This window comes from Leptosomus discolor, chromosome 24, assembly GCF_034619465.1.
Source record: "Leptosomus discolor isolate bLepDis1 chromosome 24, bLepDis1.hap2, whole genome shotgun sequence".
Taxonomy (NCBI): domain Eukaryota; kingdom Metazoa; phylum Chordata; class Aves; order Leptosomiformes; family Leptosomidae; genus Leptosomus; species Leptosomus discolor.
The window spans coordinates 8,498,421-8,564,001 of NC_141414.1; the positions used below are offsets into that span (position 1 = coordinate 8,498,421).

Genomic DNA, 65,581 nt, shown 5'->3' on the forward strand with positions numbered 1-65,581 from the left:
GGACCAGCTTCACTGTTTCTCGTACTTGTGTTTCTGCAGTTCGCCCCGTTTGGAGAGGCTAAGATTGCTAACCACGGCCTGTGTTCAAAGAGCCGGTGCTGAAGGGAACATCTTGTGGAGTCTGGGGTTTAAAATTCTATTTTCAGTATTTATATTTTGTTTCAACTTTGATTGGTACGCTGTAGAGGCTCATCCCGCAAATATTTACACAAGCCAAGCTTTCTATAGGTAGTTCATTCGAGCTCAATGGGAGCTCACCTTAGTGAGGGCACATGTTCTGCAGTAGCACTTATTTAGGACTGAACATTGAAAGGCTTAGTTGCATCTGCTAGCCATATTTTTTAATATGTATATATATATATATATGTATGTATACACACACATAGACACACACACATGTATGATCATTATTTTAGGTTCTGAGAAAGAAAGAAAGAATATTCAGTTACTTACTGATCTCCACCTGAGAGAAGGCTCAGTGAGATAGAAACCAGCAGCATGGTGAGTATTCGTTTACAGCATCGATGGTGCCATAGACAACTGCTTCTAACAGAATCAGTTATAGTATTAAAAACTGCAGAGTTTTAAAACCAAGTTTTAGGGATGTGGATGCAAGGTCCCTTTTTTAGTTTCTGAGAAGCATCCCACGAGCAACGTCTCCATCTGTCCAATGTCCCTTTGAGGCAACAGCGCTGCCCTTTTGACAGACGACAGACGTACGAGCCCCGCTGGCCCTGGGAGGTGGGAGGCTGAGAAGCAGATTCCTGACACTTTCCCTTGTTGTTCTCCGTGAGCGAGTGCAGAATTGTCCACGGGCACGAGCTCGCTCGGGTCACAGGGCTCGGGTTGGCCAACAGCGCCGCGCTCCAGCGCGTCCCTCTGCCGTGGGCTGTGCTGGGCGCTGCGCGGTGGTTCGGCAGGGGTTAACCCCAGTTACCCAGTGGGTTTGGAACGAAGGTGAACAGCGGCTGTGGCTCAGCTGAGGTATGATACGTGCTTAAGCTGAGCCCATAGGCACGCATAAATTACATCTATAATAAATTCATCATTCCAGGACCGTGCCCACAAACAGGTCTTTGACAGGGACAAATCTATTTATTTAATTTAAAGAATGGACAGGTTGTGGGTCAGCGATTCCTCTAACGATTCTTTTTAAAAAAACAATTATTGCTTTATTGAGATGGGACTAGAAACAGTCCCCAGAACGCTTTTGTGCTATTTTACACACATCCTCTTTCACTTAACTTATCTCCAACACGTTTTTACAGAATGAGAGCGTCAGTGACAGAAGGTGCAGCAATGCCAGCTCATTTCGCGTGGCTCTCTCCAATCTCGTGACCTGGGCGCACACTCATGGGACCATATGCAGTCAGATCCCAGCCTTGGAGAATGTGCAGAACGTGGGTCATCCGAGCAAGGAAAATTCTGTCCTGTGGATATGTGGAGCTGGACATGCCTATCTCTGGCAGTGTGGAAAATTAGACATCAGAAGCAGAGAAGAGAACAAAGCTGTCAAAAAGAGAAGGTGGTCAGTAGCTTCTGAGGCGTCGTCGAGGGAAGCTAATTTAGGTGAAAAGAGGTTCAGGACAACTCCATCTTTTGAGAGGGCTGAAGCGGACGCTGTTAGCACAGGGTCATGTAGCAGATCTCCAGGGGTCACGCAGCAGAAAGATGATACAGTCTACATAATACACAGTGAGCCTTCACCCCGAGAAAAGGAGAAGAAAAGCGAGTCCATGAAATCGTGCTTTGCAGCAGAGCAGCATTTGTCCATGTCTGGTGGTGAAGTCAAAGCTGACAGATGTAAGGTGAAGCTAGAAAGCAAGGAAGATCTACAGATCATTTCTGACGAAGAGCAGTGTACGTCAGATGAAGACAACAAAGGGGTTGGAATCAACCAGAACGTGCTGTCAGACTCACCAGTTAACGGCATGACTGCTAAGGAAGATTTGCAAACACATCGCAGTCAGAAGGTGGCATTTAACAATCCGACAGCCACCCAAACATCTGGCTTTGCCCCCACGGGAAAGCCACCCCTACCTCTTCCCCAGTTTCTAACATCTCTCGTCAGCAATCCAGAGAGCCTGGAGGGCAGCGTCGTGAGGTTGGGTCCTCTTCATCCTGCAGGGCCCGTCACTGAAGCTTCCAGACCCAGGAACCCCCCTGGGCCAGCCGTGCCAAAAGAACATTTAAAATCTGTTCCCGTCTCCAGCATTGAAGCAAAGGCCCCGCTCGGCTCGCCCGCCTCTGTGACGTTCTTTGAGTTTGAAGCCGGTGTAGATGTCCAGCCGCCATTCCAGCTGAGCCCTCCCGACTGTGGCACACCAGGAATGGGCTTAAGTGGGAACGTCACTGAAAACCCTGCCGAGGAGGGCGAGCCATCAGGATCTGGGCACGCGCCTCATCCGTCAGCCTCGTGGAGCCCAGGGAGCAGGAATGCAGACCATCCACCTGCAGCCTCCGGCAAAAGTAAGAGAGTCTGGGGTTTTGTTCCTGGAGGGGGTTGTGAGTGTGTGGGTGCGCTCTATTAATCGCTTTCCCAAAATATTAAAGGAGGGTGAGTTCGTGTGTCTGCCAAAATCTGAGTAAACGCCTCTGATTTGGGGCGCTCTTGTTTGTAGTGACAGGGACCAGAAGGGTTCCTGCCTTGAGCACTTCAGTAGGCAACTCTGTTCACAGGTACCCAGGTGTGTACTTGGCGGTGGCCCAGCCTGAATATTTTGGTCTTTCATTTTACTCAGTATCACCACAGATACGTTGGCTGCACTTGAGAGGGAGTCCCTGGGAGAGACTGGAGCCAGGGATGGGAACTCAGGTCTCCAGAGAAGAGAACAAGAGGAAGTAACCATTAAAGCAGTGAAACAGAGAAATTGCGGCTGAAACTCTGGCTGCACCAAAGTCAAGGGCAGAAATCCCAGAGGCTGCAATGGGAGCGGAGTTTCAGTCCTGCCTGCTGAGTTACATGAGTTAAACAACTTGCTTTAGTACTTTTAAGATTTCTAAGATTTTCGTACGCGCGGTCCTTGGAGTCCTGCTGGAGCGGGGAGAGTTGTAGTGGCTCAAGCGCTAACTGGCCGGGCGCACGGCTTGCTGGGGAGCTGCCAGGGCTGAGGTTGAGCCGCGCCCAGAGCTTGTTTGGGATGATCCGGTATCACAAAGACGTCCCGTTTGAGCCTGGCTTGTGGCTGTTTGATCCTGCCGGAAAACAGGCACCGTCGGCTCGAGAACGGTTAACGGTTGGACTCGAGGAGCTGAAAGGTCTTTTCCAACCTGAAGGGTGACTCGGGGGAGGGACGGTTGACACACCGTGTGCGGACATGATCAACGTTATGCAAGTCTTTTGAAGTAGCGGGGAAGCCATGGATGAAATAGCTTTAATTCATTTCATAAGTGATCATCTTTTAGGGTGGATGGGTATAGTACACTGGAGCCTTCATGCCAGGTACGTAGGTATGAGTTAATCTAATGATTAAGCACTTCAAATAACATGCAAATGTCCAGGGTTTTAAAGATGTTCTGGTAAAGCCACGAAATTTGCATCTGTAATGATTTGATGCCTGCAGGTGCCTTTTCACATTAATTCCAAGTAAACTGCTGTCTAGTGGCTCTTGTGTTTTTGTCTGCTGGTATCCAGGTGTAAACACCGAGGCAAATTTTTAAAATTTAATTCGAAGAGTACGAGCACGTGTTTTCTGTCCAGCGGCTCGATGCTCTGGCTCCCTCCCCCTGAGGAGCAGCCCCCGGCAGCGCGTGCCCCACTTCCACCTGCTCAGTGCGAGCGCCCCGGTCCGTATTCCCGGAAACCTGCCCGTTCCCACCGCCGCAGTCCGGCCCCACGGCCTTGCCGGTGGCACGCCGGGCGCCCGGCCTGGCAGAGCTGCCGCGGCGCTGCCCGTGGCCACGCAGGGCGCGTCTCCATGGCTCCTCCCTGGCTGCAGGGCAGGGCTGTGCCGGCGCTGCCCCCGGCCCACGCGCTGGGCCTTTGTACCTCGTTCTCTGCTGAAATGACGACCTGTCCCCACTTGAAGGCCGTAGCCTTGAAGAGCAGCAGCCTGCTGCGGGTTTCTGCCTGGGCCGGGGACAGGGCAGTGGCCTTTGGAAGAGAAAGGATGGCTGGAAGAGAATTTGGGGTTTGTCTGCACCACGCTGGGTGAAGCACCTCACTATTCCTGAGCAGACACGGGGCTACAGACATTCGTATTCCTTACGGAGCTGCAACCACGCAACCTGGCACGAACGGTTGGGTTCTGTGAGCGTTATTTGACTGTTTGTGTAAGTGACAACATACATCATGAGAAGGGACTGGGAATTCAGCCGGGCATGTCTGTGTAGCAGCCGTTTCTGCCAAGACAAATGGCTTATGGCTCGAGCGAGGCCTCTGCATGTGCTGATTTACAAGCCATTCATCTCTTCTCCTAGAGCAGTCGGTAACAGAACAAGCGAAAAACCCCAAGCAGCGGCGCAGGGATCAGCAGGCTCCACCTCAGTCCAGCCCCAGCGTTTTGAGATAACGACTGAGCCTGTACACAGTAACGTGGTGCGAGAGGGGCAGTCTCTGGGTGTTGGCGCTAGAACCCTGATCAATCTGCCCCTCTTCAGCCCTGGAAAAGCCACAGGCGAGCAGATGGAGCTTCTCAGCAATCCAAAGAATTAATTTCTCATGCTACATCAAACTAGGTAGATGTGGTATTGCCATAGCAACTTGAGAGAGAACCCAACTGGAATCCTGGCAATCCTTGAGAAAAAAGAAAAATACACTTTTACTCATCTTTTTGTACTTCCTTACTACCCGCCCCCAGCTCCTGGCTAGTGTTTGTGTTCCGCAGTGAGACCTCTCTTGCTCTGAAGAGGTTTTTGCACAGACAAACCCTTTGAGTTGTCTCTGCGCAGTGCCTGTGCAGCGCTTTGAACACACGACGGGGATGCTGCGCAGTGCCGAGGCAGGTCGCGGGACCAACTCCCGTCTCTTTTAACGGGGCGGAGTTTGGCCCCTGCAGTCACCGTAAACCACACGCCAGAGGAGCTGCAGAGTGGCGAAAGTCCCTCCAGCCCGTTTGGGGTTGCTTGGGCTTCCCAGCCAGCACCACGGGCTCAGGACCAGTTGCCTGGCCGGTCCCAGGAGCGTGGTCCCACGAGCACACTCGGAGCCAGCTCCAGAGGCAGCCAGGGTGACGTTCAGCGCCACGCCACCGGCGACAGGGCCGGTCTGAGGCCCCTAGAACTTGCGCCAGCGCTTTCCACGTGCGCACCCACAACGACACGCAGGGATTAACTCTCATTAGGAGCTCACTCTCTCCCATTTAAATGTAACTCAAGAAGAAAGAATATCTTAAACTCTCAGGGTAGTGTGCGGATTCACCCGCGAGGGGGAAGGAGCGAGAAGGGAGACAGTGCTTCCCCTGGCGAGGCTGGCGCCGTGGGGGGTGCTGGCCGGCCTGCCGAGGGCACACAGCCGGAGCTTTAAGGGAAGGGGTCTGAGAAAGTCCCACGGTCTCCGGATCACTTTTAGAAGGAAGGTGAGCGTTCCTCTGCATCGCCTTCCGTTTCACCGATCTTGTAAGTTCTTGCTGTGTCTTGTCTTTCAGGTGCGTCGAAGAAGTGGGAGAAGAAGCGAAACCGTAACAGCAGCGATATCAAAGTTTTCAAAGACTGGCTGGTGTTACACTGCCCCTTGGAAACGCGTGAGATCCACGAGCTGCCACCCAAGGAGCTGGACGATTACCTGGCCTCGTTCTACAGTTCTGCAAAGAGACAGAACGGCACGGATTTTTCTGCCAACTCCTTGCACTTCTTTCAGAAGAGCATCGAGAGACACCTCAGGGACCACGACTACGAGTACAGCGTGGTTAAAGGGCTGGAGTTCAGAGCGTCTCAGGAAGCCTTGAAAGTGAAGCAGCAGCAGCTATCTCAGAAAGAGAGAGAGGCGGAGTGGAGTCTTTTGGAGAACCTGATGGACAAAGATGTGGAAACTCTTCGTAGGAAGGGACTTGTAAGTCAGATGCACCCTCAGGGCCTTTTGCACCTCATGTTCACCAATATCGTTAGGGGCTTTGGGGCACGCACACACCATCAGAGCCATAACCTGTGCTGGGGGCAGCTTGTGCTGGGAAGCGATGAGGGGGAGCTGGAGTACTTGGAGTGGAAGGATGACCCCAGTGCAGAGGTAAACCCAGGGGCAGCGGGTCCCTATCTCTTTGCCAAGCCTGACACTCCAGAGAGCTGTCCGGTCGCAGGGTACAAGGAGTACGCTAGGAGGCGGCCGGCGGACATGCTTCACGACCACGATCCACTTTACCTGGCTCCCAAGCCTCTGTGCTCCATATGGGACCAAGTGTGGTACTGTAGGAAGGCACTGGCAAAAGCCAAAATGGAAAAGATCTTGAAAGTTATTGTCCAGCACGTCAAAGGACCTGTAAAGGGGTCCAAGAAATGAAGGTACCGGTTTGGTTTCTGCTGTGCCACTTTCTGCTGTGACAGGATAGCTGATGTTAACACGGGGAGGGCTCAGTAGCTGAGTGCCTGGCTGGGGGTTTGAGCCGGCTCGTAGTTAGGGGAGCCGGCGTTTAGTTTAGTCTGTAGCGTGAGCCTGTGATAGGAAGGCGAGCAACACGGGGTAGCTCTGGGGTGGAAGGAGAACGATGAAATGCCCCGTCTGCCAACTGCTAATCCGTCTCACGGGAACGCTTTCGACAAGGTTTATGTCATTTTTGTTAGTGAAAGATTTGTAGATTTAAGAAGCTGTGACTTGTGTTTTAAGAAGTTATTTAAAATGGCTGACGGCGTTGAAAGGTTCGATGGTGTTTTCCCCAGAGCGCTCAATACAGCTGCGTAAATACGCCCTGGTAGACGCGGGAAACCCTCTTCAGCTGTTCAGGTGCTGTTTGGTGGATACGTTGTCTTAGAGTCCAGCCGGGTTGTTGGGTTGCCGTGTCGGCACGACCTAATAAAAGCACATTTCACTCAGTCCTCTTGGTCTGTTCTGCAAAGACAAGCCAGTGCCCCCAAACCAGCACGTCACGGGTTCCCGGAACGCCGGCACGTTCGTGTCTCGCGCTCGGGCTTCTGCTCTGAGCCCATCGTTACTCGGCGTTCCAGAGCTGCCCCGAGGAGGGTTTGGGCTCTTTGGGATCCCGCCGAGCCCAGGCCCGTGGCTTCCTAACAAGGTCTTTGTGGCCAAACCCTTCGTCAGAACTGGTCCCGTTCCAACATTTAACATCCCCAGATGACTTAGAGCTGTTTAAAGAGCCATAAAAAAGACCAGCTCACATCCTGCAGCGCTCGGAGGGCGGCTTCCAGCTTTCCTTGCCCTGTCGAGCACAGACACGTCACGGCTGCTGCAGCCAGAGCTAGAGGAGCCGTCGGTGCCCAGCCGAGCCCGGCCACGTGTGCAGCCCCGTGCCCGAGAGCCGGACCGTGGGGCTGGGCTTCACTCACCCTCTCGGAGGGGAACGACTAGATCAGGTTTTTCTTTCCTCCGGGCTGATCTGTGCAGTCCGCGCCCCACAGCTCGTTATGAGAGGCTGCTGCCTTAAAAATCGGGTGGCACAAGTAGTCGGCAGCATTGGGTGAGTCCTCTTGGGAGCAGCCGGGCACCTCCTGGTTCTGGGGTGCCCACGAGAGAGAGCAGAGCGCACACGGGGGGTGGCAAACGGCCGCCCCCGACACGCCGCGCGGGGCCGTAGGAAGCAAACGGCCCAGAAAGCGCAGGTGACCCAGCCAGACCGGGGCCGCGGCCCGGAGCGGGTGCAGAGGCTTTGCCAGGCAGGCACAGCGGGAGAGCGGGATGGGGCAGCAACGGGCCTGCCTGACGGGAGCCCGAGGAGGGAGAGCCGCTAACGAGCTCTGCTAACGAACCCGCTGCCAGCGAGCTCAGCACATCCCAAGGCCGCGCAACTCTGCTTGGGGAAGGTCACGGGGTACCCAGGGATCCCATTTATTGGGGTCTTACGGCGGTTCTAATTCCCGGTAAATCGCACTCCGTGGCGGTGAGCGGCATCCCGGGCCACACGCCGACTCAGGCCCCATTGAGGGGGTCGCTGCTGCTCGAGAAACGGCAAGTCAGGCCCAGAACTGTTCCGTGTCGTTAAAGCGAGGATGTGGCGTTACAGGAACCCTGAGGAACTGTCCCAGGTCATGTCTCAGCAGCTTGAACTGCCAATAATGAGGAAATTGCCCATAACAGGCTGCTGCTAGGAGCAGTGTCTGCAGCAAGAAAGGCTTTTCCAAGATCGCAGACGGGGAACTTTGAGTGTGCTTTTACTGTGAAAAATGACAGAGGAAAACGGCGTCCCTGTCCCTGTCCCGCGTTAACGATGCCCGATTAGAACTGACTCTGTTTATCAGCCAGAAGACGCCTCGTTAACCTCCAGCAGAAACCGGTCTGTGAGCGACCTGAGAACGGACGTTCACGACTGGAGTCAGGGTGAAAATACCTGTAAAAGTCTATTTTTTAATAAAATGCATTTGTGCCTCTGTGTGTAGTGGAAAAGGATTTTCAGGAACATCATTTCCGTGAGAATCGAGACCGACGCCCTTGGCCGCCCGGCTGGACGCCCCCAGCCCTGGGGCCAGCGCACCGGGGCAGCCGGAGACTCCCGCACCCTGGAGCAGCCCCCACACCCGGGGAGCCCCCGCACCCTGGGGCAGCCGGGGACTGCGGCGTCCCTGCGCCGCACCGCGGGGGGCAGGGGGCAGCGCTGGGGACCGCCGGAGGGTCACACTCGTGCTCGTCCTCTTCGCGTCCCGAGACAAAGGTGATTAATTGGGGCGGGGACCCGGGCCCGACACCGAGCGGTTCGGCCGAGGCCGCGGGCGGGGGGACGGGCGGAGCCCCCGGGCCCGGTGCGGGACGACCGCGGCTCTTGCCCGCTCCTGCCGCCGTGCGGAACCGGGGCTCGGCGCCGCAGCCGGGGGGGGGCCGGGGCCGCTTCTTCGTGCGCCCCCCACCCCCGCCGGTCCCGAGCCGCCCCCGGCCCCGGGCGGAGCAAAACCGGCCCCGGCGCTGCCCGCGGCGCGCGCTGCCTGCGCGCAGGGAGCCCCCTGGCGGGCAGCGGGGGTGCGGGCAGCGGGGGGGTGCGGGCAGCGGGGGGGTGCGGGCAGCGGGGGGGTGCGGGCAGCGGGGGACACCTCCGGGCTCCCCGCGGTTCCCCGGCCCGGCAGCCGCAGGGAACCCCCAGGGCGCAGAAGGTGCCGGTGCGGCCTCCCGAAGCGCGGGGGCTCCTTGGATCGGCGGCTGCGGAGGCGAAGGAGCAGAGACACAGAAGGGGCCTGGGAGAAGGGGGAGAGCGATGAGTCTTTAATAAATTAGCAAAGTAAACAGCGCTTCTGTAGGAAATGTCTGTCCTGTCACTGCGTCCCGGCAGATCCCGCAGAAACGTTGGTTCCCCGGTTCGATGCCGATGTCGATCCGAAGGTGCGGATCGGCTGGGCACCCTCCTGGGTGACGCCTGATGGGGTGGTGCTTAAAAACCTAAACACGCTTAGAAATAAAATAGCTTTTTGGTAAGCCAGAGACACGGCTTCCAATGAGAAAGCAGTTAAATTACCGTATGACTTCATCTGTCTCCTTGCAGAAGTGATTAAAAGAAAGTGATCCAATTTTTCCCCTCTTAAGAAAAAAAAAGTATTACCTCACCTCAGAGGGCAGCGGGAACAAATGAGCAGATCTAACGCATTGGAGGGATCATCTGTTACACTAAAAACGGGCACGATTTGCAGCGTACACGTCTCTGATTCTGACGATAACCAGGAGCGGCACGGAGCAGGTGCTCCGATCCTGCGTCAGTCGGTCCCAAACAGGGCAAGCACACGGCCAAGTCCGGTGGCCCTGGCCCTCCCTGGCCCCAAGGGTCCCTCAGTCGTCGTCCCTGACGTACTGCCCTGCCTCCCAGCGCTGGGCCATCGCGCTCTTGTGACGAACCACCCTGGTGCTTTCCACAACCTAAAGAAACCAGAAGGCACAGCGCCGTTTTATGAAGAAGACATTTTCATAAACAATCTTTTTTGCACAATTTGCCCTCCCAGCCAGAAGCGCCCCCCCCCCCCCCCCGCCCTTGGGTTAAATACGCCCAACAGTGGCTGCGACACGTCCTGCCAACGCGGCACCCACCCGCACGGTGCTGTGGCCCTGCGGGAGCCAGGACCCCCGTCCACCCACCCCATCTGCCTCCAGGACCGGGGAGCGAGGGGAGCCCAGGGGGGGAGGGGGGGGCGAGCACAAGCAGAGCCCTCGAGTACGTAAAGGGCTTTACCTCCGTGTTGATCTTGTCAACGGGTTCGATGCCGGCGTACTGCAAGAGGGGAAGAGGGGGTTCAGCACCCAGCGGCAGCCGGAATCGGCCCACGGCGGTTCCGGCTGCCCAGCGCTGGAGAGGCGAGGCGAGATGGCCCGTGCGGTCGTGCCCTCCCCAGGGCAGGGGGACGGTTCAGGCCAGGACCCCCCCAGGAGGGAGCTGCTGCTCCTCTCCAGTCCCCCCCAGTGCTGGCACCCCCGAGCAGCGGGGGGCTTGGCACAGCCCCTTGCCGGTGCCACCGCTGCTGGGTCTTTCACCGAGCCGAGCACAGCTGGACCTCCTGCTCCGGGTGGGAGCCAGGCACGGCCACCTCCAGCCCCGGAGCCACCAGCCTTCCCCCGGGCTCCAGCCCCCCGTGCTGCCCACGCAGGCAGGGTGGACGCGTTCACCTTTCCATCCTCCTTCACCCTCCTCCTCCGCTCCTCGAAGGGGCTGGAACGAGCCGAGTCAGGGGTGAGGGTCTCCGTGCTGCCCTGGGAGGGACCGACCACTCTCAGCGGGGTGAAGGACGACATCAGCCCCAGGACCCCCGCCTGGTGAGAGGCAGGAGTGGCGACGGGAGACCCGGACACGGAGTAGCTGCCGCTGACACCTGAGGCAGCTTCAAGAGAAAGAGCCATTGGGGGCGAGGGAGGCCAGATCCCTCCTGGGGCCTGGCGTACCCGCAGGAGAGGAAGGCTCCTCCCCAGACTGGCCTCCTCAGCAGGTCCAGCAGGTTTGGTCACAGCCAGGACCCCGCGTCTGGGTACCAGCCAGGGATTGTCCAGGAGCAAGGGCAGGGAAATGCATGAGCTGGGCACTTCTGGGCCCTTCCAGCACTGTTTTCTGCAGTAATGTGACACAAAGTCATCAAAACCTGAGCAGCTCTGGAATCAAAAGCCGTGCTGCTCCCTCATCGTCACCAGCAGTTCCCCCACATCTGCTCCCCCCAGCAGACTAGGCTGCTCCAGCCAGCTCCAGGGACTTCACATCAAGCACTTCTGCTTGCTGACCACAGAATGCCCATCCAAGGAGAATTATTTCTCCCAGCACAACGTGCTACCAACACACTGGAGTCCTTATGGGCATCTTGACAAATCGTTGCAGGGAGGAATGTGGACCCCTCACCCACAGCCAGACTCTCCCTGGCCAGGATTTGGTGCTTTCCACCTGTAACTGTCCCCCTTGGTCCCTGCTGTGGCCACTCTTGCTCTTACAGAGAGCCCAGGTCACCTCTGGCTGCGAGAGGCATCTCACATGGGCTGCGGGCACCGGCCGTAAGGGCCCCCCAAGCCTGGGAGAGGCACCTGCCTGCCCGCACAGGAAGGTCCCTCAGGACTCCACGGTGCCGCTCCTGCCCCCACTGATGGCTCCTGCCGAGACTCAGAGCCACAAGGGACGGGAGGGCAGGAGCGATGGCCCCGGGACTGACCCCTGCCCCGTCCCAGCCCACCGTTCCTCTCCTCCCCTTACCGGAGCTGTGCCGCGAGCGGGAGCCCTCCTGGGGAACGCCGTCGCTGCTGACCAGGGAGTAGCCGTCTGTCAGCTGCCGCCGCCGCCGCTGCTCCTGCAGCTCCTCTTCCCTCTGCAAGTCGCTCCGGATCTCCTCCTCGATCAGCGCCGACGTCTGGGGCTTCCAGGTCCTCAGCTTGTACTGCTCCTCCCGGCCGTCCTCCCTCCTCAGCGGGCTCTGCGTCCCCATGTCGTCCACGAAGGAGACCTTGGGCTTCCAGAAGGAGAAGGAGAAGTACTCTCTGGGCAGGACGGCCGAGCCGGCGGGACTCAGGGTGGAGCCGGGAAGCCTTCCTCCCCAGGAATCCTCACGCCCCCATTTGCTGGCGCTGGCGGAAGCGCGCTGGGACACTGGGGGCTGGTCCTGGCTCTTCTCGCTGGCGGCGAAGCGGGGCTGGGACGCCTGGAAGCGTGTGATGCTCGTGGCATAGCTGGGAAGGCTTCTCCCACCCCTGGTGTCTTCCGTGAGGCAGGGGCCGTTGCTCATGGGCTGCTCCGCCGCAAACTCATTAACCCAGCTCCTCCGCTCATCCGCCTTCCTCGTGGGGGTGGGCTTCTGCGGGGGGGCTTCCTCCTGCTCGAACACCCTCCTGCGCTCGTCCAGCTCTTGCTGCGTCCCCCTGTCATACATCCCCAGCAGCCTCCCTTGCCTCTTCAGATCTTCCTCGCGCTTGGTTTCCTGCTCGATTTCCCTCTGGACGTAAAGGGAAGCGCGGCCTTTGTCCTTCCCTTTCCTGCCCGGGCCGGGAGAGGCATGCATGGAGAGGAGCGGCTTGGTCTGGATCTCCACCAGCTCGCTGCCGGAGGTCAGCCGCTGGATCCCCCTCTCCTTCCAGAGGTTCTCCTCCCTCTCCATCGCCATGCGGATCTCCCGCTCGATGGGCGTCTCGTTGCTGGTCTTCGTCTCCCTGTCCAGGCCATTGCTGCTGGCCCTCAGATCCACAAGGCCGTTGAAGATCTCGTTGGATGCGCTTCCATCGCTGGCGTAGCCTGCGTTGGCTTCGTTATACATCTCACCCAAGCCGGAGTCCAGGTCCTCTCGGGAAGGTGCTTTAGTCAAGCTGGACGTTTTCCCGGTGGGATATGACCTTTCAGTGTCAGCCCTTCTGGAAGCATAAGCGTCCTCCTTCACCGGTGTCTTGTAGGACACACTATAGACTTGATAAACGGTCTTGTCCGTCCTGCTCTGGCTGGGGGCACCGGCATTACCGTAACCTTTCACAGCCTTCGTGGCCATCTCAGGACTATGCCACTCTTGTTTAGAGACTTTTGTCATTGACTCTGGCTTTGGAGACATGGTCTGTTGCCCTGGGCTGAAAAAAGAGCCCGGGTTGGTCTTCTCCAGCATCAGGAACTGCTGCCGAGCAGCAGAGAAGTTGATCTGCTCCGTGTCGATGTTGTCAGGGTCAACAGGCATTGCTGCCCTCCCTGGGGAAGGCTTGTCAAAGCAAATGGCAAAGCTGGTGGTGAAGCTGCCCGTGTGCCTGCCTTCACCCTGGCTGCCTGTACCAGTGTTTATGGAGCTCAGCTCATCCATGGAGCTCCACCTCTCGGCCATGGTGGAGCTCTTCCTCATCACCTGGCTCCGGATGACCTCCCTCCTCTCGTCCTCAAGCTCCCTGGCTTTCTCGGGTGAGATGTTTGGTGGAGGGACCCTGCACTCTTCCTGCTCGTCCTCATCGTAAAGCTTCGAGGGTTTCCGCTCGCCTCTGTAAGCCCTGAGGTCGTACAGGCTTCCCGACCTCACCACCTCCAGCTTAGACTCCCTGTCCGGGGACGGGGTCCAGACATCTTTTCCACCATCTAGGAAATATGAGGGTGCATTTGACCTCATTTTCCAGCTGTAGCAGTTTTCCACCCTTTGGCTGCTGGGTTGAGCGGAGCCAAACACATCATCGTTGCTGTCGACCCTCTGCTCTGCAAGCGAGCCAGGTTGGTGAGCATCGTTATAGTCGTGCCTGGTCTGCGGGAGCTGGAAGACCAGGTGCCTGGTGACTCTGTCCATCTCCTGGGAAGTGTCAGCGTTCAACCCTTTGCCAACCTCACCCTGGACTTGGGACACTGCTCAGCTTCGAGGTCACCTCGGGCTCCTGCTCACCTGAGGATGAGGGGCAGGACCTGGCTGGCCCTGCAAGCAGGAGGGGAGAGCAACCATTAAGAGCAGCAGAAGGAGCAGAGGTTGGGGGTGTGCAGCCCCCTCTCCCCACCGGTACTGCTGTCCTTGCCCGGGTGGTGACCGGGAGATACTTGTGCCCAGGGGATGGACGTCCCAGCGCTCGTTCACTCTTTTTACCCAGAACCGCCAGGTCTTGGGCAGAAGCAGCCCAAGCACGAAGCACTGTCCCCAGCGGGAACAGCCCCAAACCCAATGTCTCCCTCCCGCCTCCGTCCCCCAGCCTGGCCACGTCCTGAGCCGAGACATGAGCAAGCAAAGCCCGACCGGCCGCAGGCAGCCAGCGTTGCCCACACCACCAAGAGGGCAGCGAGGCCGCGGCGCTTTGGGCGATGCCAGGTCCAGCTTGGCTGCGCCAACCTCTGCCACCACCCCGGGCAGCTCCAGCCCGCGCCAGCATGGCCACCCCCGTGCCGTACCGCGCACACCGGGCAGGGAGGCACCACGAGCCGTGGGCGGCACCGGGAGCATCAGCTCGAGGCAGGGGGAGGCAGCGGGTCCCGCTCTGCCTGGAATTCCTCCTTGTGCGTTTGCAGGAAGGAGGATCCGAATAGTCGAGCTGTTGAAACAGCGGGGGCCATAAAAGTGGTTTCATGGCTCATAAAGAGGCAGGGACTTTAACCCCCGTATCACGAACAGCAGCAGTAAACTGCCCCGACCTTGGTGTCGATCCTCCTGCGCCAGCCGGGCCGGGGCTGGCTGGGACAGCGGGTGCCAGGGGAGGGAGGGGTGGCGCGGGTGGGTCCCTGCGAGACAGCCACTCTCGCCACGTTGCAGATGCCATCCCCGGCCCCTGGGCCAGCGAGACACACGTAACCCCCGGGCGAGCCAGGTGTGCCCAGGGGCGAGCGGCACATCCTCTCCCTCTGTTTGCCGAGGCGTCACCGCAGCCCTGCCATCGCCGCTCCGGGCTGGGCGCCTGTAAGCCCGAGCAGGTCAGGGGTGCGTCAACACCGGGCACCGCTCCCCTGGCGCTCGCAGCCTCCCGGGAGCACGTGGCGAAGCCAGGAGTGAGGCTACGGCGATGCCGGGGCAGCCCAGAGCCTGGGTGCTGCGGTACCGGTGAGCACGGCTCGGGGTGAGGGTCCCCTGGATGGAGGCAGCTGGTCAGGGTCCCCACGACCAGAGCAGCCCGGCCGGTCCCCAGGGTGGATGCGCCGTGCCCCAAACCTGCCTCCTTCCCTGCGGTGACCCTGGCAATGGAGCTGCCCCCACTCACCTCCCAGCCTGTCCTCCTGCACCCGACAGGGCTGGCCCCCCACCCTGAGCAGCCATTTAAGCCTTTCCTGGGGCGGGAGCACCTGGGTCCCATCAGGGCCAGCTGGGGCAGCCCAGGGTGAAGCCCACCCCCGTGGTGCTGCTGCCCAGCCCCCTGCCCAGCCCGGAGGGGTCAGCCTGGCCGCCTGCAGCAGGAACCGGGCCAGGGGCTGCTGGAAGTGCTGGTCCCAATGCGCCTTGCCCAGCTGGATGCCCCTGACCTCTTCGGGATCCTGCCTGTAATTCACTGCTGCTCTTTTACAGCCCCCGGTGACCCGGACAGTGAAAACTGTCGGCCCACGCCTCTTACGTTTGGAGGTGTCAGAGGTCCCTGCTGGGAGGGGACTCCTCACTGGGAGCGCTGGTGGCCGGCACAGGAGGGGGAACAGGCAGGGCTGTTATCAGCACCACCCCGAGCGGCACAGCCCCTCCCAAAGCAGCACCCAGAACCATCCGACTGTTTTGGCTCACCCCGTCTGCCCAGCACTGCAGGAGTGTGGGGGTCCCGGGCTCGTCCCCCCCCGTGCCAGACTGCCCCAACGCACCCAAGTGCCATGGAGAGATGCTGGGCAGAGCAGGCGGCATTGCCAGCCTGGCCTGGGACCCCCCACCGTAAAGAGACCTCTAGGGTGTTTTCCAGGGTCCCCTGGCCCCAGGGGTCCTACAACGGGCTGCAGACCTGCAACGTGCCCACCCTCTCCGTGCAAACGCCCACGTGCGCTCCCAGACCCGCTCATGTGCAAGACATGCACGAGCGTGCCGGTGTGCGGCCCCTCCGCCTGCCCGCCGCAGATAGAGCCAGCCTGTGCCCGCACCCCCTCGCCGCAGCTGGATCTTCCATGGGGACCGACCCCTCTGAGGCCAGGGGTAACTGCTGCCCCGAGCACCCCGGTGCTGCCCTCGCCCCCGCCCCGAGCGCGCGGCACTTACTGTCCGGGGGAGCCGTCGGGGTGGGGGTCCCCACGCCCCGGGAGGCCGCGCAGGGCACTCGGCTGAGCCGTGTCTGCCGGGGAGCAGCGGGGGCCGGCGGCGGTGGGGCGTGGGGGCCGCGGGCCAGCAGGGCTGCGGGGCCCTGATAAGCTCAGCCCGCGCCTGTGGGGAATTCCAAGAACCGCGCTGGGCTCAGCGCCGGCCGCGGTTCAATGACCCATTCCTGACCCCCCCGCGCCACTGTCACCCCCGCTGCAGCTGGCTCCCACGCCGGCAGGGCTGCCCTTGGCCCCCAGCCTGCGGCACGCACCAACGTGCCAATGCACCGACAGGCCAGTGGGCTGAGATCGATGTGCCGGTGCACCAGCGCACCAATGCACCAACGTGCCGGTGCACCGGCGCGCCAACGTGCCCAGCGCATCGACGCAGCAGTGCACCGACCCCTTCCTGCAGGCACGCTCTGCCCCCCCACGGACACGACCAGGGCGCTGAGAAGGCCTGAAACTCCAAAGGGAGCCGGGGTGTCTGGATCTTCCCTGACCCTGCACCCCAGGGCAGCCTGTGCCCCCCCTCAGTTCTCCCCATGGAGGAGCACAGACGTGGGCTCTGCTGTCCCTGGGAAGAGCTTGAGCTGCCACCAGTGTCCTGGCAGCCCGCTGTGTCCACGCCGGGCAGCCCAGGGCAGGGCAGGGCTCCCAGCCCCGGGGGTGCGGTGGTCCCTGCGGGGGAGCGTGCGAAGGAGCCCGCGGGCCCCAGTGACCAGGGCGGCAGCAGCCGTGCCAGGAGCCTGCGCTCTCCTGTTTATGTTGCGGGGCCTCTCGTGGCGCGGGCGCCCGATAACCCGGTGTTTGTGCAGGCAGGGCTGGGGCGGGTGCCCTCGCTGCTGCGGCAGCCCTGGCTCTGCCGGCTCTGCCGCTCTGGCGGCCGTGGGCACCCGACGGCGCTGCCCTCCCCGGCCCCCGCTGTCCGGCAGCCCCTCTCGGCAGAGCAGCTCTCTGCTTCCCTGGGGACAAAAGTAGCCCCCTCCCATCAGGGACAAGCCCCTGCCCCTGGTCCGGAGGCCTCGGCCACCCTGTACCTGCCAGGCCAAGGGCAGGACTGTAGCACAGCAGCCGTGATGCCCCCAGTGCCCACGGCCGTGGCTGGTGGACCCTGGCAGAGCGGGTGGCGTCACCCAGAGCCACCCTCCCTGCTGGCACTGACGTCGCAGCCGAGTGGGCGATGCTCTGCCGGGATGCTCAGCCTTTCGCCTGCGCCTGTGTCTGGGGCAGGAGGTCCCTGTCCCCGTCCCCTCTGCCCCGCCACGACAGCTCTGCATCCCACCAGAGCCCGCTCCTGATGGAAAGCCCCTTCGGGCACCGCTGCTGCCTGTGATGGCCCGAGCATGGCGATGGAGCCAGACCCCGGCTCGCCCCGGCTGTGGGTGATCAGGAGGCGCCACTTACCCCCTGCCTGGCCCCTGGGTAGCCCCGGTCCTGCTCTCTGGGCTGCCGCCTCTGGCACGGGCTGGCCCGGGGTGGCAGCTCCAGCGCGGCTGCCAGGCAGCTCTGTGTTTCCAGGCAGGAGAGCGGAGCCTGTTTTACCGTTGGGCTGAGACAAAGTCCACGGGCGACGGCCAGGGAGCACCACGCCCGCGGCAGGGTGTGTGCTCGGCTCCCTGGGCTGGCACCTCCGCCCCGGGAATGAGTCCTGGCATCCCAGCCCGGGGCAGAAGCAGGACCCGCACCAGCCCCGGGGTGGGCAGAGACCTGCGGCCACGTGGTGACGGGACCTGGGGGGGCCTGACCCCAGCGCTGCCCTGTGGGACAAGCAGGAAAGCAGGCTGCCACATCCCCTTCACCTGGGCACGCCCGCCAGCATCACGCCTGCACCCCTTTCCTCCCAGCATCCCGGTTCCCACCCGCCTCTTCCTCCCCACTCCTCTGGCATGGCCACGTGCCCATCACCCCAGCGTCAGGGCTGGCAACACGGCGGTGCCGTGACAGCACCCCAACCGTGCTGCCCTTACCTGTGCCGTGGGCTCCGGGGTGGCACAGAGGACCTGCCGTGGCGTGGTGCACCCGAACATCTCCCTTGCCTGGTGTCACTGTCGGTCTGGGGACAGACACCTCTGGGGCAGCGCCGGGGGCTGGAGACACGCAGGGCTGTGAAAGCGCCACGTCCCTGCCCCTGCCTGGCTGGCCGTCACCGTGCCCAGGCCCCGCTGGCCGCAGGAGGGAGGAACTGAGGGGAACTGCTGGGAGAGACCCGACCAGGCCAGAGCCCAACCAGCCTTTGGCTCCGGTGCTGCTGGGGGGCACGGGGCGCTCCGTGCCGGCAGCGGCAGGCAAGTGTGGGCAGCGCGGGGAGGTGGCGGGGATCCCCCATGTGCTGCCTGCCGTGCCGCCGCGCTGGCATCACCTTTGCCGGGGCTTGCGGGTGTTGGCGGGTGATGGAGGTGAGGCCGGAGCGCCGGGCAGCCAGGGCAGCGCAGGAAAGCTGCCGAGCAGAGGGAGGGCTCTATCCCCACCATCCTCATCCCCAGCATCTCCATCCCCATCACGCCCATCCCCAGCATCCCCAGCATCCCCAGCATCCCCAGGATTCCCATCCCCACCCCAGCCCCTTCCCACCCGTGGGGGTGCCGGGCGCTGGGGTGCCGGCCGCGGTGCCCAGGCAGAGGGCGGAGGCGCCAGGCTGGTTGTTCACACGGTTTATTTGCTCGGTTCGGGTGTTTTACAAACAACGGGGAGGGCCGGGAGGGGGGAAACTTCAAACGGCTTCGGCACAAGTGAAAAGCAACGGGGACGCGGGAAGTGCACTTCAGCGGAGCCAGGCGGGGGGTGGCAGGGGGGGCCGGGACGGGGCTGGGGTGCACGGCCAGGCTCCTGCTCAGCCCCTGCCAGCCCCGGGGCCCCGGGGGCCCGATCCTGCTCCCTGCCACCACGGGGGCCGGACGGGGGCAGGGGGCCGGTGCTGGGTCCGAAGCCAACCGAGGGGCAGGGGGTGCCAAGGGTGGGAGTGGGCCCTGGCTTGCGGGTGGTGGTGGGGGATTGCAGGATGCAGGGCAGGATGGGGGGACTGGTGCTGGCCCCCAGTGAGGGGGTGGCAGGAGGGGACATGCAGCTGCGCTGGGGACCTAACCCAGCCCCCCAGGACTGACGGGGCAGGTGCCCCACATCACCCAGCCTCAGCCCCCCGCTCTGCAGCAATGCGGCTCCAGCGATGCCCGTCTGCAGCAGAGGCAGAGGAGGCTCCCCCTTCCCCCCGGGGGGGGGGGCAGCCCCGACTCCCTCTCCTCCCTTCCCCAGTTCTGCCTCTCCCAGAGGACTTGGCAGCACCGCGAGCCCCCCCACAGCCCCCAACCCCTCCCCTGTCCCTGCAGATACTCCATTGGGGTGAAAACTGCAGCTAACTGGGGGGCAACTGGGATGTCATGGGGGGATCACTGCTCACACGAGGGGGTTGGGGGGGGAGGGAAGGTGTTGGGGGGCCGAGCCCCATCCCTGGCTGCTCTACCACCCGCACCCCGGTGGGCTGGGCAGTGAGGGCTGCTCTACAGGCACACGCTTCGCCGGGGGCTTGGGGCATCCCTGGGGTCTCACCCGGCCGCGCTCAGCAGCGGGGACCCGCTCGCACTCGGACTGGTGCTGGCTGGCAGCTGGGCCGTGCTCCCGGCCGGCTGCACCCTGCCCAGAGCTCCTGTGCCCACGGGGTGCGGGGACGGGGCACTGCCCGCCCGGCTGCAGCCCGCTCAGGGGCAGCTGACTGGGGCACCGAAAGCAACCCGGGCCTGGGGCAGGCACCCGGGGCTCCGAGCCCCAGCATGTTTGGGAGGGGGCTGGAGGGAGATGGGACCCCCCCGCAATGGCAGCCCCTGTGCCAGGGCAGGGCAGGGCCATGCACCCCAGCCCACTGGACCCACGAGTTGGGCTCAGCGGGAGCCGCATGCCCGACACCCGCAAGATGTGTCAGCTGCTGCGGCAGAAAAACACCCGGGGCTTGGGCAGGGCTTGGCACCCATGGGTGCCGCCAGGGGGACCCTCGCCTGCCCTCCCCGCCTGGCCCAGCGGGTCTCAGTGGGGAGAAAACGCTGGTGCTGGTGGTGAAATCCCCGCTGAAGGGTTAGGGCGTGGGGTGGGGGGACAGGGAAGGCTGCTCACAGTCCCGGCATGGACACAGAGTCCCGGGGATGCCCTCCACAGGACGCCGGACCCCCAGCAGCTCCCAGTCCCGGTGCCTGGGGTGAACCAGGCTGCACTGCTCACCTGGGGGACCTGACACTGCAGCCCAGGGCCCCAGAAAGCGGCTCAGCAAAGCTGCCACCGCCGGGCAGGAGAGGGACGTGGTGCTGGGCCACCCTCCCGCTGCTGCGAGGAGGCACGGGAGCTCCCGCCCCATCCCCGTCCCATGGGGCTGGGCCCCCCAGCTCCCCTTCCCTCGCTGGCATTGCCACCCACATCACCCCGGAGGGACACGGGCACCCGGCCACAGCACCGCTCAGCCCCCTCGGCTGGCAGAGTTTGGCGATGCCGGGGTGGCGGCCGAGACAGAGGAATGGCCCCGCGGGAGCCTGTGGCATCGGTGCCTGGACAGCGGCAGCCGTCACCGCAAGTGCCAGGGCGAGGAGCTCCCTCACGGGGAGCAGAGCAGGGTGTCCTGCCCGCAGCCCTGGGGCCAGGCTGGGCTGACCGCACGGGAGCCACACGTGGCCCATGGCCCCCTGCGAGCTCCCAACCGCGGCTGAGCATCACGGAGGGGACGCTGTCCTCAACACCCTTCCCTCGCCTGGACACGCTCTGTACCGGAGGGGCTCACGGCTTGGGGAGCCCAGGGGTGCAGGGACAAGGATGCGGGATGGAGCAGGGACACTGGGCAGCCAGGGGGGAACAGCCCAGGGCCCTTCCCCGTAGGACAAGCAGCTGATGGAGGTGCGGAGAGAAGGGCTGGCATGGGGCTGGCTCCATGGCTGCCGCGGGCTGGGCCATGCCCAGGTCCCACTGGCCACCGTCTCCCCAGGAGTCATCTACAGACGCAGCAGCGTCCTCCGATCCCCCGGCCCGGCCGGCTCCGTCCTCCGTTGGCGGGTGGGGATTTGCCAGCGAGAGGAGGGAAAGGCTCCGGCGTCGGCAGCGGGAGGGCTCCGGCACAGGGTGAGGCTGGGCCGTGGGTGGGGGCGGGTGCACCGTGGGGCGAGGGGGTCTCTAATAAATATCGCAGGCAGCGCTGGTGGGGTGCGGCGCAGGGCGGGTGTTGGGCAGAAGGGGCGAGCGGTGTCGTGGTTCGCTGCTGCCCGCTGTGGCTTCGTAGGCGCCGTGTTGGATCTCCCCGGTTCTGCAGAAAGAGGGTCCGTGTCCAGTGGGGGAGGGAGCCCGGTGTGCCGGGGCGGTGGGCCTGGCTAGCGGGGGCCGGGGCGGAGGGGGCTCGGTGGGGGCAGCCTGCGGCGGCGGCGTGGGGCCGGCGGGGCTCACATCACCGTGCAGCACTTGCAGCGCTGCTTCTTCACGTCCGTCTCCTGCTCGGCCTCCTTGGCCTCCGTGGCGTTGGCTCCTGGCTTCTGCCCGCCTGGGCCCTCCTCCCCCGGCGGCTGGGCGGCCGCTGGCTCCAGCGCGGTGCCGTTGGGCGGCGCGTGGTCCTTGCGCACCGGCTCCGGCTTGCTCTCGGCGTCCTCGATCACCACCAGCTCGGCCTTGATGGTGCCCTCCAGCCCCAGAACCTTCTTGGTCTCGTTCTCGTCCTCCACGTTCTGGTAGCCCATGAAGATCATGGTGACGGGCTGCTCCCGGCTCGGCTCCATCCCCTCGCCCGCCGGCAGCGCCGTGGTGCTTTCCCGCGGCTTGGCCTGCAGCCCCGTGATCTCCCGCCGCGGCGTCGGCTTCTGGCTGGCCGGGGCGCTGCCGGTTTGCTCGCCGGCCTTGGCCGGGGCCTCGCGCCCGGCGGCTTCGCTCAGGGTGGCCTCGTCCGCCTTGTGCAGGAGCTCGTCGACCTCAGAGGAGCTGAGCGGGTGGGCCCCATTCTGCAGGGCCCCGTCCTCGGCGCTCACCGCATGCACCACTGCGGGGACAAGAGGAGGGAGGGTGAGGGGGGCTCGGGCCGGGGGCACAAGTCGACCTGGAAAAGCTCCTGCTGGTGCGACCCACTCGGACCCAGCTCCCAGCCCCTTCCCCTCCCCAAAGGCCCCGGCACCGAGGCCGTGACCCCCCGGCAGCACCCCAACCCCGCCTTGGCCAGCGCTGCTGCCAGACTCCCCCAGCATTGCCTGGCCCCTGCCCGACAGCAGACGGGGAGACCGAAACAAAAGCACAACGCAAGGAGCCGTTCCCAGCCCTTGGCACCTCCGAAGCCTCAGACCCAGCGAGCCCCGCAGCAACCGCAGCCGTCTGCCAGGTCGCCGACAGCCTGCCAAGCTGGCCGTGCTCGCCGCGGCGGGATGGCGTCCGGCTGGCGCCCAGCTCTACCGGGGCCGACGCGATGCTCTGCGGCAGATCGCTGCTGCCGCCTGTAAGACCCCAGTGAGCGCTCGGCAGGTGCTGCCCTGCCACGTCCCACCGTGCCCTGCCACGTCCCACCATGTCCTGCCACGTCCCGCCGTGTCCTGCCACGTCCCGCCGTGTCCTGCTGCCCGTGGCACCGTGCCCAGGAGGGGACAGGGCTCTTCTGCCACCGGCGCGGTTTGCAGGGCTGCCTGCAGCGCTGGAGGCAGCAGATGTGCGTCACGGTGAGAGCAGCGTCCGGCTCATTGCATTTTCCACTTGACCTGGAGCATCATGCGACGATCAGTGCAACAGCCTCAACAGCCCGTCGATGGAGTGATGGACAACCAGCCCAGGCAGGGCCGGCTCGGCCAGGACCAACGTTCGCTGCCAAGGTGGCTCCTCGGCTCATCCTCGGAGCTGGGATCCCGGAGCAGCGGGGGGGCTGAGCCAGGCGGCGGCTGGAGGTGAAGGCCAGCGTGGCCCGGTGCGGCCGTGGCCCCAGGGAAGGTGAACAGGACCAGCTGCCCGTGCAGTTTGGTTTCCTTGGAGAGGCGATTGGTCCACTTGGCCACCACAGTCCCCAGTAACGCGCCCCAGCTCCGTGTCTGGCCCTCGCTGCTGACCCAGCCATCCCTCGGGGGTCACCAGGCCCTTCGAAGCAGGTTCCCGGAGGTTGCCCCAAGCAGGGGCTGCGGGCAGGCACCGGTCCCTGTGCTGCACCTCTACGCCCAGTGGCCACGCTCCCCTCTGCCAGCCCAGGCGTGCCGGGCCAACGCTGGGCCAGTGCCACGTTCCCCGCCTGTGGGACAGGCTCCCGAGTCTTGGACACGGCAGATCCTCTTCTCCACTCTCCGGTGGTGCGGGGTCGTGATGGGCAAACCAGGGCTGGCCCGTCGGGACTGTCTACACCACGCTGCTGGGACGGATCCCACGCCGGGCTGGCCAGGGCGCAGGACTGGGGCCGGCGAGGGGTTGCCCTGAGCTGTCTCCCCTACAGAGCTGCCGAGGACGGCCGGGAGCAGCCCCAGCCCTTCCTAGCCCCGGCGCCCTCTGGGATGCTCAGGCGGCCGCTCCCTCGTCCCCTGCCCTTTGCTCCTGACGCCTGCGAGCGGTGCGGGACGGGCCGTACCTTTCAGCTCATCCTCGTACACTTTGACCCCCTGCAGACAGTGGTTCTGGGGGAGCAGGGTGGTGCTGGACAGGACCTTGGTCTCCCCAGTCACTCTGTCCTTCTCCACCGTGATCTCCACCGAGTACATGGCTGGGACACAAAGAGGACAGCGCGCGTTACGGCAGCCCCGGCCCTCCCCAGCCCCTGCTCAGCAGCCGGCAGCGGGCAGGCGCGTGGCAGCAGCGGTGCGGTGCGGTGCGGTGCGGTGCGGTGCGGTGCGGTGCGGTGCGGTGCGGTGCAGTGTGGCGCTCAGCGGCGTTAGCGAGGCGGCAGGCGGCAGCGAGGAGTGGTGAATGGCAGAGGCGGGTGCGACATCCCGGGCACAGCCCTCCTACCGGGACCCACGGGGCTGTCACCGTCCTGGCGCTGCTGGCATCACCTTACCTCCACGGCTCCTGCGTCCCCCGGGCAGGGGCCCAGCCGGGCCCTGGAAGCACCGTGGCAGGTGACGCCGCATCCGTCTGTCCGGCTGGTGAGCGGTGCCGGCCGCGGGGGCCTGGGCTGGGAGCCAGGCTCACGCTTGCAGGAGGCGGCATCCCCTGCGGAGGGACGGCAGCCCCTCCACCCCCATGGGATGGGCAATCCTCGGCATCTCTCCTTTGGCTCCGGCCAGTCCCTGCTGGCACTGGGGTCACCTCGGTCCGGTGGCGCTTTGCTCCAGGTACCCCAAGACAGGCTCTGCCCCGCGCTGGTGCTGCAGCCCGGTCTGACCCGTCCCCCCAAACCAGAGCAAACCCCTCCAGCAGCGGAGCCGGCTGCAGCCCCCCAGCGCGGGCAGGTCAGCCCCGTGTGCCCCTGCAAGCGCCCAGCCGGCAGCCAGCGGTGGGGCGGTGAGCGCTGGCGCAGGGTCAGCCATGCCGGCAGCCGACGCTCCGCTCCCTCTGCCACGCTCCGAGGAGCCGCAAACAGAGCGGGAGGTGAAGGACGGAACTGGAGCAGAGGGGTGAGGGGGGGAGCCCTGAACCACGAACCAGCCGCGGGGTGGAAGCGAAAACAAACCCTCTGACTGCAAATAACGGCGTTCTCTGCCTGGGGCTCGGAAAGGCATCGAGCGGTGGGGAGCGGCGGCGGCAGGGCTGCGGGGCGGGCGGCGAGCCGAGGGGCGGCGCGGGACAGGGAAAGCGACCGGGAAGGAGCGCTCCTCCCCGGGGAGATGGGCACCTACCTGCCTTCATCATCTCAGTGCCTTCCACCGCCTTCATGGGGCTGCTGGAGACCTTCTTCTCGGCTGGGGATGGAGAGGAGAGGCGACCGCCTGAGCCAAAATGATTGCCTGGTCACCCACGTGCCCGCGGGACGGGCCCCAGGAGGGTGGCATGTCCCCTCATGTCTGGCTCCTGGGACGGGCTCCCCCGCCGCAGGACACCAGAGGGGAGGGACATGGGGACAAGGCTGCCCCGGCTCCCCCTACCAACCCGGCCCCAGTGCCTGGGCAGCACGAGAGTGGGACGTGCGGCCGAGGCGGGATCACCTACCCTTGACTGTGCCCAGGGGACTCTGCAAAACAGAAGGGAGAGGTTAGGAGCGCCGGGAGACGCCACACGCCCACCACCCTGCTCCACCGGGGCAAGGGACCCCCGGCGCAGCCCTGCTGTCACAGGACTGGCCCACGGAGAGCGGCCGTGCCCACCTTCTGCATGTTGGGGACGGCCTCTGCCTTCTCCTCCTTGGCCGGTGACGGTGCCGCCGCCTCCGCCAGGTTCTCCTTGGTGGAAGCTGCCGAGCTGCCGTTCTCCAGCGTCTCCAGCTCCTTCTCCAGCCTGCGGGGAGGGTCGGGGCTGAGAGGCTGCACGGGGCCCTGGTGCAGGCAGCCCCAGTGCAGGCAGCCCCAGCAGCCCCGAGAACACGGGCCAGTGACACGGCACGGGGGAGAGGGGAGACACAAATCAGCCCCTGGGCTCGCGAGGCACAGGGACAGACAGACAGACCTCGGCCGCAGCTGTCACCATCTCTTTGCAGGGGAAAAGCGTGTCTTTGCTGGAACAAACCCAGGGGCTTCACCCGCCCAGCCCTCAACCCCAGCACCCGCTGGCCGCTCCCCATCTCCGGGGGCGAGCGATGCTCAGGACGGCGGCTGCAGCTCCACAGACCCTGAACAACCAGGGCGGCCGCTCAGCCGTTGGGCTCGGCCCAAGCGGACAGAAGAAACCTCCCCGCGGGCACCGGGCAGGGGGACGGACCCCACGGGGCAACCCCCCCAGCTTTCGCTGTCCCCGTGCAGTGACAACCAAGCCCACCCCTCATTCGCCAGTGCCCTCGCTCGGTGGCAGGGGGCAAAGCCGCTCCATCGCCGTTCCGCTCCCACCCGAAGCCCGCCTGAGCTGCCCGCGAGGGCGACTGCCCGTTCCCAGCCACCGCGCCCGGCCAAGAGCTGCGCTGGCAGCGGGGCCCCGCCGGGACCTGGCGGAGGTCGGGGGAGTCCCGGTGGATTCATGTCCGTGTAAATTAGGGCCCCTCTGTCGACGCGGTGGCAGCACCCCCCGGCAGAGCCCCCCCCTTGACTCCCGTCTCCCCGCGAGGGGCCGGCGGAGGAATGCACCGCGCCATTAGGCGGACACAAAGGCCCCTTCGTGCCTGACCCCGCTCTGCACCGATGCTCGGTAATTAACGGCACAGCCGTGACTGATTGCATTCTTGCAGGCCAGCCGGGCTGCCGGGACACCTCCGTGCCGGGGGTCCTGGCCCCCCCTGCCTTTGGCAGCCCAGACGTGAGGGGGCTGGGCAGGGGCTGAGGCTTCTCCCCCCGCCAGTCTCCCACCCTGCCCCTTCCCAAAGGGCTGAACCACCCCAACAGGGGCAGACGTCCACGGGGAACCAGACCCCCATTTCCCTGCCCCTGCGACCACGGGTGCTGGGCACCGAGGGGACGCCAGCCCCCAGCCCAACCCCACGGCTCCCACTGACGCCCTACACAGCTTGTGGCTCCTGCAGCCCCGCGCCAAGCACGGCTGGGGGTGTCCGTGCTCAGAGGGGCTGTGGGGCTGGATAGGCTCTGGGGCCGGCTGCAGCCCCCGGACAAAAGCTGGCAAGAGCCCAGCCGGAGGGTTCACGGCGAGAGCGGCTCAGCCCTGGCAGTGCCGCGGAGGCACCCCCGCTCCTGGCAGCTCCAAGCTCCAGAGCGGATGCTCCCTCCGAGCGGGGCCGCGGCTGAACCCGAGCGAGCGCGGTGGCACGGTGGCGTGTCTTGTGCCCACTGCCTCGTGTGCAGCACGTGGGACCGAGCTGCATCTCAGCCTCCCTGCCCTCCAAGCGCACCCAGACGCCCCAGCCCCACGCCTTCCCCGTTACCTCTGGATGGTTTCCTCCAGCTCCTTGGTCTTCACCTCATCCTCCTGCATCTGCTTCTTCATGGCCTCGTCCTCCTCGGAGGCTGAGGCCGGGGCCCCCTCCAGCAGCCATCTCTCCCGCAGAGCCTTGGACTGGGGAGCAGAGAGGGGTCATGGTCCTGCCAACCCCCCAGCTCAGGGGTCCCCAGCGCGTCCCCAGTGCAGAGGCAGCTCAGGGGTCCCAGAGGATCCTCACCTTGAGATGCTGCAGCTGCCGCCTGTCATCCTCGAGCTGCCGCCTTTTGTTCTCGATCTCTGTCTGGCGTTTCCGCTTCTCCTGGGGGGACGAGAGCGGCAAAGCAGGGTCGGCGTGGGAAGGGGGGTGGCACCCAGCACCGTTGAGGCAGGGGCACCTCCCTCCCAGCCAGGGCAGCATCCCCAGGGCTGGGAGGAGCAGGGAGTGGGGGGTGAGGGGGTCCCGGGGGGTCTGACATGGGGACACAGCCAGTCTCGCAGCCCTGGGGACAGCCCACCTGGAGCTCCCCAGCCCTGCGTCACATCCCTGCTCTCACGGGCGGAAACTGAGGCACAGAGGGTGCAGAGAAATCGCTCAGGGCAGAGCCTGGACTCCCTTCACCGTCTCAGAACATCACCTTCCCCTCGCCCAGCCCTGCTGATGGACCTGCCAGCACGGGGGGTAACCAGCTCCCACGGCCTCTCCCCGTCCCCCCCACCTCACCGCACATCCTGGGGCTGGTCCAGATCGTTTCAGTGGAGTCAGTTCCAGCCCGGGAAGCGTCACTCACTTTCCTTCTCCTCCAGCCCAGAACAATTTGCCCTTTGTGCAGCGGAGATCGGCCGGCAGCGGCCCGGGCTGGGGAAGCTGGCAGCCCGCGGTGGGCCGGCGGTGGCTACGGGGCAGCCACGGGGTTTAAAACCAAGCTGGTGCCTCGCTCTGTGCCGGGGAGGGGCTGCCCAGTGCGGCCCCCGGCTGCTCGCTAACTAGTACCATTACTAGTGCCCACAGCGGGCAGGGCCAGGTCCTGCACGATCCTCAGCCCTTCCCTGGGAAAGGGCGAGGGGGGGATCACCACTCGCTTCCCTCTCTCCGGGCTCATCAAGGCATTGCTTCACTAATTAAACCTCCCAGCTGCCCATTGCTCGCTCTGTCCCCTCCAGCAACGCAGAGCCAGGCCCTGCCGGATCCTGCACCCCGGCCATGGCACATCCCCGGGAAGAGCCGCCGCAGGGCAGGGTGTCCTGGCACGGGCTCCCACAGACCCCCTTCCCAGGGGCTGGGTGCCCACCGGGCTCTGTGGCTCCTGCCCCTGCCTGCAGCCCCGCAGCGGTTCTCCGGGCCAAAGCCCCTGCACCGGCACCCTCCTCCACACCGGCATCTGCCCCACGCGCTGCAGGCGATGGCGCGGGGACGCGGGGACGCCGGCTCGAGGTCTGGCGCGCTCATCGTGCTCTCGCAGCGCGCAGGGGACTCACCGCGATGGCCTGCAGCCTCTCCTGCTGAAGGGTGCTGGCCTCCACGACCCTGCAAGGCAGCAGAGAGAAGCAGTGAAGAGCTCGGGCGGCGGGTGAATGGGGACATTGTGCCACCAGCGAACCGGACACAGCGCACGGACAAAGGCTGAACTCTTCCCTTCCGCCGGTTGCTTTCTCCTCTTCCCCTTCCCCTGGAGCCAAGCACCCCTCTCCCGCACAGCTCCTCCAGGCGCCCCTCTGCCCTGCCCGAATCCCCCGGGAGAGGCACCTGGGGGTGACCCGGCACGGCCGGACCCGCTCCTCCTGCAGCCGCAGCACAGATGGGAACGGTGACCACGGAGGGGCTGGAGCGGGACAGCTCTGGCCACCCCTGTGGTTCAACCTGGCTCACACGTTCCGTCCCAAGCCCATTGCTTGGCTGCTGACACCTTTCCTGGACAGTGAGCTTTCCTGGCTGCACACACAGGCACACACATGGGCACGGACACGCACAGACACATGGATACACACGGACACACACACTGCAACAGGCTCCGCTCCAGCTGGGGTTCGTGCTCCCAGGCCTGGCACCCGCCTCCGTGATGCGAACGGCCGTGGCCGTGCCCAGGGATGCCGCCGGCAGCCGCCACCTCGCTGGCCCCGACGCAGCTCTCCTGGGTGCTGCCAGGCCCTGGGGTGCCGCAAGGAGGGGGTGCCCCAACCCCCTGCACCCGCGTGCCCACGTGGCCGCCTTCCCGCACCCCGGCAGCACGAGTGCCCCGGACCAGCCCGACCGGCAGCGCAGCCCCGCGGGGCCCGGCGAGAGCCCCCGCGCCGCGAAGCATCAGGTGCAGGTTCAGCAGCCGGGAGCCGCAGAGCGGGGCTGAGGGCCTGGCTGGGACTGGGGATGCTCTGGGGCCACAGGGAGCCGGGTGGCCGCTTGCCAGATGATGCTAACGAAGTGCTTCGCTGTGACAGTAATTAGGGTGGGAGGCCCAGAGGTGCCGTCAGGCGATGGATCGTTGCCACTTGCTTCCCCGAGCGCGGCACAGCAGAGCCTGCGAGGGGGCAGCTGCGCAGGCAGCCGCTCTGGAGGAGACACCGGCTGGAGACACCAGTCCGGGCTCTGGTCCCCGCGGGGTGAGTGGGAGGGAGGAGAGCCGGGAGGGGGGTCCCCAGTCCCCAGCCCAGAGCGGGGTCCAGCCCCTGCCCATGGCTGCTCCTGCAGCTGGTGGATGCCGGGGCTGAGGCGGCGCAGGCGGAGAGCTCTTGGACTCGATTCATGCCGGCGGTTCATGCACATCCATTTCCACAGCTCCCAGGAGCCCCTGCCCTGGCTGAGCGGGGGGCTGATGGGTGGGGGCCCAGCGGGAAGCCCCCGCACCTGCCTCTCCCCGGGTGCGTCCCCACACACCCGGCCGGGCCCGATGGCTTTGAAAGCGCAATTAAAACAAGCCACAGACAGTCCCTTCCCAGCGGGCAGGAGGGAGGGAGAGGAGCGGCCACATGGCCACCGGCAGTCCCAGCCCACGCGGGGCAGCTGGGGGCTCGGGGGGGACAGGGAGGGGCGGGCGGCGCCGTGTCCCCAGCACAGCGGGAAAAGCCATTAGCAAGGAGCGGGCGCCAGAAGCCCGGACCCACCCCGGCCTCGCCGCGGCTGCGCGCCCGGGGGCACCCAGACCCACCGACGCAGGTCGAAGCCATCCCCGGCTTCGTGTGGCACCAACCGCAACGGGAGCCCAGCCGAGGCCCAGGGAGGGCAGCCCTGTGCCCGGCAGCCCCCACCCAGCTCGGGGTGCCCATTTTGGAAGACAACGCGGAGCCCGAGGTGCTGCCCAGCACCCCCAGGCTGCGGGCACCCCAGCGGGGGGCACCAACACTTCTCCCCGGGTTTCTCCCCATCCCTCTCCCGCACTGCTCATCGTTTGCTCCCCCGGGGACGCCAGCTGGGCTCTGCAGATGGCCGGGGCTGGGGGCGGCGTGGGCCGGAGAGCTCCCGTTAAGGGCTTTTTCCAAAGATGGTTTTACACACGGGGTGGGCACGAGCTGCTGCACCCCACACACGTACTTCCCTGGGCTGGGCTCTGGCTGCACGTGCCAGCATGTGTGCCCTTGCACACGCGTGTGCCCTCGTGTGAGTCCTCCACCGGAGGGGACAGCACACGCCTGTGCAAGAGCTGGGCTTTGCAGCAAACCAAATGGGCTCTGCGAGGGCGAAAGGGCCCCCTGCCTCCGCCCGCCGCCTCCTCGAAGGCAGGGATTAACTGAAAGCGGCTCAGGGCCACCCGTCCTCCCCTCACCTCGCACCCCAGGATCCCGGTGGCGCGTGAAATCCGGGCCAGAAAAACAAACCGGGGAAGGTGTCGCTTTTGTGGCGGTTATTTTTGTGCTGTTTGTGGCGACGCTGTGACTGCTCAGCAGGCGCGGGCGCGCGCCTGCCGCTCGCCGTGTGTCACGCCTGGCAGCCTGACGCTGTGCCCCGGATGGGAATTAAATAATTACAAACCCAGAGAGAGTTGGAGAGTCTGCGAGTCCCTTGGCCGTCTCTGCTCGCGCTGCTGCCGCTCCCTGCCCGGCTGCACGGGGTCCAAGAGCAGCAGCACCCGGCACAGGGACAATGGCTGGGGCGAGGGGCTGAGCCCACTTCATCCCCCTGTCCCAAACACCAGCTGTGCCCCGTGAAGCCCCCCATGGTGGGAGCCGTTCCCTCGCAGGGAGAGGGGCCAGGGACAGCAGGTTTCCTTCAGAAAACCTCCTCGGCCAACCCGCTGGGGCTGCAAGCGGGGTCTGCGCTTCCCCAGCCCCGTGCCCAGGGTATCACCTCGCCCCCAGACACAGGGGAACTTTCTCAGGACCAAGAGCAATTGCACAACTCGGAGACGGAGCTGACAAGGATGGCAATGAAGCCGACGGGCCCCCACGAGACACCCCCGGCACGTGGGTGTGGGGGCCGTGGGGGCTCGGGGCCCTGCTGACAGGGGGAGCCCACATCACAGCCCTATGTCCTGCCCCGGGCTCCAGCTCAAGGAGTGGAACTGCCCCTTCTGCCCAAACCAGCAAGGGACGCCCTGGGATTCGGGGCTGACTCCGCAGAGACAGATTCTGTGCAAAAGTTGAAGGCAGGAACCAGCTCCCCCCCCGTCCGCCCCGGGCCAGGGCTGCCCGAGCGGCTGCAGGGTCAGGCTGGCACCAGCCCCACGGTGCTGGGGCTGCCCTTCGCCGTGGGCTCCTTCCCACCCTGGGGCCGTGGTTCCCCCTCAAGGCCAGCTCTCGGCACCCCGGGCTCGGAGGGCTCCAGACCAGGGCCTGTTTCCCTCCTGGATCTTGCCCTGTTCGGTGGATCCAAACTTTTACAGCATTCCTGAAACACTCTGTTCTGCTTTTCCTCCCTCCTCCATCCTCTTTATTTTCCATTATTTGCTACAGTCTCCGCATTCCCGGGTCGAACGCCAGGAACCTCAGCGGCCCAGGGAGAGACACAAAACGGGCCGGACGCCCCTCGCCGCACCCTCCCGGCCCCCCAGCAGCCTGCGCACCCCCGCCCCACCGCGGCCCCGCCCCGAGCTACCCCCCTGGGGGGGCTCATCCAGACCCCGGCGAGAGCAGGGCAGAGTGGGGACAACCCTGCTGCCCCCCGGTCCCTGCCCGCTGGGACAGGGTGAGGAGGTGGAAGGAAGGGTCGAGGGGTCCTGTGTCCCCCACCGCGGGTCCCGCCGGGTCCCGTCCCCCCTCGACAGGGACCTGCTGCAGCGCCCCGGGGCCGCGGTGGGGGCGGCCCCCGCCCCAGACCCTCCCCACGCCGCGGCACAAACCAGAGCGGCTGCTCCCCGCTCCCCCCATCCTCCTCCTCCTCCGGGCCGGTGCCGGTGGGGCCCCGCCGCGGCCCCGGTGACTGATGGCTCCGGGAGGCGGTTCCCTGGCAACGGCGGCGCCATGGCAACGGCGCCATGGCAACGGGCGGGGGGATGCGCGGCGCGGGCGGAGGGACCGAGGGGCCCCCGGGGCCGAGGGCGCCGCTCCCCGCCCCCCGGCGGCCGCTCCCCGGGCCCGGACCCCCCCGGCGGGCCACGGCCGCAGCCTCACCGGAGCCTCCGCGGAGGTTTCAGCCGCGCCGGGTCCGGGTCCGTCCTGGGCGCCGGGGAGGGGCGGAAAGGCGACCCCGGGGCCACCGAGCCCCCCGGGAACGGCGAGCCCAGGAAAGAATCCCGCGGCGAGCCCTTCCTCCCGCCTCGTTCCACCCAGCCCCCCCAGCTCCGGCCCATGCTGCTCTGCCCGGTGTCCCCCGCTCACGGGTCCCAGCCCTGGGGGTCCCAGGGCAGCGCCGGGAGCCGGTTCCGCGCGGGCCGCATGGCGGGGAGAGCCACCGGCCGCGGTGCAGGAGACGAGGTCGATGGGACCAGGGATGCAGGTGGCTCTGGGGGTTCGTGCCCTGGGAGCTCCCACCCGCACAGGCACGGACCCACGGACGGATCCGCACACACGTGTGAGCACACACGCACCCCGTGCACGTACCCGCGCTCTCCCGTGGCTCTCCAGCTCTTTCCAGCCCTGCTGATGCTGCCGTTTCCTACCATCACAAGGGAAGCCCGTGACCTTTTGTCTCCTCCCTGCCTGACATGAAACAATAATGTTTATTTGCCTTCCTCTGTTTTTTCCCATTAGCTCATCCAAATGTGCGAAGAGCCGTTTCAAGCTGCTCCTCCGCTCCCCTGACCTCTGCTCCCTTTCCACCCGCTCAGCTCCAAGACGGGGGGGAAGGCAGGGAGAGAGCCCTGTGCGGGGGCACAACAGCGGGACCCCTGTACCAACGCTGGCACGACCCTGGGGAGACGGGGGAGCGCGGGTCCCAGAGTCCGTGTGAACGGCAGCACCGGCAGCAATTGAGGGACCGGCGCTGATTTACGCCACCGTTCCCATGCCAAGAGCCGGGCCCCTTGGCCGGGCCCAGAGTGACGCTGCTGTGGGGAGCGTGCCTGCGGGGAGCCTGGAGAGCCTCCGTCACGAAGCCATTAGCAGCGGGGCCGCTATCGAACGCCCTCGTTGGCGGCGGGCGCGGAGGAGAGGGGGCCGCAGCAGCCCCGGGGGTGGCACTCATCGACCGCAAAGGCAAATAAATCAGCGGCTCGGGCGAGGATGGACGGAAAGCTGTGCTGCTGAGGAGCCAAGTGCCGGGGCAGCTGGGGACAGGGTCCAACCTGCCTGCTCGGGTCCTGGCGACACGGGGCTGCTCCTGCCCTGCCCCACGGTCCTGGCTGCCTCCACCCCGCAGCCGGCTCCATCGCCCCAGCGCTCGGTCCCCGCTCCTTCCCCTCCATGAGCCATGTCTTCCCCACGCTCCCGCTGCCTGCGCAGCCCCATCCAAAGCTGCTGCCCTGGGAGGGGACAGGGGGAGATGGGGGAGGCGGGAGGAGGAGATGGCAGCCCCAGGCTCCCGAAAACGCAGGATGCATTAGAGCAAGCAGAGCTGCCTGATTGATTCTCCGGGCTGAGACGTGGGCTGGGAGTGCCAGGAGAAAATGGATCCCATGAATATTTGATGAACGGAGGCTTGGGGAGGGAGTTTGATTGGAAAATTACAGATCTTTCAAACAATGGTTCAAGTGCCCCCCAAACACTTGGGTTTCCAGCTCCCTTCCAGTTAGAGGAGCAAGTCTCCACCAGGAAACTCCCCCCCAATTTATGAATGAGAGCGGAACTGGCCTCTCCCCATGCCTGGGCGCACCGACTGGCTGGGACGGGCACCCTCAGCACTGGCTCAGGACACAGCGCCCGGCTCCTCGCCACCTCGGGGCAGCCCCGGACATGTTACTTGGTCCCTGGGTTCCTGTTCACACGAGGCAGCGCGACTCTCCCACACCAGTGCCATGAACACGGGCATACACGAGGCTCCAAGGAGCCGTCAGGAATGTGGCTCCTGCCCAGACTCCTGGCAGGGACATCCCTCTGAGCCTCAGGCACCCGCAAGGAGCTCGGTCCCCGGCACTGAGCCAAGGGGCTGGGCTCAGCCCACGTCCAGCCATGCTCCACCAGGAAACACCTGGCTGGGGCAGGATCCGCCCCGGCTCCTCTCTCTCCTCCCAGGCTGCTGCAGGGCTCATCCTCGCTCCCGAGAGCGGCTTCTGTCTGGGGCCCGGGGGCTGCTCGCCTCCGGATGGAGTAAAGACAGACTCGGGAAACCGGGCTCCTGCGCACGCCTCCACCCGACCCTGCCCCAGCGCACGTCGCCTCCCCAGCTTTCCTCCCGGCCCTTCCTCGCCACCGCCAACTCCACCGCTGGAGACGGATCCAGGCCACAGCCCAGCTGAGCCTCGGCATGGCGCAGACCGCGTGAACCACCGACCCTGCGTGGGGAAAGTGGCTGTTTCTGGCCAGGAAGCAGGAACGCCAACACCAGCAGCTTCCCAGGAAACCTGCGCTGGTTCCTGCCCGGCCATGCAGGTCCGCCCGAGAATCCCCGTCCCACGGCGGTGCCTCAACCCTGAACCCCCAGATCCACCAGCCCCAAGCAGGGCCAGGGTGCCGTTGTGCGGCCATCTGCGGCAGAGCTTTACGGCTTCCTCCAGGAGAGCTGGGACGGGTGACGGTGCCACCCCCTTGGCTGTGCATAGAGACAGGGATGGACTCGACCCCCTCCGGCTCCTTGCAGCGAGGGTCCAGTCTGGGGAGCATCAGCTGGGTTTTGCTTTTCCCCGGAGGCAGGCAGAGGGCAAAGTCTCAAGTCCCTTCCCAAAGGCCTCCCAGGTTATTCTTCAGGCAGAAATCTCCCTCCTTCCCTGGGTGCGATTGTTGGCTTCGCATCAGGGATGGGCGGGGTCAGGAGAGCAGGACCAGGAGAGCCCCCGCTCCAAGGAGACCCTAGACCCAGACGGGAGAGCAGTGACCCACTGAGACAAACTGCCGGAGCAGCCAGACACGCAGATGCAGGATCTCCAGCTGCTCAAGAGCATCAATGGCAGCGGGAGCGAAGGGCGGACAAGCAGCTCCGACGGGACCAGTGCAACCTTTACAAGAGCTGGAAGCTTTCAGCCAAACCTCCCTGGGCACCAGCGATTCACGGCAGCCAGGACCCTCCTCCAGCCGCTGCCAGTGCCAAGGCAAAGCAGGAGCCAAAGCAAGGCCAGCAGGACGCTCCCCAGCACCGTTACCTGCCGCAGAGCCAGGCCGATGTCAGGGGAGCACCTCGCTCTGTCCCCACCCGCCCCAGGACTCTCCTGAACCTCCAGCCCCACGACCAGGCTCTGGATTTGAGGGAGCAGGACTGAGCCAGTGAGACCCAGGGCAGGGGTGTCAGAGCTGCAGGTCCCCCTGTAAGCCCAGACCTGCCCGGGGGAGCACACTGGGACATTTTAACCACCAACGACTTATGAACGTTTGTTCCAGCCTGAAAGCTCAGGAGCCTCCTCCCGAAGAGCCGCAGCCGGCTGAGCAACCAGAGGGGCTGCACCGGCGCTGCCCATGCAGAAGCCATACACACCCCTGTTTTGCTTTTCAGCTGCGCCCCACGCCCGCAGACAGGGCTGCGGGGAAGAGGCTGCTCCCACAGCTCAGTGGGGCGAGCCCCTGCCCCGGGTCACTCGCGGGGTTTCACTCAAAAGGAAGAGCTGTCGGCAGGTCTGGCGTACGGAGCCGGCAGGAGGGAAGCCCCCGCGCCCCTCCAAGGGCTCCTCGGCCCTCACTGGGAGGGTCCATCCAGGGCCTGGGCTGCCGGAGGAGCTCGGGGCAGAGCGGAGCGGGGTGGAAGGCAGCACGCGGAGCCCAGGGGCAGGAGCCACCATCCTGCCCGGCACCATCCCCCGCTGCAACTCCAGCCCTCAATGCCTCCGCCCTGGGAGACCCCACACTGTGTCCCTGCAGCTCCTCATCCCGCTCCCCAGGGCACATTGCACCCCTTGGTTCTGCCCTTTCCCTCGCTGCCCTTTGGCAAATCACGCACACGTTTTTCTCCCTGAACAGGCACTTTTCTGAAGGGACCAACGCACCGAGGAGCTGCCCAAAGCCACGGACCTGCCTTGGCAAGCTCTTGCACCGCAAAGCCTCCGGCCCCTCCAGCAGCAAGGGGAGCCACTCTGCTCCCCCAGCCCCGCAGATGCCGCGCCCTGGCCTCTGAAACATCCCTCTGAGCCAGCCAGAGCCCACCCCGACCCCAGGAACCACCATCCCGCCCCTTGCCAGCACCCCACAGCTCCCCGGGGCTCCCCAGGTTGGAGGCGGATGGCAGCGAGCGGGACCTGTTGAGCACTCAGCATCTCGCTCGCAGGCGGCCAGTTCACCAGTGCAAGGCGAGGTGCCCGTGAGGAGCGGAGGGCAGCTGCCCTCGGGCTGGCTGGCTGGCTGGATGCCCCCAGGAAGCCCCCAGTGCCAAACCCAGGAGGTGCCGGGGCGGATTTTCATTTGCCATGGTAGGGACCAAAGTCACAGGAGGGAAGGAAAGGCCTGGGTGAGACAGGGCCAGCCTGGCTGGCTGCTGTCGCTCGTACCCGGTGCGCTGAGCAGCCAACCAGCCCCGTGCCCTCCCAGCACCAGCATGCTGCAGGTGGGAGCTGCTGGTGTCCGAGGGGCAGGATGGACCCCAGCTACCAGCCTCCACCTGCTCCCTCCTTCCCCGTCCGCCTGCAAAGCCTCATGCCCGGCTCCGAGCCCGACTGCAGGCACCGACCGACCAGGCAGGGCCCCACCGCCGCACACAAAGGATAAGGCCGGGGCCGGAGAGCGTCCCTCCGGTGGGACCGGGCGTGCGAGGACCCCCCCGTCGCAGCGGATCCCCCGGCGGAGGGCCAGGGGTGCGTGTGCAGGGAGGGGTCGGGGCTCGCAGCCACCCACTCACCCCAGCCACCCGCAGCAGCAACAACAGGTTCAAAACACAAAAATAAACGCCCTGCCCACCCCCCCCGCTTCCCGCACCGCTGCCGGCGGAGACTCGCCCCCCGCAGCCCCCGCACCCGCTCCGGGGCCTCCGCCGCTGCACCCCGAGCTGGCGCCTCGGCACCCCGCGGCAGAGCCGGGACCCGGGAGGGGCAGCACCCGCGGGGCGGCCCCGGGGGGGGCGTGAGGCCGCGGCATCGGGGTCCTGAGCCCCAGCACGGGGGGGACGCGAGCCCCTGGTATTGGGGTCCTGAGCCCCAGTATCTGGGGGGATGGGAGCCCCCCGGTTTTGGGGATGCGAGCCCTGGCATCGGGGGGTTGCGAGCCCCCGGTTTTGGGGTCCTGAGCCCCCAGGATCAGGGGGATGAGAGGCTCCCGTTTTGGGGTCCTGCGTCCCCAGAATCAGGGGGATGCGAGCCCCCGGTTTTGGGGTCCCGAGCCCCGGCACTGGGGGGATACAAGCCCCCCGGTATGGGCTCCGTGAGCCCGCGGTGTGGTGCTCCCGCAGCCCCGGCGCGGGGGTCCCGAGCCCCGGCACCCGGGGAGCCACCCCCCCCCGGTACTGCGGTGCTCAGCCGGCGGCACGGGGGGGCCGCGGCCCGGTGCCGGGGTCCCGCGCCCCGCGGCGGCGGCGGCGCGGCCGGATCCGGTACTCACTCCATTTTCCAGGCGGGCTGGGCGGCCGGCGGCGGCGGCGGCTCCGGCGGGGTCGGGCCGGGCGAGGCGCAGCGGAGCGGGGCCGGCGGCCGCCGGCGTCCCGGCGCTCAGGGCCCGGCGGGCGGCGGCATCCCCGGCGGGGCTGCGGGATGCGCAGGGATGTCGGGGCCGCGCCGGTGCTCCCGCCTCCCGCGCCGCCCGCACAGCTCCGTCTGCCGGGCGCGGCCCGCCACTGCCGCCGCCTCTCACCCGGCCTCGGGGCGCGGCGCTCCCCGCCCGCCGCTGAGGGCCCCCCCCGGGGCTGCGGCTGCTTCTGGGGTGCGGGGACGGGCCCCGAAGCGGGTGCGGGCTGCGCGGCGCCCGGAGCGGGGCGGGCCGGGGGGGCTGCGGGCGCGGCCGGCTCCTCCACAGGACGGGGACACCCACCCCCCCACCCCCCCACCCCCCCGCTCCGCGCCGCCCCAGGAGGGTCCCAGCCCGGGCACTGCCCCGGCCAAAGGCCACGCTCATCGCTCCCGCTGTGCCAGGGCCTCCGCGCCGCCGGCTCGCCGCCGTGACGGTGCGAAGGGGCACCGGGGAGAGAAGGGGGGAGCCCGGGCTGCGCGTCCCCCCCTTCGCCGCTCCCCCGTTTCCCAACACAACGGGCGCGTTGGGCAAACGGCCGCAGGAAGCGCCGGGGCAGCCTCCGACCAGGCGCCGTTAGGAAATGTGCTGCTGCCGGGGGGAGAGCCCCGCGCCTGGCCCCTGCAGCGAGCGTCGCCCTGGCAGAGGGGCCTCCAGCCCCCCAGCCCAATACACCCCCACCCCGGTACGCCCCCACCCCGGTACGCCCTGCAGCCCTTCTTGCACCCCAGGGGGATGCAGACCGTGGGGACCAAACTGCCCCTCTGCCTGCAGAACCATCCCAGAGCCAGGTGGTCTCTGGAGGGGCCAAAAAGACGCGTCGGGTCCGAGCACAGCACAGTCCCTGTCAACCATGGCCAGCCCCGGGGACACTGCCAGGTCCTGGGAGGTGTCCTGGGGTGTGGTGGGGTCTTGCTGCTCCCACCTCTCTGCCAAGAGGAGAGGGGTTTTGTCCTGATCAGCTCGAGGCATGGGAGGAATCAGGACTGGGCTGGGACACTGCTCTGCACCCTCTCGACCTTCTCCAATCCACTCTCCTCCCAGCCAAGCAGCTGCTCTGGGGAAGCTGCAAAGCTGCCTCTACCCACCGATGCAGGATTGCACTGCCCGTGCCCTCCACCCCGCAGCAATTGCACAAGGCAGCAACAGCCAGCGGGGAGGAAGCAGGAGGGGGACAATTGCTGTCACCCAGGCAGAGGCTCAGCCCCCAAAGTTATTTAAGCACCCTTGAGTGGCCCCAGAGGAGGTGGCAGTGGCCCCTCTCTGTGGCAGCATGGTCACGGCCAGGCTCTTCATCCTCAGCCTGGGAGGCTCCATCCTGCTCCCAGCGCTGGCCCCAGCAGGTAATGGGGAGCTGAGAGGGCTGCAGGGCTGGTCCCCACGGCCATGGTGGGAGACGGAGACCCCAGGCCAGAGCACCACGGTGTGGGGGAGGCTTTGCCCTGCCACACTCGGCCCTCCTTGGCCAGAGCTGATGCTTGGCGGTTCCCCAGCACCCGCAGATAGCGCTGGGGTGCTCAGGACATGCAGCCAGGAGTGGGATGGACACAGGCAAGAGCCATGCCTGAACTCCCTGGCAGCTGGTGACCGCCTGCACCCACTCACCCACCAGGCACCCAAGGGAGCCAGATCATCGGGGGAAAGGTGGCAGCACCCCACTCCCGGCCCTTCATCGCCTCCATTCAGATGGACGGGCAACACGTCTGTGGGGGCTTCCTGGTGTGGCCCAAGTGGGTGATGACAGCAGCCCACTGCCTCGTCCCCAGGTAAGCCGTGCTCCCACGCAGGGCACACCCCCCCATCCCCCCCCCGTCCCCCCCCAGGACACAGTGCGGCCCCCTTCAAACATAACCCCATCCCAGGGGGTTAAGCAGCCCTGGAGCGACCCCCCCTCCCACCCACCCGTGCTCCCCTCGAGCCCTCCTCGCCAGCACCCTTCTCCCCTCCCCGATGGCCCCCAGCCACGGCAGCGCCCGCTCAGGGCCCCTCTGCCGCAGGCACAACCCCTCGGTGCGCGTGGTGCTGGGCGCCCACAGGCTGCAGGAGCCCGAGGGGTCCCAGCAGGTCTTCAGCATCACCGAGTCCATCGCCCACCCGCACTACAACCCCCGCTCGGTGGACAACGACATCCGCCTGCTCAGGGTGAGTCCCACGCGTGGCACCGGCCACCGCGGACCTGCCCGCCGGGAGGTCGTAGGCACCCACCGGCTGGGAGATGGGGAGCCCCACGGGGCGCAGGAGGGAGATGGGGAGCTCCGTGGGGTGCAGGAGGGAGATGCCCACGGGGCCGAGCCGACACTAGATGTCAGTGCTTCTCCGGAGAAGCGGGACAGCACCGTGGGGCGCGATGGAGGCGGCCGAGGACACTCCGACCCCGGTCGGGTCGGCGTCTCCCACCACCCCGGGGCAGCCGGTCTCTCGACCAGACTGGAACCAGTGCAGAAGGGCTGGCAGCGGGGCCACAGCCTCCGAAGAGGGAAGGGCAGGGCTGGGGAGTGGTAGTGTGAGCTGGGAGCTGGGGTGGGTGCACGATGGGGTGCAGGGGGATCGGAGCCCCCCAGGCAGGAGCAGCTGGGGGGCTCTGCCCCAGCAGCGAAGCCACCCGCACCCCTGGCTCCCGGCCCAGCTGAACAGGTCGGCCACGCTGAACAAGTACGTGAAGCGGATCCGCCTGCCCGTGCCACACATCGACCTGAAGCCCGGCACCGTCTGCTACGTGATGGGCTGGGGGGACACCTCCAACTATGGCGACCAGCCCACCGAGCTGATGGAGACCAGCACCACCATCGTCAAGCGGAGCCTCTGCCGAACACTGTGGAGGGGCAAGGTCTCGCTCAACATGCTGTGCGGGGCCAGCCGCAACGCCACTCTGCAGGGCGTCTGCGCGGTGAGTGTGCCCCCTGGCCCCGTGCCCCCCCAGCCACCCCCCTCTAGGAGACCCTCTAGTCTCTCTCCCACCCCCTCACTTTGCAGGGTGACTCTGGGGGACCCCTGATCTTCAAGGGAAAGGTTCACGGCATCGTCTCATTCTCCGGGGAGAGATGTGGGGACCGCCGGTATCCCGACATCTACACCAAGATCTCCAACTACATCGACTGGGTGCATGGCACCGTACGAGGGCACCGGCATCAGAAGGGGCAGCCGAAGCCCTAGCTGGGGCTGGGGCTGGGGCTGGGGAGGGGCGTCCCGGGCACAGACGGGCTGTGGGGAGAGTGGCTGAGGTGTCCTGGCTGTCTGGCAGCCCCCAGGAGGGGAGAAGAGGGCCAGGGCTTCCAGGTCCTCCCAGCTCCAAGAGGTTCGGAAGCTGATGCTCAGGACTCCTGGACGCAGGACAGGGCAGGAGACCGACTCTGACTATGGGCGAGGGGACACGCGTCCCCCCAGGCTGTGCGAGAAGCCCCGGCACCTCGCTCTGCCTCTTGCAGCGGCACCGTTTGCCTTCCTCAATAAAACCTCGGTCCCAGACCTCTGGCCATTCGCCTTCCCCCTACCCACCCTGCTCCGCTCTTATGGGGGGGGTGCAGCTCTGGGACAGGCAGGAGCTCCAGCGACCCTCACCCCTCCACCAGCCCTGCCCACCTTGATCCTGTCCCAGGGACATGATGGAGAGACCAAAACCGAGCCTGAGCCCCACCTGCCCTGGGAGCCAGAGCTGGGGCTGGGGGCTGGGGTCTGAGCCCCCTTTAATCTCCTGGTGGCAGCTGAGCCCCGGGGCTGACTGGGGCCGATCCTTAACCCTGCTCTGCCCAGGCGGCTGCTGCCCAGCTCAACTGGGGCTGGTTGCTCCCAGCTTTCCCCTATCCTGTCCTTCCCCTGCCCCACCACGACCCCCTCTCTGGCTGTTCCACTGGCTCCAGTCCCCAGCCAGACCCCTGGCTTCTTCTGTCCTGAGGTGGATGGAGCAGGGGATGCATGAGGAAGGAGGGAAGCGCCAGCCCCCGCTCAGGACCAGACCCTGCCCCAGAGGAGCCAGGATCCGCATCCAGGCACTGCCGCTCCACGGAGCATCCCCGGCAGCGCTGGAGCTGCCTTCCCGCTGGGGTGAGGCTCCCCGTCGCATCCCAACCCTTCCCACTCCATCTCATCCCATCCCCTCTCGTCTTGTCCCATCCTGTCCCACACCGCAGCCTCCCCACTGCGCTCCAGGACCCCCCAAACAGGGGAACCACAGACACCTCCCGGGGGCAGATGGGCTCCCGGCCACCCGGCTGCGCTGGCAGAGCCCGCGGGGATCCCATCGACGGCCTCGCCCGCCTCCCCGGCGCGCTCGGGCCCGCAGACGGGCGCTCGCCCCGGAGGGAGCTGGGTGGCCACGGGTGCAGGGGCCGGGAGCCGCCTGCAGCGGCTGGGGGGACGTGTGCCGAGCTGCTGCCGGGTCTCGGCTGAGACGCGTACATGGCGTGTGGCTTTGCCTGGCGTCGTGGCCCTCTCTGGGGACAGACCCAGACATTCCCTGCTCCTGGTTGTTTGTTTTATCTGCAAATTGCTGGCACGCAGCGGTCGCGGGGCGCAGCCGCCCTCCCCGCCTGGGGGGTCCCACAGGAGGCTGCAGCCGACCGCAGCATCTGGCATGGGCCATCTTGCCGCCCTCGGGGGCTCTGACGGGGAGGACGAAGGCCAGGGCCAGGCCAGTGTGCTGAGAGGTCCCCAGAAGTCACCCACACCTCTGCGGTCCCCATGGTCACCGTGCTGGGGAGCCCAGGGGCTTTGGCTGCCCCCTCCCACGACACGCTGCCCCATCCCCTTCTGTCGCTTTCCGCTGTGGGGCTTTGCACTGGGTCAGGGGGACACAGCCATGGGGATTGGTGGCCTTGGGGACACCCAGCAGTGGACAGACCCCCTCCAGACTGCCCCAAAGGAAGCCCCAAATCCCTGTGGGGTCCCGGCAGTGGCAGTGTGGGGCAGACCCCCCCCAAGATGCTGGGGCAGGGCTGCCAGCCCCGGGGCTTCTGCATGCTGCCGGGAAGCCTGGAGAGCCGGCGCCTGTCCCGGCTTGTCCCAGACCACCCAAAAACCGTCGGGAAGGAGGCGCCTGACTCACGGCCGTGTTTTGGAAGCCGAAATCTCCCGTTCATCGGCAGGAGCTGACGTCGCTGCTGCAGCCCGTGCCCGTGGGCTCGGCGCGGTGCAATGTGCCAGGCGCTTCGGGCGCCAAACCCTCCGGCCGGGGCAGGCAGAGGATGGCGAGCTGCCCCGGGGAGGAGGGCGCTGCGGGAGGGCTATAGAGAAACCCGGGCCACACACCACCACGTGTGGCAAGCGCTGGTGCCAGGGAAAGTCCTGGGCAGCGTTTCGGCAACTCCTTTCCACCCACCCCCAATAGCAGAGGGGGCACTGCTGAGCTGGGCAGACAGCGAGGGGCTGCAGGAGAGCCCGCGCTGTGCCCACCCCGGGTTGAGGTGCTGCTGCCAGCAGCGGCGCCCACCGGGCTCAGCACCGCTCCGGGGCGCACGAGGTGCCCAGGTTCAAACCAGGCTACAGCGATGCTCAGCATCCCCCCGGAGCCCAGGGAGGGCTGAGGGTGCTGGGTGCCCGCCAGGAGAGAAGACCTTGTTCCCCCTTTTCCATTTCGCAGTGCCTCAGTTTCCCCTGTGGAAACCCCCGCCCGGTCTGGGGCAGTTTGGGGGTCTCTGCCGGAGCCAGCCCAGCCCCAGGAGCTCCCTGCTGCTGGCGAGGCTCTGCCAGAGCCCGTCTACCTGGCAGGTCCCAAGCTGGGCACGGACCGGGGAGGGCTTGACCCAGACGAGGCTTGGCAGGGTCTGGGGGCTGCGCCGTGCTGGCCCCCAGCCCAGGGGACACGGCCGAGGGGGAACCAGCGGCGGCTCCTGTGGGGCTCAGAGCGCCGAGCCGCAGGCTGCCGCCCGGGAAGCGTCGCACATCAGGACCCAATTAATGGCAGGAATTTTTTTGTGAAATACCAAACCCTCATGGCACGGCCCAATATTGGGAACAGATTTATCTGCGCCGCTGGTTGCTCTTCCCCGCTCCCCCCTTTCCTCCCGCTGCAGCGAGCAGCCTCGGCCGCCTGGAAAAATCCCAAGGCCAAGCCGAAGCAGACACAGCCCAGGAGTGGGGCCGAGCTCCTCACCGGCTGCCGGGGCTCTCCCATCCCGGGTGCCCCCACGTCCCCCTGCCCACGCCTGCCTCGCCCCCCCGGGGCAGCACAACCCTGCAGGAAACAGCCCCAGGCGACGCAGCCGCCTCCCGCGGCCCCAGAACCTCCTGAAGAAAACTGGACCCGCAGCACCGTTTATTCTTTTTTTAATTATAATCCAAATTGTAACACAGCCGTAAAATGCCCCTAACAATACCAAATAGGAAATGTATAGGTTCCCGTAGCATCCGCCTCAGGAATCAGAACGCAACATACAAAAATAGAAAATAGGGTATTTTTTAATATATATATATAAAATATATATATGATATTTATATAAAGGCCATAGCTTCTCGGTGTCAGAGATGAGATGGTATTTACACAGGTGACAACACACAAAATGAGAGAAGAAGTAAAAATAAATACAGATGGGGTTGACAGAGCAGGGGGTGCAGGAGCAGGGGGCAGGCGGGGGCCAGGGGTCCCCAGGGGGTAGACAGGGCCATCACCCCTCTCCTGTCCCCTCCACTGAGCCATGCTCCCCGCAGCCGCCCCGGTGGCTCCACAGGGGGGTCAGGAGCCAAGCGCCGTCCAGGAGCCAACACCAGCCCTGGAAATGCCTCCGGGGGCCGCGACCCCCCTCTCCCCCGCAGCCCGGGCTGCCTTCAAAGCAGTTTTGGCAGGGAGGGATGAAGAGGGCTCTGGGCAGGCTGGGCCCCGGGCGATGGGCACCTGCAGCAGCGGTGGGCTCGGCGGGCCAGGGGGGATGGTCGTGCCCCCTGGTCAGGGCTGCCGTAGCCCACGGTGGGCAGCGCTACCCAGCTGCCATCGCACCAGCTCTCCGGGCGCCAGCATCGCCTCCAACGATGGGTGGGAGCCTGGTCCAGGAAAACCTAAACTAAAATAGGTTTTAACACACACGCACTAAAACTTTAGGAGAAAATAACATACATATATATATATTTATATATATATATATAAAAAAATATCTGTCTATCTCGAATCTGATGCAGTGCCATGCTGCCTTTCCTGCCACTGGCAGCTGGGGCTGAGCCCCTCCAGGGAAGGCGAAAGCGCAGATTCCCTCCAGACCTCGAGGTCCCAGCCAGAAACGTCAGCAGAGAACCAAGAATTCAATCCAAAAATAAATAGGCCCAGGGCTGCCGGCCAAGGACACGTGGGGGGGCCCAAAGGATGCCCCCTCAGCGCAGTGCCGGCCGCAAGGAAGGGCTGTATGAGTGCCGGGAGCGGGCACCAGCCAGGGGAGAGCTCTGGCAAGCACCAGGCGGGCACCAGAGCATCCCCGGGGTGGCTCAGCATCGCTCCGGCCACACAACTGGGAGCCCCCTGCCCTGCTCCCCGGCCAGCAGGACCGAGAACAGGCCCCCTGCGACTGCATAACATACACGGGTATAAATAAGGATCTTTTTATCTTAATAAATATCAGGTATATGGTTTGTACAATATACACATAATGCCCCTGTCTCCCGGGTCCGGCCTCGCGGCGAGGGAGGATTCACACGTAGTTCTCTTCCGCGTTGTCCGTCTCCGGGGAGAATTTGGCCGCAGCTGGAAACGGAGCAGGAGAGGGAGAGAAGCGGTGAGGGGGGGTGCGAGGGGCGGCCGGGCCCGAGGGGCAGCCGGGCGCTGGGGGTCCGAGCCCGCTCCCCCCCGCCGCCCCACTCACCCGAGCAGCTCCCGTAGTGGCGCACGCCGATGGAGCGGCCGCGGTGGCAGGTGGCCCGCCGGAGGTGGCAGGCCGAGGGGTAGGTGACGTTGTTGTTGCCGCAGAGGGCATGGTCCAGGCTGGTGGGCTCGGGGCAGGGAGCCGTCCGGCACATCACGCAGTGGGCGCTGCCCGTCTGGTCCACCACGCAGGTGTGGGTGCCGGGACACACCACGCTGGAGCAGGACTCTGCGGGGAAGCACACGCGGCTGCGGCTGAGCCTCCCTGGCTGCAGTGACCAGGGACAGCCATCCTCCTCCTGCGGCTCGTCCGACCCAGGCGGGCAGCAGGCATCGGCCCAGGGAAACCCGGGCACCTCGAGCCCCCTCCCACCTGTAGATACTGGGGGACGGAGTGGAGCTGAAGGGTCCCAAGCCCCCCCACCGCTGCTGCTCCCGAGGACGGGAGCTGGCAGAGGGCGACGTCCCGGGTGCGAGGGACTGCATGGCCCCGCAGCCCTTGGGCACAGCCCCGGCCGGAGCGTCGCCGCACGGGGGGAGCTGATCTCCGGCTGCAGAGCCTGAGCGTGTGGGGCTGAGCCCGGCTTGGCGCGGGGGGACCCGGCTGCGGCGAGCGGCCCCACGCAGGTGCCTTGGCCGGAGGAGCAGCGGCCGCTGCGGCCAGGCTGGCAGCCGGCACGCCACACGCCCCGGCCAGAGAAGGGCAGGGTCACGCTGGACCCGTCCCAGCCCTGCGAGCGAGGGTGCGCGGGGGCGGCGGGAGCCTGCGCAGGCAGGATCGGGCCCTGCACAGAGCTCTGCTGGTGCCGAGCGGGGGGCTCGTGCACCCCCCATCCCGCAGCAAAACCCGGGGGGGGTCTGCCCAGCCAGCCAACCCCCCGGTGGGGGCACGGCGGGACCCGCGGCGCTCGCCGGACACCGTAAACACTTGGCAATGCCGCCATCCCTCCCTCCGCCTTCCTCGCTTCCCCTGCCGGATTGGAAGGAGATTTGGCATCTGCAACTCCCAGCTCGCAACTCACATTTCTTGCCCCACATTTCCCTGCGCAGTCCAGAGCCTGACAGGCAAAGCATTTCAGAGAGGAGGGCTGGCAAAAATAATCATAATAATTCTGACAGTTCTTGGCAGGGCAAGGAGGATTGCTGCTCGCTTTAACAAAACAAGGAAAAAAGGGGCCTGATGCTTGTAAGTGACACTTCACGGCTAAGCCCTCGTCGCACTGACAGGCTGCGTCGGCATCACGGGCGGCTCTGCTGCCGCGTCCCCACCGGGGTGGCTGGGCCGGGGCCCTGGGCAGCCGGTGGCACCGGGCAGGTGCCAGCTCGGAGCGCAGCAAGGGGGATGCCGAGGGATGCGACTCCCCCGCGAGCCAGGGGCTGCCGGCACTCATCAGTGCCGGGCTGGCCGCAGGGCAGGGCCCCCTCTCCGGGCTCAGAGCCCCGCGTGCTGCAGGCGAAGCCCTGCGCCGGGGCAGACCCTCCCTCCCTGGCACAGCCAGGGCCAGGCACCGGTTACAGACTGGCGGGCACAGCTCGGACCGGTCCCACGTGGAGCTGGGAGCACGAGCGCCACGGGGGACAGGGATGGGACGAAACGGGGTGGGGGCACGACCGGACCTACTTTTGCATTTGCCCTGGTACATCACTTCGAGGTCGGGGTGGTCTCTGCACTTGGCCGTCAGCAGGTCGCACTCGTCTCGGTAGGTGTAGCCGTCGGAGCCGCAGACCTGCAGCTTGCGGGGCAGGCTGGAGCAGTCCGGGGCGCAGGCGCACTGGGGACGCCCGTGCTTCATCTTGCAGACCTTGTCGGGGCCACACACCACCCCCTCGCAGCTCTCTGGGGACAGAGGGGAGCAGCACGTGAGGACGCGGCACCGGCTGCCCCGCGCGAGGGAGGGATCAGCCCTGCCCAGCCTGGCTAGCACCACGGCCCCGCAGTGTGGCACCGACCAGGACGGGGCCAGCATCAGCCCCTGGGGTCTGGAATCCCTCCCGGGGTCACAACACGCACGCCGACGCCGAGCCGCCCCGAGCAGCATCTGGATCTGCTCAGCTCCGCCAAGGAGCAGGTCGTTGGCTGGAGCTCCGCACGATCATCCAGCACTCGCCCCAGCCAGAGCCCCGGCCCTCCACTCAGCACCAGCTAACTCATTTCCATGTATTTATTTTTTGGAAGGAGACATTTCTTTTCCTTGTGCAATGGAAAATCTATCTCCACAAGGCCCCCGCTCCTCCAGAAGGAACTGGGCTTCGCAAGTTGTCTGGGCAATCAAGAACGCTGCTTCCACCAGACAATACCCAGCCCTGTTTCGCTCCGGGCCTCCGTGACTTGAACACAAGAGCGGGGCGCAGCAGCGAGCCCAGATCCCCAGACAGGAGGTCGCTTTGTCCCCCGGGTCACCTCCCGGCCAGCACGGGGGCTGAGTTCAGAGGGTCCCGCCAGCACCCAGCGCCATGCCCACGCCGGCAGGGATGGAGAGGAGCCACTGGCTACAAGCAGGGGCCCATCCCGGACACTGGTGCCTCCATGGGGTGAGGCAAAGGAGTCAACAAGGACAGGGGCTCTGGCTGGGGCGGCTGCAAGCCCCTTGCCCCCTCCCAGGCATGTGCATCACCCTCACCCCAAAGGGACCTTTTGCCCCCTGAGCCCCCCAGGACGTGGGCAATGCTGGGAGCTGGGCGGTGCGGGGCTGCCTCCGGAGGCAGGGACCCATCAGCACCCAGGAAAAGGAAGGCCAGGCAGGATGGAGAAACTTCCGGAGACGGGGATTCACCCCCGAGCAGGAGGGATTCCCGCAGACAGGGTGTGGGCCGGGAGCTGCTAGGAGGTACAGAGGGGGATTTCCCTGCGGGAGAGGGGTCACTTTGGGAGAGAGCGGGGAGGGGGGAGGAGGAGGAAGGGGAAATTCCCAGTCTGCTTGGCCCAGCTCTCCCCAGGGGAAATTCCCTGGTGGGAGACATTTTCCCGGTTTGCTCTCCGATTTCCATAGCTGGGGCCTGTCCAAGGGAAGGGGAGAGCGGGAGGCTGAGCCCCGGCAGCATCCCCGTGGAAAGCCGCAGGGATGAGACCCCAGGACAGAGAGGCCTGGCCCCACTCCCCAGGGCTGCCGGAGCAAGCGGGACCCTCATCCCTCTCTGCTCCGGGACGCTGCTGCGGACACAGCGGGGTCCGTCCATCCCGACCATCTCAGCAAAGCAGGGAGGCGGTTGGACCTTCCACTCGTGACCCTGACCCCGCAGCCTGGCTGCCCCCCTCCCTGCACCGTGTCCCTGGGGGGGACACCGTGTCCCCGACAGCTGGAGCCAGGAATTTCGCCATCCCACCAGGGACCCATTGCAGAGCCCCCGGGGTCTGGCCAGCACCTTCCCGCGGGGCTCGGCCGCCCCGGCTGCTGGCGCAGGGCTGGTGGCTGCAGCCTCTGTATCCTGGAGTAACCTCTCCCGGCCCCGCGAGCCCCGGGAGCCGGAGCACAGCTCGTCTCATCCGCCCTTTTCCAAGGCCTCCGGCTTGTTGGAGCCCGGTGGGGAGCAGCACCAGCTCCATCTGGATGGGACAGGCAGGGGCTTTCTGAAGGGTGGGGAGTCGCGGTGTACGTGCCGGCCAGGCTCCCGGGCCGTTTCAGCAAAGGTCCTGCTCCCTGACCCTGACAAGCCCCAGGAGCTGCAGCCCTCGCCACAGCCTGTGGCCACTGGCAGCCCTCTCCCGTCCTCCAGCCTCCTCGGAGAGGTGAGGCCAGACCCCCAGGATGAGGGCTGCCCACCCCCACCACGCTCTGCCCCAGGCACAGGGGAGCCACGCTCCCCCACCAGCCCCTGGAGAGGGTCCCGGTGCTCCCGGCACCTGCTGAGCAGGGACAACCTGCCCGGCCGCCGCAGGGCTGAGCCCACGGTGGGAGATGGGGCAGACAGCCAGGGCCAGCATCTCGCAGGGTGCAGCCCCAAGCCACCCCAGGACAGGGCCGAGGAGCAGCTGGGGTGGCAGCACCGGGGGGTGCAGAGGGGCTGGAAAAAGCAGTTTCGTTAAGAGCCCTTTTCCCCCCCTGCTTTAAGCAAATAACAAAATGACCTTCCAAAGACCCGCTCCTGCCTACTGCGGTCAGCAGGTCCTCGAGCATGTTCTCACACGGCCACGCAAGTGCGACTGGGGGATCCGTGCCTCTGGCGCACGCCAAAACATCTGGCGGGGCTGGAACTCACAGCTGGAGAATTTCCACTTCTGGAACTGCCCGTTACATAAAGCCATTTCACACACACGCTGGGAGGAGTAAGGGGGAGCAGAGGGGAAGAAATAGATCTTTTTTTCCTTGAAAAAAAACTTTAGAAGTTTCCCTCTGAGCAGACCTGGCGAGGGCAGGGGCGGGAGGCCCCAGGCACAGCAGAGTTAACCGGGGAAGAGGGAGCCCCAGCTCGACTCCTTGCACTCGGGCTGCCCGGCCAAGACCCAGGTCACACATCCCGCTCCACAGGAGGAGCAACAAAAATACACACAAAACGAGAGCTGCCAGGGACGGAGGCTGTCCCACAAGCCCTGGCTCCATGGCAGCATCCACCCCAGAGCCACAGGAGCATGGGGTCAGCGGCCCCTGGGGTCCCTGTGCTGCCCCAGACAGCCCAGGAGGGCACGGGAGAGCCCTGCCTGGTGTGGGGGAGCCCAGCCCCATCGCTGCTGCTTCACCCGGAGCTGCGGGCTCCGAGCATCCTCCCCAGGGCTCTGAGCATCCTCCCCGAGCAGAGCCCAGCCCCGCAGCAGCCCACTCGCCCCACAGCCGTGCTCACCTTTGCAGGGGTGGCAGGTCACCAGCCCCAGGAAGCCCAGCAGGCTGATCTTGTTGCCTGGGTAGGTGTAATTAGACCAGGCCACGTCCACGTTGCCGTTGGCACAGCATTCCTCCCACGTCACGCCCGTCTTCAGGATCATGGTGCACTTGGCCTCCTTCCCCTGCTGCAGCCAGCAGATCCCACCTGCGGAGAGGGCAGAGGGTGAGGGGTCCCCACTGCACTGGGCCACCGCCAAAGGGAGGCAAGACCCTGGCCGTGGCCGGGCTGCCTGCGGGCCAGGGGCACAGGGACCACACCAGCGCCTGGGAAGGGCCAGCATGGGGTGAGTTGGGGAACCTAAAGACACCGAGCGCCAGCTCCCGCCTCTCCTGGGGCACAAGGGCTGCGCACAGCCCCGGCACAGCGCGGCAGCTCCGTGACCTCGCTGCCGCCCCAACGCCCTGGGCTGCTCTGGCCAGCCCGGTCCAAACCCAGCACCGGGACCACAGGGACGCGCCAGTTATCTCAGCACACGCAAGGAATGCTCCGGGAGATGCCCAGCCGGCAAGCCGGGATCTGGGCTTGCAGCTCACCCCCTCGCCCTGCCTGCATCGCTGCCAAACTCCTGCCTGACCCCGCAGAGGGGAGGCTCCAGCCCAGGGGGGACGGGCCCCTGCACTGCGAGGGCTGGATCCCCCGGCGTGCGCCAGCAGCCCCACGGAGGGATAGGGACCGTCCCTGCGGCGCAGGGGCCTGACACCCACGGCCTCTGCGAGGAGCTTCTGAGCCACCGGCCAGAGAACAGGGCACTTGACACAGCCCTTGGGACGGGGCCAGCCCAGCGGCATCGGATCCCTCTGAGTCAAAAGCCTGTTTGTTCCTTAACCCCACGAGCGAATCAGTTATATTTTTTTTTTGTGAGTGATTCCTTTGCAATTTCCGCCTCTGCAAACCAGCCTCTTCTGACGCTTATTTGGGTTTCTGCTCTCATTAGCTGCATTTGAGGTTTGTTAAACGGCTAAAGATGTGAGGGAGGGATGGGGGAAGGGACGGATCCTGCCACTGCCAGGCTGGAGTCGCTCCCCTCCAAAGTAGGGATTCACCCTGCCCCAAAGCAGAGTCAGCACCCACCTCAGATCCCAGGTGTCCCCCCTGCTCCCACCCACGCACCCAGTTTTGGTTCAGCCAAAGGCTGGTGGGGCTCCCAGCCCAGCTACAGCCAGAGACAGCTCCGTGGGGCAGCCATGGATGGAGCAAACCCTCGGGCTGAGGGAACCAGTGGCCTGGACACCTCTGGAACCATCAACCAGGCCAACACCCCTCTGCCATCAGTGGGTTTATGGATTTGTCCAATCGCTCTTTCAAGCCCATTTTGCGTGGCCCCAGTTCCCCCATGGTATCAAGCTCCCTAGGAGCTGTGTCCTGGCTTTGGACCGTGCTTGCTCCACAACTGCTGCCCGTGGGCACAACCACGCACAGAGCGATCCCTCGGCAGCAGGATGGGTCCACACACCCCCTGCCCGCGTGTCTGGTCTCTGGGGCGCAGCCCTGGCCGGCAGCAGCGGGACACCCACCACCTCCCAAGCTGTGCCAGGGTGCAGGGATGCCGACCAGGGACATGCCCCGGGCAGAGGGATGGAGCCCACCCGCCCTGTGAGTGGAGCGAGGTGGCCACAGGCTGGAGGGGCCAGCACAGGGCCCTTGGGATGCCCCATCCTTAGGGTTATCCCGTCGCTTCAGCACAGCTGGAGGACCCAGGTTCTGGCCAGGGGGACTCATCATGCCCCTGCCTGGGGCCTTCGAGCACTTGTACTCGATCCTGTGAGGCAGCAAGCGGCAATCCCACGGGCTGGGGCAACGCCAAACATGATCCCGGGGGCTACAGCAGTGCAAAGGGCCTCGTGGGAGCCTCCCCTCTCCTTTGGGGCATCCCGACCTGCCGCTATCCAGGGAGCGCAGCTCCTGCCCGCGCTGGCAAGGAGCGATGGAGACGCTTGGCATCGTGCGAGGGGAAGACAGAAACGCCAACACCGCCGCGGGAGAGCCGATGCTGGCAGCAGCGGCCACGGCCCCGCAGCTCTGGGAGCCAGACGGGGGTCCCGGACAGCCTGGGCACCGGGACGGCTCCCCTGCGAGGAAACAGCTACCAAAGAGCCTGGACACCTCCCAGGCACCCACAGGAGCTGCCAGCACGGTCAGCTGAACCGGGAGGGGTGTGCGCTGCAAACTCCACACCCAGATCACGAACCAGCTGCCGTTCCCAGTTCTTCTGGCCCGGCTCGAAAAGCTCCGGAGCCCGGCGCTCCCGCTCCCCTCCCGGCCTGGGGAGAGGGACCCTGCCCCGGGAGCTCTGCGGGGGCCGGCGGGACCCCGGGCACTCGCTCCCGCGACCGAGCCCGGTGGAGGGACAGCGGGGGGCCCGGGACCACCCGAGCGGCACCGCCGGGCACCGAGGCACCGGGCAGCAGCCGCTGCCGCTGCTCCGCCAGCACCGGGCACTCCGGCGCCTGCCGGTGAAACGGATTTCTGCCGCCGAGAGCTCAGCCCCGCGGGCAGCACCCACCCGGCCGGGGCGGCGGCCGCCGGGAGGGACGGGACAGCAGCGTCCGGGGGGGGGGGGGCGGGGGGGGGGCAGCCCGGTAACGGCACCGCGACCCCGGCCCGGGCCGCCTCTGCCCTAAGCACCTGCCGGTGGGGCCGGGGCGCGGCGACACCGACGGCCCGGGGCGGCGGGCGGAGCGGAGCGGCCCCGGCGGGAGCGGCTGTCCCGGTGCGCTCCCCCACCCTCCCCCCCGCCCCCGCCGGGACCCCCCGCCGCCCCGGGCGGCACTTACCGTGCGCGGCGGCGGCGGGGCTGCAGAGGGCGAGCAGGCAGAGCGCCAGCCGCAGCGGCATGGCCGGGCCGGGGCGGGACGGGCCGGGACGGGGCCGGGACGCTCCGGCGACCTGTTGCCTGTGAGGCGGCGGCGGGGCCGGCGGAGCTATAAAGCGGCGGGGCGGCGTGAATCACCGGGCGGGGCGGCGGCGGGGGGGGGCGGCCGGGGGGCGGGGGCAGCGGGGCGGGGGTGGGAGTTGGGGGGCAAAGGGGGGGGGGGGGGGGGAAGTGCGGGGGGCTGAGAGCTGGGGTGCAAGTGGGGGTGCGGGGGTGTCAGCGGGGGAGGTGGGGGGGGTGTCCGTGTGTCCTCCGGCGCGGGCAGGGGCCGGCGCCCCGCAGCCGGAGCGCACTGCGATGGAGATGGGGAGGGGGCGTCTGGGGGTGCCCCCCGCGCTCAGGGTGCGGAGGCGGCGGCGGAGGGGCCGGGGAGCAGAGATGGGCCCCGGCGGAGCCCGAGGCGCGGGGGACCGCGGGGACCTGGGTCCTGCCCGACCCTGTCCTTTCAGCACGGCCGCTCCTTCCCCTCGCATGAACCCTCCGTCTCCCTTCTCCCACCCTCCTCCTCCTCCCCGCAGCAGCCCCGGCTGGCAGCAGAGCTGTGGCGAGGTCCGTGTCCTGGGGCTCCTCTCGTCTTTGCTCCCCGAGCACAGGGCAATGCCGGGCGCCGTTAGGGAAACTGAGGCACCACTGGGCAAGCCGTGCGAGGGGAGGGAGAAGAGCTGGGGGGGACGTTCTCCCCTGACATGCACTGTCACTGTCCTCCCCACACATCCCCATCAGCACAAGGGCTGCTCCATCCCGGCTCCCGAACATATGCCAGACCCTGCACGGCCCAGCTTGTGCTGGGGAACCACAGCTCTGTCAGCGCTGCCAGGCTTCAGGGGGGTCCCGGCAGGATGGGGCGGGCAGGGGGGGACGTGAGGCTGCGGGGAGCCCAGGGAAAGGCAGGTCAGGCTCCCCAGTATCGCCAGGCCTCGCTCCCTGCTTGGTGCCACCACACAGAAATCACCCACCCATTGGCAAGGGGGGTCCCCCATCCATCACCCCACTCCCCGGGCAGAGCACTGGGGATGTGGGGCTCACTGCCTGTCCCCGCTCCTCCTGCTGCAGCCCAGGGGCCTTCTCCAGCCCCGTGAACTGTGTCCATCCCCTGGCCGTGCAGCTGAGGAACGTTTTACCCTTTGCACTGGCCTCAGCTGAGGTCATGTTTTCGGCAGAACTGAGCCGGGCTCTTTCAGGAGAGGGGCCCCGGACGGAGGGCCCGGGGGACCTTGCACCACCCCTCCGGCCCAGCAGCAGCCTCCTCGCTCCGAGCTGGTGCCAGCACAGCATGAGCAGCTCGGTTTGGCGCGGGATGGGGCTGGATGCAGCTTTGGTCTAGTGAGACAGGGAGCAGCCCGGGTCCCACGACCGAGGGGGAGCAGGGTGCGATGCCAGGAGCCAGCGCAGGCAGAGCAGTTGTGTCCGCTGACACCACCACGTCCCCATCCCTCCCTCTGTCCTAAGGACGAGTCCCAGCCAAGAGCAGCGGGCTGGCCCTCCACCAAGGTAGATCTTCCCCACCTTCTCCCTGTACAGCCCCTTGCACTCCCAGAGAGTGGGTAGGAATGGGGAGGGCTGGGGTTTTCCCCCAGGTGGCACTGGTGTAAACCCACCGGGCTTTGGTGTAGGAGCTCTTGGGCCCTGCAGTGCCACGGTACCTCCAGACAGTGTGTGTATGGGGCAGGGAACAACATCACAAGGGACAGTGAAGGGTCTGCTGTCCTGGGGGGGAAGGATGGAGCCGGCAGCCTCCAGCTGCACAGGCTCCCAGCGTGCTGCTGGCCCCAGGCTGGGCAGCGCTGCTCCCTTCTCCGTCCCTGTCCCCGTTCCTGGCCAGCATGACCCCTGGCTCGCTCTGCCGGCCTCAGAGCGATTGCCCATGTAAGGGCAGAGGGCTGGGGAGCCAAATCCCCGAGCTGGATTTCAATGAGCGAGCGGGTGGTGATGCACTCGCTCACATGCTCCAGGACGCAAGAGGAGCTTGCGGAGGCCAGGGAGGGATTTTCCCTGGCTGCGAGTGGCGTTGCACAACCGGCCGGCGCTGGCAGGGAAGGGGTCAGACCTCGCTCCGGAGCAGCAGGCGCTGCCGCATCTGGAAGGGAGCAGCTGGGCTCCCGCTTCGCCTGACGCAGGGCAGGAGGAGCCTGGAGGCCAGGAGGGAAGCGGGTCCGGCTCCTTCCCCCGAGCCAGCGTAACTCGGTGCCGCCTCGCAAAGGCCTGCTGGTGCCCAGGGGCTCAGAGCCCTGCTCCCAGCAAAGCCGTGACGGGGGCTCTGCTTGCCCCCTGCCCCGTCTCCAGCAGCCCTGGGAAGCGCCATCCTGCCGTGGGGCAGGGGAGCAGCGCCCGCGGTCATGCCTCAGGTGGGGACCAAGGCTGGTTCTCAAGCAAAGCTGGGAGCAAAACTCCACCGACCAGTCTGCCGCACGCGGGGCGATGCTGCCGCCCCGCTCCCCTCCGCTCCCATGAACGGCCCCGGCAGCACCCGCGGAGCGAGACGGGAGAGGAACCGGGCTGGGAACCGCGGAGGAACCGGCCTCGCCATGGCGGCGGCACCCCAGGAGAATCAAAGGAGCCCATGGGCCAGGCAGGGGGCTGGGGGTGGCAGGAGGAGCCGGAGCAGGGACAAAGGAGCTCTTTGCAGCCGTAGTGAATGGCAGCCTCACATCTGACCTTTCCGTCTGGGTGCTGGTATTGTGCTGGGTCCCGCCATGGTTCAGGCTGCAGCAAGATTTCGGGCTGAGGTTCAAGAGCCAACCATCCTCCCCCCCAAACCCCTGGCTGCTTCATTCTCCTCCTGAGCTGCTGGGCTCCTTTAAGGAGGGAATCTCGCCTCTCTCATCAGTTCAGGCTAATTAAACTCTGCTAAACCAATTAGAGCTGCAATTTGCAACAAGACATTCAATTGAGAAGTGTTTCTCGCAGAGCCCAGGGTCAGGGCACAGGCAAAAGAGCAGAGGTTTCGTGTTGATGGTGTGGATCCGCTGGCCGGCCTCGGGCAGGTCCCTGGATGTCTTTTGGTCACCGTTTTCCCCTCAGAGCGAAGCGATCCCGGCCCCATTACGCTCCTGTCGCAGCGGATGCCCGAGTTTCTCCCGTGAAAGTGGAGATGCTGCCGAACGCCCCAGCAGCGCCCGGGGGAGCGGGGCTGCCGGCCAGGGGCTCCGCAGCCCAAGGTGCTGCCCAAGCTCAGGCGTCACCGTGGGGCCACGGGAACCCAGAAACCCCCGGGAACAGGACCCGCGCTCGGTGCAGTGGGGCCAGCTCGAGATCTGCCGAGGGCCAGCGCTAGAGCACGGTGTGAACCCAGCGAGGGGGAACTGGGCGAAGCTCGACCCGAGCCTCAGTTTCCTTCTCCACAAGGATCCCCAAGAGCACGTGGCGAGCCGCCGGTGCGAGACGCGAGCTGAAGGCACGGCCCCGGTGCTGCGGGAGGCACCGGCTCCTCAGCCCTGGTGGGGAGCTGCCCCTCGAGGTGCGGGGCTGCTGCCGGCGGCTCTGGCCCTGGGGCTGGATTTTCTCCGCTGTGTCCTCATGGCTCCAGCCGGGTAAGTCGCAGAGATGCTTTTGGCTCACGGCCGCATCACCAGTGCTGGGGAGAGAGTGGCGGAGCGGCGTGATCCGCACCTCGATGGCTCGGCCGACCACACTCCACCCCAGCGCTGACACGTAGCTTCGCCCCGCGCCCCGGGGCAGCAGCGTCACCGCTCCGTGCCTCAGTTTCCCCATCTGCTGCGGCGAGATAATGCTCCTCTGCTTGATCCTGCACTATCTCACAGGAAGGTTGCAGGGATTAGTTAGCTAATGTTTGCGAGGAGCTTTGAAGATGAAAAGCCGTGAACAAATGCCAAGAAGTGCTGAGCTGGATTCTCCTCGCCGAGTAATCGTTTCATGTTCCTGGGACACTTCCACTTGTGCAGATGCAGGAGGGCAGGGCGGGAGAGCTTGCATGTGGGGAGGGCAGGGGGGCGGGAGGCTTGCATATCTTCCCAAGACCTGCCCCTCCAGATCTGATCACCCGGCCTGTTTGACTCCTGATCAAACTCAGATCCTGCTAATGCCTTTCCCGACTGCGCCCTGCGAACGCCCAGGCTGCGAGACGGCTTCTCACAGGGTGCCCGTCCCCTCCGCGCTGGGCGGGGGGCTCTGGCTCCTAGCGCAGCCTCGCCGGGCAGTTCATCAACGCGCCCTTGACCTCGGCTTCCAGGCCGCCGGCAGGAAAGAGGTTAAACGCCCCCTCCTGCAGCCCCCCCAGCCCGACTCCCTGCCATTTGCTGATGCTCTCCGTGCCAGTTTTCAGAGTATTGTAAAAGCGCTCATATCTCAGGCAATTGGATTTAATTATCCGGATAAGATTTCATGAGGCGCCCTGTCAAAGGCTTAACGAAAGCCCAGCTCTGCTCTGCTGCCCGCGGCCCCTCCGCACACCCAGCCCCTGAGTCCCTCAGGGCGGCTCTCAGCCAGGCGTGAGCTGCTCCCCGACCTCGCTGCTGCCGCTCCACGCCTCTCCCTTGGGGTGGTGGTCCTGGCAGGCCTCGGGGGGTGCCTGGGGGAAGACCCAGACCCCCTTCCTGCTGCTGGCACCTGGCATCGCCCCCCACGCTGCAGGGCCGGGAGCTGCGGGAAGCACCATCCCAGGGCGGGTTTGCTCCCTCCCCTCTGCAGCACTGTCCTCCCACTCTCCAGGGCTTTGTCTGCCCCCAGCAAGAGCCAGCTCGTCCAACGCCTTTTCTCTTCCAAGCATCTTCGGAACCAGTGTCCCCAGCTCTGCCCCAAGCTGGACAGGAGATGCTCTGGGCTCTGTCCTTGCAAGGGAAATGCCGGTGCATGGAGCCAGGAGGTGCAAGCAGCGTGGAGAAGAGAGAGGGAAGGCTGGGACATGGGAAAGCAGCGGCCAGAGCCGGGAGGCAGGAGGGATGTCCTGGCCCGTCCTGCCCCATCCCGCAGGACCCTGCTGCCCGGCCCAGGAGAAGGAGCTGGATCTGACGAAGTGCGTTTCCCCTCTCGGTGGAAGAACAGATGTCTCTTGTCTATGGCCTGCAGCTGGCTCTGGTTTCCATCTCTCCTGCCTGTGCACACAGATTTATAGCTGCCCTAATGAGTTCCTTACAAAACGATCCTGTGCCCGCATGGCTGTCTGAGCCTCGCGGGGGGCAGCCGCAGGGGGAGCCGGGGCGAGGGGTCAGCAGGGCTCCACCGCGGCCGGCGAGGCTCGTGTTGGCAGCTCCAAACGCCTGCACAAGCCACAGGCACCCGCCGACGTCCAGTCCGAGCCGGGTGCACTGCGAGCGGGATGGGAAGGCACCAGTTGTGCCCAGGACACGGCTCTGGCTGGGGAGGAAGGAGAGCGGGGCTCCCCGCTGCCGCCCAGTCCCGCACAGCCCCGCGCTGCTGCCAGGGTCGCTCCCCACCACACCGAGTGCCTCCCCCTTCCCGAGTAGGATGACGCAGGACAACCACCCGTGTGCACGCACGCCGAGGGAGCAGCGGCGGTGGCGTGCCTCCGTCCTCCGGGAAGCCACCAGGGCAGGGGAAGCTGCAGCAGGAATCGCCCTCTGTGCCCACCGCCCCCCGGCTCAGCCGTGCCTTCTGTACCCGTCCCCACAGCAGCTGCAGCGGCTGCCGGGTCTCCGGGCTCGCGTGGCCGGGCTCTGCCACGCGTGACACCTCTCTGAGTAACTTTCACGGGCACGCCGTGTAAACAAGCCGTGAGTCAGCGGCCGGGCCGGCCGTGCGGTTTCCCCAGTGTAAATGCTTCCTCCGCCGCGGTGGAAGGAAGGACCAAACCGAGCCTCGAGGGAAGAGCTGGCAGCTCCGTAAAACATAATGAAATCGTGTGGGGCTGAACTGGGTCCAGAGGAGCTGAGAGTCGCTAAAACCTCCTGGGCCATTACAGCCTCTCTGGCTCCTCGGAGAGGTGAAGCTGGAGGACGCAGAGCGGCACCAGGACTTTGGTCCGGGACCAACGTGCTGGTTATCCAGACGGGACAGCCGGGCTGCTGGCCGCCCTCCTCTGATACCGGCCAGATGGAGGATGCAGACTCCGCTTGCCCCTGAGGACACTTCTTCCACCTTCCTACCCAGGGGGTCTTCTCCAGAGTGCTCCTGGAGCCCCGCGCCACCACAGCCCAGCACTCGTCGTGGACAGAGCTCGGCGCGGGATGGGGTGGGCGACGCCGGCCTCATTCTGCCCATTGACCCCACCACCGGCCGCAGCCCCTGCAGCCGCGTCCCGCTGTCGGCCCGACAGACGAGGGCACGGGCGCTGATGGACCCCAGCGCACGGGCCTGGGGCTCCGTGGGATGCGCAGGGCGAGGGCAGCGTTTGGGGAAGCAAAGGCAAGCGGCGGTCCTGCACAGCACCGGTGGCGCGGCAAGCGAGGGCTGACCATGACCCTCCCGCCGAGGGCCCAGCCCGGCCCCTCCGAGTCGGGGAGAACCCGTCCGACAGAGCCACCAGAGGGGCTGATCCTGCACGGGGCCGCAGATGCCGACACCGTTCCCACAGTCTGGCCTCGCAGCACCAGCCCTCGCCGGGAGAAGGAGGTTTCCGCTACGAGCTGCGATGACGATGATGACAGCCACCGGGGCCGAGGCTGAGCCGAGCCGGGCGGGGGCACCCCTGGCCCACCAGCCTGGCAGCCCCACGGGACCCCGGGCCCCATCTCTCAGCAGCTGGAGGCTCGGCCAGCGAAGGGCAGAGCTGCTGCAGGGCACGTCCCGCCGCAGAGCCCCCGTCCGCCCCACAGCCCTCATCAAACAGAGCTTGGTTGCTTGCATAGCCCAGGCTTGCAGTTAGTAGAAAAACAAAACATGTTTTTCACATTAAAATTTCCCTTGAAAAACAATGGTTTAAATCAAGCGTAAGAAAAGCAAAGAATCCAAAAAGAAAAAAAGAAAAAGGGAAATTTTTGGTGGAGCCCGAAAGCAGTCCCCCGAGACCCTGAACTTCCCCTGAGCCCTGCGCTGTCACGGCTCCGGGAGGAGGTGGGGTCCCCACCGGGACGGCGCAGCAGGACAGCTCGTGCTATGAGATGCGGGCACCGCGCCCCGCGCCGCTGCCAGCCCCTGCCGGCTGGTGAGACCCCGGGTCCAGGAGGTCAGAGCCATGCAGCGAGCCAGCCGGGAGCTCACAGCCGGCTGGCGTGGCGGTGGCGAGGACGGGGCTCAGCCCGCGCCCGCTGCTCGCAGGTTATCAGGAGCTGCGGGATAACTGCCGGGGCAGGATCCGGACCTGCAGCCCGGAGGTGCAAGGCTGGGGGAGACGAGGTGGGGGATGTAAATCTCCTCATCTGTCTGCAAGTGAATTCAAAGGGAAACCGATTCAAATCCGCCGTGACATGACTGGCTCAGGGCTGGCAGACAATCCCTGCAGTGTTTGTAACAAATCTTGCCGCTTTCCTTTGAGTGGCCTCCAATTTATTAATTAAAATAGGCAATTATATATAATGTGGGGTGGAGGGGAGCGGGGAGACCAGCTGCACCAGTTATTCTCACTTGGCAGGAACCGTGCTGGAAAGCTGCTCCAGCTCCAGGAGGTGCTTGTGCTTTCAAGGGCTCGAGGCAGAGCCTGGGACGGAGCCCATGCTCAGAGCTGCCCCCGGCACCCCCGCCTGGCATGGCCAGGGCTGGAGAGCTTGGCAGCGAGGGGGCTTTAGCTGCAGCCACCTCTTTATTGAAGAGCACAGGCCCCAGAGGCCAAGACCTTTTAGAAAATGACTGGCTGGGGCCTCCAGGGAGTTGGCAGCTGCACCCAAAGTCACCGGGATCTGCCAAAAGCGCTGGCTGCCCCCGGCCCTGCGAGGCAGCAGCGTGTGGGGCCGGAGGGGGAAGCCAGGCCCCGCTGTAAGTGTCGCCATCCATCCCCCCGTGCTCGCCAACAGGAGACACGGCGAGGCAGAGACCCCAGGCTTCAGCAGAGCACCAGGAGCGCGGCGCCGGCGGAGGGGGAGCGCCATCGGCAACACGCCCGTGCAACGCCACGGCTGCGGGCAGCAACACCCCCGTGTCTGGGGTTATCCGCGCGCTGCAGATCCGGCGTCAGCAAACCGGCAGGATTCACCAAGAGCCCTCAGTGCTCCCTGCGGGACACGCCGGCGTGGGGCTGGCCCCGGTGACGGGCTCCTCTGCCCGGTGCTGGCCACGGGGGCACGACGGGAACCGCCTGCGGTGCCCTGACTAACCTCTGCCGCATCCGCACCGGCTGCCGGGAACGCTGCCCACCCCAGGGCTGGTGGCATCACAGTGTGGGGCACCACGGCCTCGGGTGGCTCCCACATGGCACCCGCTGATCCCCTCCGCCTGATGCCGGCACGGTCCGGAGTGGCACCAGGGTTTTTTGGCCTTTCTGCGAAGCCCCGGCCAGGCCCCACGCCGAGCCCCGGCCGACAGCGGGGCCCACCAGACCCGCGCCGCCTCTGCTCCCGAACGCCCGCAGATCTTGTGGCAGAGTCCAATGATCCCAAGGGCTCCTGTGAGCCCCGGTCAGGGATGGCAGAGGGGCATGTGTCCCCCCCTGAAGTGTAGCCCAGGGGGATCGTGACTGAGAGCTGCTGGAGGAGCATTCCTACGCCATCCCATCCCCTTGGACAACAAAGGGCCCAGGATATTTTCCGCTGCCTTTGGCCAGAACCCTCCTCCTTTCCCTTCCGCTTTCCCTGAGTGGGTACAGCCGCTTTGCCCGCCCGGCTGCCTGGGGAGCAGGCTCTGCCTAACGATGAATCGATACTAATTCGGGAGGTGTCACCTCTTCGTCAGTCCTCTCAGGAGAGGGTGCAGTTTGCTGCTTTCTGCTGCACCGTGGGAAAATCCTGCTGGCCGCTCTCTTCCCAGGGTGACTCAAATGTGCTCCTGACCAGACCCAGCTCCCCTGAAGGCAGCGAGCAGGGGACAGCCAAGTCCAGAATCTCGATTCCTGGGGTGCGCAGCCCCCGCCAGAGCGATGGCAGAGACAGACGCATCTGCCCAGGCACCCCCATGTCCCCTGTGGTGAGGGACAGCGGACAGGGCTCAAGGCAGGGCACGGGGCTGCCTCAAGCCTCAGAGATGGGCTCTCGCGTGGGATCCCCTCTGCACGCTCGGGATGCGGAGGGACGAGGTCCGGGCAGGGGACTCGCCGTGGGCCTGGAGGCTGCGGGTCGCAGGGCATGGGCCGAGTGCCAGCGGAGCCACCGCTGTCACATGGAGCCACACGCGCTCCCCGAGCCCAGGGACAAGGTGGTCCTGCCACAGAGGGTACTCGCCCTGAGCCGCCTCTCCCTCCACAAACACATCCCATCAGCCGAGGGGCTCGAGGCGGGAGGCTCCTCTCAACTGCTGCGTGCTGGAGGGGTCGGGGCGGCAGGCTGCAGGCCACCCTGCCCGCCCTTATCTCCACGTGCATTAATATCCGTTGCCATTTGCATCCCGACGAGTGTTGCCACGTTCGGCTTCTGCAGCTCCTGCGTCAGGGAATTCCAGAGGGACAAAGTCAGTGGAGCCGGATCCTTCCCTCCCCATCCCACAGGCACCCGGCTCCCATTTGATCAAGTGGCAACTTGTCCTCCGACCGTGAAACAGGGCAAGGAGAAACGCATCCACGTCCTCGGCGTGGAAGGGAACTTCCCTCCGGGGTGTGAAATGCCCCGGCCAGGGCCGCGGGCTCTGCTCTGCGGGCAGCCGGGCTCCGTCTGGCTCCGGGGCTGGGCCACGCCGGGCTGTCTAGACCCACCTCCCGAATAAAGGAGTTGCAGGGCTCGGTAGCAGTTTCCTCATCGGTTGTAAATAACTGCTAACGTGTCTTATCAACGGCTGCGATCATCAACCAGCGACTAAACGACGGCAAATTTGTCCTGCAGTTGCAATTTCCACACAACGACCAAACCCTTCCACAAGTCACGGATGGTTACCGAGCCGCTAGCCGGCCGTTTCCCCCCCGACGCCCGGTTTACAGCATCGCGCCCCCATCCCCTGTCCCCCACGCCCCCTCCAGCAGCAGCGATGGGGCAGGGAGACCTCCGGAGGGAGCGTCCCCGAGATTTGCTTTCCGGGACACCCGGGCTGCTCCACCACTCCCTACCCAGCGCTGTCACCCGAAAGAGCCGCAAAACCTGGGCTGAAGATGCCACCTGCTGGAAGCGGGGCTGGTGCCAGGGGCTGGGGGCACCCCACAGCCCTGCCACCCCCAAACCCCAGAGAAACCCCAAAACCTCACCGTCCCACAGCCTCACCACCCAGAGACCCCCATACCCCACAGCCCCGCCACCCCAGAACCCCAAAGCACCGACCTCCAGTGCCAGGGACCCCGGCGAGGGCCGTGCGGACCCCGCGCTCCCCCAAAAGCCGCAGCCTCGGGAACGGGCCAGGCTCAAACCGAGCCCCGTGGGGGGTTTCCACAGGCAGGGCCGCGCCTGGACCCCGGCTCATCCCCGGGTCGCCCCGAGTTGCTCAGCCAGGGAAGGAACCCTGAAAAACAGAGACCTCATCTGCCACCCCCCAAAACCCCTCCAGCACCCGCAGGGAGAACCGAGGGGAAACCCCCCACTGGGGACATTTTTGCTGAAACAGAGCATTCACGTTCCTTCGTGGCTGTTGTGACTTTAAGCAAATCTCTGGATTTTCACTGGAAAATTCACTTTTTCCGCACGTGCAGCAGGCTCGATCCCTCCCCACCTCTCTTAAAAAAAGAAACCAGTGTTCAAGCTGGAATTTTAAAGCCGCTTTCCCACAATTTTATTTTAAAAAGCCAGGGAATGGCCACAAGCCCAGGGAGGTCTCAGCTCCAGCTCTTCCTCCCCAGGAGCTCCCGCTCCTCCTCCTCACTCAGCCTCCCCTAACCAGGCCGTGAGATGCCTGGAGGACCCGGGCAGCTCTCCAGGCCTCCAAACCTGGGGTACGGTGGGCCGGGGGTGAGGGCCGGGAGCCCGGGGCCCCAAAACCGGAGACTCGAGCGCCCGGCCCTCACCCCCGGCCCGAAAGAGTAATGGCGGCTGCGCCCGCCTCCTTTATAAACAACAAGCCACGCCCCTTCAATAGGCCACGCCCCATCGCAGTTTCGCCCCGCCCTTTCGTTTCTGCCGCCTGCGCGGTTTCCTGTCCCCTCTCGGCCGCCGTCGGCCTCCGCCTCGCGTCGCTGGGCGGGGCGAGGTGAGGCGGCCTTTGAGGGGGGGGGGAGGGGGGGGTGGGAAGATGGCGGAGGCTTCACCGCAGCCGGGACGGTTCTTCTGCCACTGCTGCTCGGCCGAGATCGCCCCGCGCCTGCCCGTGAGCGGGGGTGGGGGGGCCCGGCCGTGGCCCGGTGCAGGGTGGGGGAGCCGGGGGCGTGGGACAGGGCGGGGGGGAGCCCCGGCGGGCCGGGCACGTGGGGGTGAGGCCTGGGGGGCCCTGGGGTGCGGCGGGGGACGCGTTAGGAGGGGCGGGGGGGAGGGCCCGGGGGGCACGGGCGGCTCTGTCTGTGGCGGTTTGGGTACAGGGGGGGTTAGGAGGGGCTGGAGGGGGCCGGGGCGAGGAGATGGGGGCTGCGGGAGGGGAACCGGGGCGCCCCCGGCCGAGGGGGAGCAGCCGGGGGCGGCAGGAGGGAGCTGTGCGCTCTCACCAACCGAGGAGGTGTGAGGGGGGGCCCGGCGCGGCTGTCTGCGGGGCCTCCAGCCGTGCTGCGAGGAGAGGGGGAGACCCCCGAGCGGCCCTGCCTCAGGGCGGGGGGGGGGGGGGCGGCGGCCCCCCCCCTGCAGCCGCCCTTTCCCGGCCCAGCGCCGGGCTTTGCTCGCCCCGCTGTCTGCGGGGGGCTGAAGTGGTGTGACACCCCCGGGCCGGGGTGCCGTTACCGCCCGGCGTTGTGCAGAGCGAGCGCGGGGTAACGAGGGGGTTTCTTTTTTGTCTCTTCCAGTAGGATTTAAAGGAGAACGGGAACAGCTTCGCGGGTGATAATGTCTGAGGCGTAGCGAGGGCAGGAATGGCGCGTGCGCCCCGTCCCCGGTCGCTAGCGCAGAAGTGCCTCGTAGG

The 65,581-nt window shown here is 66.0% G+C and overlaps 6 protein-coding genes across 9 annotated transcripts in view; 3 read left to right on the forward strand and 3 right to left on the reverse strand.

Moving 5' to 3' along the window:
• Positions 1 to 424: 424 nt before the first annotated feature.
• LOC104347785 (uncharacterized protein KIAA1958-like) lies at positions 425 to 6,729 on the forward strand. The gene is made up of 3 exons (XM_086477599.1): positions 425 to 501; positions 1,269 to 2,469; positions 5,586 to 6,729. The coding sequence occupies exons 1-3, from the start codon at positions 499 to 501 to the stop codon at positions 6,431 to 6,433; spliced, it is 2,052 nt and encodes a 683-aa protein (XP_086333725.1). The 5' UTR covers positions 425 to 498; the 3' UTR covers positions 6,434 to 6,729.
• A 2,544-nt stretch (positions 6,730 to 9,273) lies between these two features.
• On the reverse strand, positions 9,274 to 16,198 carry MISP (mitotic spindle positioning). 3 transcript variants are annotated; one of them, XM_086477402.1, is made up of 5 exons: positions 16,144 to 16,198; positions 11,745 to 13,911; positions 10,682 to 10,893; positions 10,251 to 10,289; positions 9,274 to 9,940 (listed from the first exon to the last, which is right to left on the reverse strand). In XM_086477402.1, the coding sequence occupies exons 2-5, from the start codon at positions 13,786 to 13,788 to the stop codon at positions 9,854 to 9,856; spliced, it is 2,382 nt and encodes a 793-aa protein (XP_086333528.1). In that variant the 5' UTR covers positions 13,789 to 13,911; positions 16,144 to 16,198; the 3' UTR covers positions 9,274 to 9,853. The 3 variants fall into 3 exon arrangements, with proteins under 3 accessions (XP_086333528.1, XP_086333530.1, XP_086333531.1); XM_086477404.1 differs by lacking the exon at positions 16,144 to 16,198 and adding an exon at positions 15,524 to 15,540; XM_086477405.1 differs by lacking the exon at positions 10,682 to 10,893 and having other exon boundaries at positions 9,902 to 9,940.
• A 5,391-nt stretch (positions 16,199 to 21,589) lies between these two features.
• Positions 21,590 to 28,940, reverse strand: PALM (paralemmin). Its single transcript, XM_086477466.1, has 9 exons — positions 28,921 to 28,940; positions 28,530 to 28,578; positions 27,292 to 27,372; positions 27,058 to 27,188; positions 25,400 to 25,529; positions 25,245 to 25,266; positions 24,935 to 24,997; positions 23,728 to 23,859; positions 21,590 to 22,176 (listed from the first exon to the last, which is right to left on the reverse strand). Exons 1-9 carry the CDS (start codon positions 28,938 to 28,940, stop codon positions 21,590 to 21,592), a joined length of 1,215 nt encoding a protein of 404 aa, XP_086333592.1.
• A 10,483-nt stretch (positions 28,941 to 39,423) lies between these two features.
• Positions 39,424 to 41,303, forward strand: PRSS57 (serine protease 57). The gene is made up of 5 exons (XM_086477668.1): positions 39,424 to 39,493; positions 39,763 to 39,916; positions 40,148 to 40,292; positions 40,777 to 41,037; positions 41,124 to 41,303. Exons 1-5 carry the CDS (start codon positions 39,424 to 39,426, stop codon positions 41,301 to 41,303), a joined length of 810 nt encoding a protein of 269 aa, XP_086333794.1.
• A 4,457-nt stretch (positions 41,304 to 45,760) lies between these two features.
• On the reverse strand, positions 45,761 to 53,583 carry FSTL3 (follistatin like 3). Its single transcript, XM_086477634.1, has 5 exons — positions 53,523 to 53,583; positions 50,707 to 50,892; positions 47,552 to 47,767; positions 45,932 to 46,159; positions 45,761 to 45,813 (listed from the first exon to the last, which is right to left on the reverse strand). Exons 1-5 carry the CDS (start codon positions 53,581 to 53,583, stop codon positions 45,761 to 45,763), a joined length of 744 nt encoding a protein of 247 aa, XP_086333760.1.
• An 11,185-nt stretch (positions 53,584 to 64,768) lies between these two features.
• RNF126 (ring finger protein 126) overlaps positions 64,769 to 65,581 on the forward strand; it is a 7,907-nt gene continuing 7,094 nt past the window's right edge. For both annotated transcript variants that reach the window (XM_086477512.1, XM_086477513.1), the window contains exon 1: positions 64,769 to 64,843. In XM_086477512.1, coding sequence (XP_086333638.1) covers positions 64,769 to 64,843 — 75 coding nt within the window. The remainder of the gene's footprint in view (positions 64,844 to 65,581) is intronic.

Coding starts and splice junctions, on each gene's coding strand:
- LOC104347785 (XM_086477599.1), top strand. Junction 2,470..5,585: donor ACCTGCAGCCTCCGGCAAAA/GTAAGAGAGTCT, acceptor CTTGTCTTTCAG/GTGCGTCGAAGAAGTGGGAG.
- MISP (XM_086477402.1), bottom strand. CDS start 13,788: ATGGACAGAGTCACCAGGCACCTGGTCTTCCAGCTCCCGCAGACCAGG. Junction 10,290..10,681: donor GGGTGAAGGAGGATGGAAAG/GTGAACGCGTCC, acceptor CCCCTCTTGCAG/TACGCCGGCATCGAACCCGT. Junction 9,941..10,250: donor TTGACAAGATCAACACGGAG/GTAAAGCCCTTT, acceptor TGGTTTCTTTAG/GTTGTGGAAAGCACCAGGGT.
- PALM (XM_086477466.1), bottom strand. CDS start 28,940: ATGGGCTTGGGACGGAACGT. Junction 27,373..28,529: donor AGAGGCTGCAGGCCATCGCG/GTGAGTCCCCTG, acceptor TCGTCCCCCCAG/GAGAAGCGGAAACGCCAGAC. Junction 23,860..24,934: donor CACTGAGATGATGAAGGCAG/GTAGGTGCCCAT, acceptor TTTGTGTCCCAG/CCATGTACTCGGTGGAGATC.
- PRSS57 (XM_086477668.1), top strand. CDS start 39,424: ATGGTCACGGCCAGGCTCTTCATCCTCAGCCTGGGAGGCTCCATCCTG. Junction 39,494..39,762: donor CCCAGCGCTGGCCCCAGCAG/GTAATGGGGAGC, acceptor CTCACCCACCAG/GCACCCAAGGGAGCCAGATC. Junction 39,917..40,147: donor GCCCACTGCCTCGTCCCCAG/GTAAGCCGTGCT, acceptor CCTCTGCCGCAG/GCACAACCCCTCGGTGCGCG.
- FSTL3 (XM_086477634.1), bottom strand. CDS start 53,583: ATGCCGCTGCGGCTGGCGCTCTGCCTGCTCGCCCTCTGCAGCCCCGCC. Junction 47,768..50,706: donor GACCTGCCACCCCTGCAAAG/GTGAGCACGGCT, acceptor CTCTGTCCCCAG/AGAGCTGCGAGGGGGTGGTG. Junction 45,814..45,931: donor CCACTACGGGAGCTGCTCGG/GTGAGTGGGGCG, acceptor CTCCGTTTCCAG/CTGCGGCCAAATTCTCCCCG.